Source organism: Cucurbita pepo, chromosome LG18 (genome assembly GCF_002806865.2).
Source record: "Cucurbita pepo subsp. pepo cultivar mu-cu-16 chromosome LG18, ASM280686v2, whole genome shotgun sequence".
In the NCBI taxonomy this organism is placed as follows: Eukaryota; Viridiplantae; Streptophyta; class Magnoliopsida; order Cucurbitales; family Cucurbitaceae; genus Cucurbita; species Cucurbita pepo.
Window position 1 is genome coordinate 938335 of NC_036655.1, and position 70806 is coordinate 1009140.

At 38.6% G+C, this 70806-nt stretch overlaps 7 protein-coding genes and 2 non-coding genes across 10 annotated transcripts; 6 read left to right on the plus strand and 3 right to left on the minus strand.

Annotated features, from left to right (window-relative positions):
- Positions 1-1490: 1490 nt before the first annotated feature.
- Positions 1491-9969, plus strand: LOC111779962 (bidirectional sugar transporter SWEET16-like). Its single transcript, XM_023660184.1, has 6 exons — positions 1491-1665; positions 1754-1790; positions 4967-5180; positions 8789-8950; positions 9037-9156; positions 9439-9969. The coding sequence occupies exons 1-6, from the start codon at positions 1629-1631 to the stop codon at positions 9757-9759; spliced, it is 891 nt and encodes a 296-aa protein (XP_023515952.1). The 5' UTR covers positions 1491-1628; the 3' UTR covers positions 9760-9969.
- A 1096-nt stretch (positions 9970-11065) lies between these two features.
- On the minus strand, positions 11066-12026 carry LOC111779965 (pectinesterase inhibitor-like). Its single transcript, XM_023660188.1, has one exon. The coding sequence runs from the start codon at positions 11831-11833 to the stop codon at positions 11240-11242; it is 594 nt and encodes a 197-aa protein (XP_023515956.1). The 5' UTR covers positions 11834-12026; the 3' UTR covers positions 11066-11239.
- Positions 12027-22330: 10304 nt separating this feature from the next.
- On the plus strand, positions 22331-26734 carry LOC111779960 (epoxide hydrolase A-like). Its single transcript, XM_023660183.1, has 3 exons — positions 22331-22910; positions 24723-24973; positions 26386-26734. Exons 1-3 carry the CDS (start codon positions 22446-22448, stop codon positions 26630-26632), a joined length of 963 nt encoding a protein of 320 aa, XP_023515951.1. The 5' UTR covers positions 22331-22445; the 3' UTR covers positions 26633-26734.
- Positions 26735-32940: 6206 nt separating this feature from the next.
- Positions 32941-39133, minus strand: LOC111779956 (E3 ubiquitin-protein ligase RFI2-like). The gene is made up of 6 exons (XM_023660178.1): positions 38715-39133; positions 38326-38495; positions 37052-37110; positions 34651-34676; positions 34174-34555; positions 32941-33888 (listed from the first exon to the last, which is right to left on the minus strand). The coding sequence occupies exons 1-6, from the start codon at positions 38893-38895 to the stop codon at positions 33414-33416; spliced, it is 1293 nt and encodes a 430-aa protein (XP_023515946.1). The 5' UTR covers positions 38896-39133; the 3' UTR covers positions 32941-33413.
- Positions 39134-42663: 3530 nt separating this feature from the next.
- On the minus strand, positions 42664-49547 carry LOC111779954 (phosphoacetylglucosamine mutase). Its single transcript, XM_023660174.1, has 9 exons — positions 49393-49547; positions 49020-49282; positions 48717-48836; positions 48458-48600; positions 48132-48380; positions 46374-46789; positions 45901-46076; positions 45030-45126; positions 42664-43152 (listed from the first exon to the last, which is right to left on the minus strand). Exons 1-9 carry the CDS (start codon positions 49451-49453, stop codon positions 42995-42997), a joined length of 1683 nt encoding a protein of 560 aa, XP_023515942.1. The 5' UTR covers positions 49454-49547; the 3' UTR covers positions 42664-42994.
- Positions 49548-52069: 2522 nt separating this feature from the next.
- TRNAQ-UUG lies at positions 52070-52141 on the plus strand. The gene has a single exon. It is a non-coding gene; the product is annotated as a tRNA-Gln (tRNA).
- Positions 52142-57631: 5490 nt separating this feature from the next.
- On the plus strand, positions 57632-57703 carry TRNAQ-UUG. The gene has a single exon. It is a non-coding gene; the product is annotated as a tRNA-Gln (tRNA).
- A 3340-nt stretch (positions 57704-61043) lies between these two features.
- LOC111779972 lies at positions 61044-63080 on the plus strand. The gene is made up of 3 exons (XM_023660196.1): positions 61044-61223; positions 61362-61452; positions 62743-63080. Exons 1-3 carry the CDS (start codon positions 61154-61156, stop codon positions 62876-62878), a joined length of 297 nt encoding a protein of 98 aa, XP_023515964.1. The 5' UTR covers positions 61044-61153; the 3' UTR covers positions 62879-63080.
- Positions 63081-64377: 1297 nt separating this feature from the next.
- Positions 64378-68209, plus strand: LOC111779968 (SOSS complex subunit B homolog). 2 transcript variants are annotated; one of them, XM_023660191.1, is made up of 2 exons: positions 64378-64682; positions 67540-68209. In XM_023660191.1, the coding sequence occupies exon 2, from the start codon at positions 67544-67546 to the stop codon at positions 67961-67963; it is 420 nt and encodes a 139-aa protein (XP_023515959.1). In that variant the 5' UTR covers positions 64378-64682; positions 67540-67543; the 3' UTR covers positions 67964-68209. The 2 variants fall into 2 exon arrangements, 1 of the variants encoding a protein (XP_023515959.1); XR_002812770.1 differs by lacking the exon at positions 64378-64682 and adding an exon at positions 66761-67150 and having other exon boundaries at positions 67540-67983.
- Positions 68210-70806: the final 2597 nt, after the last annotated feature.

A 70806-nucleotide genomic window follows, 5' to 3' on the forward strand; every position in this document is an offset into this window, starting at 1 on the left:
TCCATAGTAGACGTGTTTTAAAACCGTGAGGCTGACGACGATAAGTAATGGGCCAAAGTAGACAATATCGGCTAGCGGTGGGCTTGGAGTTTTACAAATGGTATTAGAACCAGACATTGGGCAGTGTGCCAGCGAGGACGCTGAGCCTCCAAGTGGGTGGATTGTGAGATCCCACATCGGTTGGAGAGGGGAATGAAACATTCTTTATAAGTGTGTGAAAATCTCTCCCTAATAGACGCGTTTTAAAACCGTGAGCCTGACGACGATACGTAACGGACCAAAACGGACAATATCTGCTAGCGGTGGGCTTGAACTTTTACAAATGGTATCAGAGCCAAACACTAAGTGATGTGTCAGCGAAGACGCTGGGTCTCCAAGGGGGTGAATTGTGAGATCCCACATCGGTTTGAGAGTGGAACGAAGCATTCTTTATAAGTACGTGGAAACCTCTCCCTAATAGATGCGTTTTAAAACCGTGAGGCTAACGCTGATACATAACAGGCCAAAATGGACAATATCTACTAGCGACGAGCTTGGGCTTCTACAAATGATATCAGAGCCAGACACTGGGTGATGTGTCAACGAGGACGCTAAGCCCCCAAGGGGGTGGATTATGAGATCCCACATCAGTTGGAGAGAGAACGAAACATTGTTTATAAGGGTGTGAAAACCTCTCCCTAATAGACGCATTTTAAAACCATGAGACTGAAAGCAATACGTAAAGGGCCAAGCCAAATCGGACAATATCTATTAGCGGTGGGTTTGAACTTTTACACAATGTTAACTTATAGAGTTTAAATACACGTACATATTATCATGTTAGAGCATATACTTTAAGGTACGGTTGGAAGTTCATAAACCCAAATGAGATTTAAGCCCAAATTAAGTGACGGTTATATCCAGACTATTTAATACGCACACTGTCCAGTCCGAATCTTGATTATGAGTCGATAACGTTCTCATATATACACTGATATTACACAAATTCTCCCTACCCAAAAAGTTATATACTGTTTAAGCCGTGGTTGTTGCCTTCTTGCTTGCATTCTTGCTTTCAAAACTCTTTTTCCTAAACCTCTCTCCCCCGTCTTTTAAAATCTTCTCTTCGGGACCCGAGGTTTGAACGCACGTTACCCGATTGTAGGCAATGTGGTCCGAAGTTGGCTTGACTCACTCAGTGTTTCGGGTGAGTACTACACAATTGCCAAATCAACTGCCATCTCTTGATCTTAATATCCATCAACATCGATAACGAGACAAATCATTAACGAGAAGGTGGAGTTTTTAGATCGAATCGATTACAAACCCAACTCGAGAATAGAGCGTTTTTGCACGTCTCGTTTCAAACACAAGCATTTGTTTGGGTTAGTAATGGTAAGACTTCATTATCACAAATGGAGGGTCCACTTGAAAACCACAAAAAGCTCATTAAAACGTGTCTCCATTGTAGTGGAAAGAAAGGCTTCACTTTGGAGAATCTATAACCCAAAATTCAATTTCCTTTTCCTTTTCGTACCATTTCAGCACTCTCTCTCTCTCTCTCTCTCTCTCTTCTTCAATAATTTAATTCCTCCGCCGCCGTCGCCGCCGTCACCACTGCCACCGCCGTCTTCTTCTCCGGCAAAGCCATGGCTACTGATCTGAGCACCGTTTTGGGTATCATTGGTCAGTTCTTTTTTTCTTTTTCTTTATTAATTTTTTTTTTAATTCTTTGTGGGATTTTGATGGGTTTGTGGGGGGTGTTTGGATGCAGGGAATGTGATTTCTATACTCGTTTTTGCATCTCCCATGTGAGTATCTATGTTTTAATTCAACTTGAGCATAGTTTAATTGGAGTATGACCTAATAATTAGACTAATCCACACTGCTAACTCAAACTATAAATATTGGGTTAGGGTTATTTTTGTCTTTTCGAATTTGGGTCGGGTTGAATTTTTCAAAAATCTAAAATTTGGTTTAGTTTGCAAGCTTATATGACCCGACCACCCCGAAAATAGGGTTATATACGACTCCCATGTGAGTATCTATGTTTTAATTCAACTTGAAAATAGTTTAATTCGACTGTGATCCAATAATTAGACTAATTTAGACTAACTCAAACTATAAATATTGGGTTAGGGTTATTTTTGTCTTTTCGAATTTGGGTCGAGTTGAATTCTTGAAAAATCTAAAATTTTGTTTAGTTTGCAAGCTTATATGACCCGACCACCCCAAAAATAGGGTTATACACGACTTCCATGTGAGTATCTATGTTTTAATTCAACTTGAGTATAGTTTAATTGGACTATGACTCAATAATTAGACTCAAACTATAAATATTGGGTTAGGGTTATTTTTGTCTTTTCGAATTTGGGTCGGGTTGAATTTTAGAAAAATCTAAAATTCAGTTTAGTTTGCAAGCTTATATGACCCGACCGCCCTGAAAATAGGGTTATACACGACTCCCATGTGAGTATTTATATTTTAATTCAACTTTGAGCATAGTTTAATTGGAGTGTGACCCAATAATTAGACTAATTTAGAATAACTCAAACTATAAATATTGGGTTAGGGTTATTTTTGTCTTCTCGAATTTGGGTCGGGTTGAATTTTAGAAAAATCTAAAATTCTGTTTAGTTTGCAAGCTGATATGACCCGACCACCTCGAAAATAGGGTTTTAACCCTACCTAACTTTTTAAAAAATAAAAAATATTTAAGATTTGTAACGGAATGACATTTTTAATAATTTAAAAAAAGAACAACCCAACAACCCGACCTAACTCAACTGGAAAAATAGAGAGTTGAATTAGTTATAAACTCTTTTCGAGTTGCCGGGTGACAGGTGTACCTTCTATTTGGGACGATTTAGGGACAAAATTCCAAAGTTTGTTAGGAAAATTACGTTAAAGTACAGAGAATTGAGGGTGGTCATAAATAGGGTTTAATTACTATTATTTAGTTTTTATTTTTATTTATTTATTTATTTTGAAGGGCATATTTGTAATTTGGGTTTGCACCCACTTTCCCACTTTCAAAGTTTGGGTGAAAAGATAAAACTCTTTAGAATATTTCTTTTTACCGTCGTGGACTGTTTGGTAGAACTCGATCAACCCAACCTAACTTTAATTTGAGTCGGGTGCAAATAAATAATAATTTTATGAATGGAGTTGGGTCATAAAGAAATTGATATTTGATCCATCTAAATTTATTTTTAATTTTAAAATACACCATTAATATTTTCTTTTTATTAAAAATAAAAATTTAAATAAATAATAGGAATGACTTGAACCAACGGGAGATTCAAGAAGTATTAGTTGATTATTTAAGAACGCGTTTGTGATACCCCACATTAGTTAGGGGAGGAAAATAAAACACTATAAGGATGTGTAAACCTTTCCCTAGACCTGTTTTAAAGTTTTGAGGGGAAGCTCGAGAGAGAAAGTCCATAGAGGACAATATGTGTTAGTGGTGGGTCTGGACTATTGCAAATGGTATTGAGCCCGACACTAGACGATGTGTCAGCCTTCTCGTTGTTCCTCGAAGGGGTAGAAGAGAAAACCTCTTTTAAAGAGGATAATATCTGCTAGCAGTGGATTTGGGATGTTACAAATGGTATTAAAGCCAGACACCGGACGATATGTCAGCCTTCTCATTGTTCCCCGAAGGGGTAGAAGAGAAAACTTCTTTTAAAGAGGACAATATCTGTTAGTAATGAGTCTGGGCTGTTACAAATGGTATCAAAGCCAGACACCGGACGATGTGTCAGCCTTCTCGTTGTTCTCCAAATGGGGTAGAAGAGAAAACCTCTTTTAAAGAGAACAATATTTGCTAGCAAGGGGTCTGGGCTGTTACAAATGGTATCAAAGCCAGACACCTGATGTGTCAGCCTTCTCGTTGTTCTCCGAAGGGGTTAGACACGCAGGAGGTGAATTTGGTAGGGGTCCCACATCGACTGGAGAAAGGAACGAGTGCCAGCGAGAATGCTGGGCCATGAAGAGGGTGGTGGATTATGATATCCCATATTGGTTGGGGAGGAAAACGAAACATCCTTGATAAGGGTGTGGAAACCTTTCCTAGAAGACCCATTTTAAAGAAGACAATATCTGCTCGTAGTGGGTCTGGGTTGTTACAAATGGTATCCGAGCTAGACACTGGACGATGTATCAGCCTTCTCGTTGTTCCCCGAAGGGGGTAGAAGAGAAAACCTCTTTTAAAGAGTACAATATCTGCTGGCGGTGGGTCTAGGCTGTTACAAATGGTATAAGAGTCAGACACCGGACGATGTGTCAGCCTTCTCGTTGTTCCCCAAAGGGGGTAGACACGTAGGAGGTGGATTTGGTAGGGGTCCCACATCGATTGGAGAAAGGAATGAGTGTGTGATGTCCTATATTGGTTGGGGAGGAGAACAAAACACCATTGGTAAGGGTGTGGAAACCTTCCCCTAGCAGGCGTGTTTTAAAGCCTTGAGGGGAAGCCCAAAGAGAACAATATTTGCTGGCGGTGGATCTGGGTCGTTACTAATGGTATCAGAGCCAGACACCGGACGATGTGCCAGTAAGAACGCTGGGACCCAAAGGGGTTGGATTTGGGGCGGTCCCACATCGATTGGAGGAAGGAAAGAGTGTCAGCGAGGACGCTGGCCCCGAAGGGGGTGGATTGTGATGTCTCACATTGGTTGGGGAGGAGAACGAAACACCATTTATAAAGGTGTGGAAACCTTCCCCTAACGGACACGTTTTAAAGCCTTGAGGGGAAGCTCGAAAGGGAAAGCCTAAAGAGGACAATATCGGCTAGCGGTGGATCTGGGTTGTTACAGAGTGTCAGCGAGGACGCTGAGCCATGAAAGGGAACGAAACATTCCTTATAAGGGTGTGGAAACCTTTCCTACCGACAATATCTACTAGCAGTAGGTCTAGACCCTTATAGCTTTTTTCGAGAAGGAACTAAACCGAGATTTTTTTTTTTTTTTTTTGTGGGGAATGAAAGAAAAACATTTATAGGAATAGTGAAGAAGAAATCAACAGAGAATTACAAAGCGATACCGTACGTGACGACGCTATTGAGCACAAGCTTGTGGACATTTTATGGGGCTTTGAAGGGTGCTGATGGGTTGCTTGTTACCACCGTCAATGCTGCTGGCGTTGCCTTTCAGCTCACTTATGTCACTCTCTTCATCATCTTTGCTCCCAAACGAAAGAAGGTCATTCTCTTTCTCTCTAAGCTATCCTTAATCTTTTTTTTAAGAATTTCACCTAAATATTGTCCTTAAATGGAATTTTTTTTTTTGCAATTTAGTCCCTGACGTGTGACGTTTTATTTGTTTGAGTCTTTTCGTGTCGATGAATCGTATACTTGGGTGATGCGGTAGACTTACGTGACATAATACGTGCGGAATTGATAGATATTTATAAATGTAGCCCTTAAATGTTTTTTTTTTCAATTTAGTCCTTGGAGTATTGATGTTTTTCGAGGTTGAGTCTTTCACTGTTGGTGAATTATAAAATTGAGTGTGTAATGGACTTACATGACATAGAACATGTTGTGAGATCCCACATTGGTTGGAGAGGAGAACGAAACATTATTTATAAGGGTGTGGAAACTTTTCCGTAGAAGACACGTTTTGAAAACCTTGAGGGAAATCACGAGCAGATACATTTTGAAAACCTTGAGAGGAATCCCGAAAGGGAAAGCCCAAAGAGTAAAACCTTGAGGAGAAGCCCAAATAGGACAATATTTGCTAGCAGTGGACTTGTGCTGCAGACACATTTTAAAAACCTTGAATAGAAGCCTATAAGGAAAAACCCTGAAACGAAAAATCCAAATAGGACAATATCTGCTAGCCGTGGGCTTGAGCTACAAACACATTTTAAAAACCTTAAAGAGAAGCCCAGAAGGGAAAACCCCGAAAGAAAAAACCCAAATAGGACAATATAAAGCCTCGAAAGAAAAAACCCAAATAGGACAATATCTAGCGGTGGACTTAAGGTGCAGACACATTTTAAAACCTTGAAGAGAAGCCCGAAAAGCCTCGAAAGAAAAATCCAAATAGGACAATATCGGCTAGCGATGGACTTGAGCTGCAGACACATTTTAAAAACCTTGAGGAGAAGCCCAGAAGGGAAAGCCTCGAAAAGAAAAGCCTAAATAAGACAATATCTACTAGCGGTGGACTTGAGCTGCAAACACATTTTAAAAACCTTGACGGGAAGCCCAGAAGAGAAAACCTCGAAAGGAAAAGCCTAAATAGGACAATATCTACTAGCCGTGGACTTGAGCTGCAAAAACATTTTAAAAATCTTGAGAGGAAGTCCAGAAGGAAAAGCCCGGAAAGAAAAAGCTCAAATAGGTCAATATTTGCTAGCTGTGGGCTTGAGATGCAGACACATTTTAAAAACCTTGAGTGAAAGCCTCCAAAGAAAAAGCTCAAATAGGACAATATTTGGTAGCAGTGAGTTTGTGTGCGTACATTTTAAAAACTTTGAGGGGAAGCCAAAATAGAACAACATCTGTTAGCTGTGGGCTTAGACTGCAGACACGTTTTAAAAACCTTGAGCGGAAGTCTGAAAGAGAAACCTCAAAGAAGAAAAGCCTAAATAGAACAATATCTGTTAGCTGTGGGCTCGAACTGTAAACACGTTTTAAAAACCTTGAGCGAAAACTCAAAAGAGAAAGCTCAAATAAGACAATCAATATCTACTATGAGCTCGAGAAATATAGTCCGAGTGTTTCAATTTTTTTTAATTCCAATTTAGCCCCTAATATTTTTTTAGTTTGACATACTATATAGTTTTTTTTTTTTATAAAATAAAAAATATTTAATTTAAAAATATGATAGTTTTGTATTTTATTTATTATTATAAATAAAAATTTGGAAGTCCATTAATTACCAAACACTCCTATTTATTGTCGTATTAAATAATAATAAATGCGAATTAGCTAACGTGTGACACTATCGCTGTTCATTAACATGCAAATTTGGTTTGAAATTCAATGCTTATTTTATTACATCCTAATCTTTATGAGTTTTGACCAAATTTTAAAAAATATTTGAATGAACCGAGACCATATTCGAATGAGAATGGTGTTGACGATAGGATGACTAAGAAAGACTTAGAAATGAAAGTTATTACCTATATCAACAAGGTGCACCTTTCTTTTCGATAGCTTAATCATAAGAACTTTTTAGTTAAGCGTGTTTTGTTTATAGAGTAATTCTACGTTGGGTTATCTCTTGAGAATTTTCCTAAGATGCATGTAAGTGACGACAAAACATGTTGGAAGCACTCGTGTTGGTTTGTGGGGATAATGGGCGAGGAGGAACACTCGTAACCATGTTGTAGGGTTATCAGGTGTCGAATTCAAATTCTGAATCTTGATCCGAATCCTTATGAGAGATAGTGAGCTAGAATGACTCGTGTTGGTTTGTGGGGATAGTGGGCAAGGAGGAACATTCGTGATCCGAATCCTTGTGGGGATAGAGAGCTGGAATGGCTCGTGTTGGTTTGTGAGGACAGTGGACAAGGAGGAACATTCGTAACCATGTAGTAGGGTTATCAGGCATCAAATTCAAATTTTGAATCCTTATTCGAATCCTTGTGGGCATAGTGAACTGGAATGACTCATGTTGGTTCTTAGTTAATAGTGGGCAAGGAGGAACATTCATAACCATGTCGTAGGGTTATCAGGTGCCGAATTCAAATTCTGAATCCTGATCTGAATCCTTATGGGATAGTGAGTTGGAATGACTCGTGTTGGTTTGTGGGTATAGTGGACAAGGAGGAACATTCGTAACCATGTTGTAGGGTTATCAGGTGCCAAATTCAAATTCTGAATCCTGATCTGAATCCTTGTGGGTATAGTGAGCTGGAATGACTCATATTGGCTTGTGGGGATAGTGGACAAGGAGGAACATTCGTGATCATGTCGTAGGGTTATCAGGTGCCGAATTCAAATTCTGAATCCTGATCTGAATCCTTATGGGGATAATGAGCTGGAATGAATCACGTTGGTTTGTGGGTATAGTGGACGACGAGAAACATTTGTAACCATGTCGTAGGGTTATCATGTGTCGAATTCAAATTTTGAACCTTGATCAAATTCTTGTGGGTATAGTGAGCTGGAATGACTCGTGTTTGTTTGTGGGGATAGTGGGCAAGGAGGAACATTCGTGATCATGTCGTAGGGTTATCAGGTGCTGAATTCAAATTCTGAATCTTGATCCGAATCCTTGTAGAAATAGTGAGTTGAAATGACTCGTGTTAGTTTGTAGGGATAGTGGACAAGGAAGAACATCTGTAACCATGTCATAGGGTTATCATGTGCCGAATTCAAATTCTAAATCATGATTCTAATCCTTTTCGGAATAGTGAGCTGGAATGACTCGTGTTAGTTTGTGGGGATAGTGGGCGAGGAGGAACATTCATAACCATGTCGTACGGTTATCAGGTACCAAATTCAAATTCTAAATCCTGATTCTAATCTTTTTCGGAATAGTAAGCTGGAATGACTCGTGTTGGTTTGTGGGGATAGTGGGCAAGGAGGAACATTCGTAACCATGTCGTAGGGTTATCAGGTGCCGAATTCAAATTCTGAATCCTGATCTAAATCCTATGCAACATAGACAGTAAATCACAGTAAGCCTGACTTCAAATACGTGCATTATTGTGTTGTTATGATCGACATACATTAAAGCTATAATATTTTCCGAGGCCGAACATATATTTCAAAATTTAGAGACTAAAATAAACGTTTTAAAAGTTCGAAACGGATTAGAATTGAACTGATTACCATGTTTGGGAATAATTTCAGGTGACAACAATGAAGCTGGTTGGTCTGTTCAATGTTGTGTTCTATGGAAGTGTAATTGGTGCAACCCTTTTAGCCATGCATGGAAGCTTGAGGCTCACCTTTGTTGGCATTCTTTGTGTTGCTTTAACCATTGCCATGTATGCTTCCCCTCTAGCTGCCATGGTAACCATCCTCAACCCTAGCTTGCCCCGATTACGTTTCGATATCAGTCGAATTCTCGAGGTTGAAAATACGTGTTTGATTAACAGAGAAACGTGATAAAGACGAAGAGTGTTGAGTATATGCCGTTTCTTCTCTCGTTCTTCCTCTTCCTAAATGCTGGTGTCTGGTCAGCTTATGCTATTCTCGTCAAGGACATCTACATACTGGTAAAGTTATACCTACTCTCGGTTATTTTTTAATTAAAAGCATGACTTTTCCGTGTTTGAAAATTTAAAATTTTACTATTTCGGTAAGATCTCACGTCAGTTGGGGAGGAGAACGAAACATTCTTTATAAGGGTCTCGAAACCTCTCCCTAACAGATTCGCTTTAACCCTAACAAACACGTTTTAAAAGCTTTGAGAGAAACCCTGAAAGGACACCACTGTTAGTGGTGGACTTGGTACGTTACAATTTCGAAAGTAAATGAAAATTTTCGGTTTTGCTTAGGTGCCGAATGGAATAGGGTTTGCATTGGGGACGGTGCAGCTGATTCTGTATGGAATGTACAAGGACAAGTCAAAGTCAACAAAATCAACGGAGATGATGGAGGAAGAGGGATCAGCACATCTGGTAGAGATGAGAATGAACGGTGACGATGAACATCCAAAGAACAGAGGCATAATCAAAGGGCTGAGCCTTCCAAAGCCAAGCTTAGATAGGCAATATAGTGTCCAAAATATTTTAAGGTCACTTTCTTATGGTCCATATGACTTCTACCCTCCGGGAGCCCTAGATGAGGACGATGAGGTCGAAAATGGGAAAATGTGACCACTTTTTACCCTCGATATGACTTTTACGTACTTGTATTAAGAGTTTGTTTGGTAATCATCTCGTTTTCAAAATTGTACGAACTTGACACGTACTCTTTCGACCCTTTATAAGTAAGGTGTTTACTGTTCGATCTGATATGATTTTCACTGTAACTAAAAAATTGATCTGGTCTGAGTTTCAATTTGAACCGAGCCATATTGATTTTGATTTGATTTGGTTCTGTTTGATTAATTTAGGCTAAGACCCATGTTCACGTGATTTGTTTTGATCTGGTACGGTGAACCCTAATGAAGTAAATTGACCTAGTAAATTTTTGATTTGATCGAGTTCTTCATTAGGGTTCTCAAATATGCCTTGCGAAAGCTGTAAAACTGAATAATGTGCTAAACCGAAGCTTAGCCATCATGATACTAGGTCAATTAGGCTCCTGAGCATGATTTCTAATCATTTTCCCATGGTCCTAATCGACCCTTTGAAACTTGCTTCATATGCTACTTACTTGTTGGATTGTGTTCGGGATCACTATTCATGACCTTATCAAGGTTGGAATTCCTTCAAACTTCTTGGGTAGATGGAAAACTGTGTCTAGTTTTTGGAACAACAAACGTTTTTGTGAGAACCAGCCTAAAAATTGGTGAATCGATCCAATGAGTGGGTGAAGGTTGTTCTATATAGTTGTTTACCAATTCCGTCGTGTTCGGAATCATTTTTCATGACCTTCTCTCGCTCATACAACAAAGTACATAAAAGATCCGACCTCTTACTTTCAAAGAAGATCTTGTTTATAGAAACGGGTATTGTACGAAACTTTAAAATGAATTCGATCAGTTCTCTTACCTTCAAAGAAGATCTTGTTTACAGAAACAGGTATTGTACGAAACTTTAAAATGAATTCGATCCGACCTCTTATTTTCAAAGAAGATCTTGTTTACAGAAACGGGTATTGTATTAAACTTTAAAGTGAATTCAATTCGATCTCTTACTTTTAAAGAAGATCTTGTTTACAATGAAACAGGTATGGCACGAACAAAGAAGATCTTGTTGACAGAAGAAACAGGTATTGTACGAAACTTTAAAATGAATTCGATCTGATCTCTTACTTTCAAAGATCTAGTTTACAGAAATTGGGTATTGTACGAAACTTCAAAATGAATTCGATCGGGTATTGTACGAAACGTTCAAATGAATTTGATCCGATCTCTTACTTTCAAGGAAGATCTTGTTTAGAGAAACGGGTATTGTACAAAACTTTAAATTGAATCCGATTCGATCTCTTACCTTAAAAAAAAAAAAAAGGATCTTGTTTACATAAACACTCCATACGATCTCTTACTTTCAAAGAAGAATCTTGCTTACATAAACACGTATGGTATACAAAACTTTAAACCGAATGGATTCAATCGATCTCTTACATTCAAAAAACGATCTTGTTCATACGAAACTTCAAAACGAATCGAACTAGAGCTTAGAATTCCCTTTAGAAATTAAATATATCCTCAGAGTTCATGTTCCTATTTCCCTGAGACAAGATATTTGCCATAGCCAGAATAATGCTGCAGATCTGATCAAAAACTTTAGACATCTCCACAATTGGTGACTTATGGTCTGGTTTCTCTTTGAACCCATTTTCACACACAGCTCCATCATTCATGGCTGCTGCTACCCATGTCTTGATATCATGATACGCTTTGAACTCGAGCGCCGTGATCGAGTCCTCGATTTGGTCGGTCGCGTCCTGATAGCTCTCCAAGCAATCCGTCAAACACTCATCCATGAAGGTATCCATTTCTGTCTTGTTTTGTAATTCCATTAGGTGTTCATGTATGAGGCTCACATTCTCAGCTGCAATATACAACATGATCTCTGTTAGCCCATACAGATCTGTGCCATTGCTGTTGGGTGATGACTCTAAGATTGATAGGCATAGGTCGTTGTAAGGGGTGCTGCTGCAGGTTTTGGTGATGAGATCGGCGTTGGTAAGGAAGGGCTTTTGGGGGTCGTCGGCGAGTATCTGAAAGTGGGTGATTGATAGAATTGTGATAGCCATGGCAGCAATTGATATGAGCTTCATGTTCTTGAGGTGTTGATGATGATAGAACTATGTGTTGTTGTTGTTTGAAGATGAGGTGATAAAGTTGAGATGGACATGTTTTTTGGCTTGTTTCTTGGTTGGGATTAGCTTTCTATTTTAAGGGATTGTTGAATTTTTCAATCAAATTGGTTTGTTTGTTCTTGTTGGGGATTTGTTCTAGGGATAATAGTGATTAATGTAACTTAAATGACTAGTAAATGAACTAAATTAGAGGGCGGCCCGGCCCAGATCCATGTGATGTCCCGGGCCCCAAATCTATGTGATGTCTCACATTGGTTCGGGAGGAGAACAAAACACTGGGTGTGGAAACCTTGCCCTAGCGGATGGGTTTTAAAGCCTTGAACGGAAAGCCCAAAGAGGACAATATCTGTTACAGGTGGATTTGGGTTGTCTCAAATGGTATTAGAGCCAGATACTGGACGATGTGCTAGCTTTCTCGCTGTTCCCCGAAAGGGGTAGACATGAGGTGGTGTGTCAGTAAGGACGTTGGGCTCTGAAGGGGGTGGATTGTGATGTCCCACATTGGTTGAGGAGGAGAACAAAACACCATTTAGAAGGGTGTGGAAACTTTGCCCTAGCGGACGGGTTTTAAAGCCTGGGCATTCGCCAGACAATATCTGCTAGAGGTGGATTTGGGTTGTCTCAAATGGTATTAGAGCCAGATACTGGACGATGTGCTAGCCTTCTCGCTGTTCCCCGAAAGGGGTAGACATGAGGTGGTGTGTCAGTAAGGACGTTGGGCTCTGAAGGGGGTGGATTGTGATGTCCCACATTGGTTGAGGAGGAGAACAAAACACCATTTAGAAGGGTGTGGAAACTTTGCCCTAGCGGACGGGTTTTAAAGCCTGGGCATTCGCCAGACAATATCTGCTAGAGGTGGATTTGGGTTGTCTCAAATGGTATTAGAGCCAGATACTGGACGATGTGCTAGCCTTCTCGCTGTTCCCCGAAAGGGGTAGACATGAGGTGGTGTGTCAGTAAGGACGTTGGGCTCTGAAGGGGGGTGGATTGTGATGTCCCACATTGGTTGAGGAGGAGAACAAAACACCATTTAGAAGGGTTTGGAAACCTTCCAGCCTTCTCGCTCTTCCTCGAAGGGGAGTAGACATGAGGCGGTGTGCCAGTAAAGACGTTGGGTTCTGAAGGGGGTGGATTTGGTGGCGGTCCCACATTGATTGGGGAAAGGAACAAGTGTCAGCGAGGATGCTGGACAAGGGGGTGGAGTTGGTGGCGGTCCCACATCGATTGGAGAAAGAAACAAGTGTCAGTAAGGATGCTGGGCCCCGAAGGGGGTGGATTGTGATGTCCCACGTTGGTTGAGGAGGAGAACAAAACACTATTTATAAGGGTGTGAAAACCTTCCACTAGCAGAAGACGTGTTTTAAAGCCTTGAGGGAAAGCCCAAAGAAGATAATATCTGTTAGCGGTGGATCTAGGAGAGGAAGCCCGAAAGGGAAAGCCCAAATATGACAATATCTGCTAGCGGTGGATCTGCACCGTTACAATCGTCATCCGTGTAGGGGCGCTTTACCTTTACCTGAAATATAAGAATAGCACATGGCTTAGGTACTATAAGAAATACACGTAAGTAAACCCATTGTTGGAGTTGGGTAGTGCAAATACACACATACATGATGAGACCTATCTTTTAAAATCATAGCTTGACCTTGAGCTCTTTCTAGTTTCGGGCAGGTTGGATGTGTGGTACTTTTCCACATACGGCCCAGCATGAGCACATGGACCCACGAGATGGGCCTGTATAAGTACCCTTGGGCTTGGTTTGTTCGGGCACAATGCACTAACGTGTCGCCGGATGCCACATATGCACATGACATACATAGTTTTTCATTTTGTTTATATGAAGACATATTAGGACATCACATACATACATAACATGACATCATACATCATTACATAATATATATAAACAAAACATAGCATTATGCTGCATGCATGAGTCACAGAGCATGCGTCATCATACATCATACAATTCTTCAAACTCGAACGATAAGCTCACTTGGTTGGTCTTGCCCGAAGTCCCTAACTATTTTGTGGCTGCTCTGAGACTATACTTCAACGTTTAACTTCATCGGTAGTGATGGTGTTAATATAACACATGCGGAAGCAATTTGGATCTTAGGCACTTTTAGAACATCAATTATTGTAAATGACTAGCATGTTCATAAGTATTAAAACTTAATGAGTTTAAATACTAACCTTTTGTAGTTCAAACTCCTTTTGCCTCACGAACCGATTTCGAACCACCACTAGTGTCTTCTCCACTATTCTCCGGCCTTAGAACGGGATTGTGGAATCCGGTGAGTGACTAAACTTGGGAGGGATTTTGTATACGTGAAAGAGAGTGCTTGTGAGAGGTTTTTCATCAAGATGAAGAATCCCTTCCAAGTATCATGATCACTCTATTTAAAGAGTCAAGTTTGCATGTTCATGCAAACTTGAGATCACCAAATCTTGACACTTAAAATTCCACTCAAATGTTTGGGATTATGTGGCAAGCATGCATGTTTGAGTTAACCAAATTTTGACACTCAAAATTCCACTCAAACTTGTGGGGTTTATTTGGCAAACATGCAAGTTTGGTTAAACCAAATTTTGACACCTCAAAATTCCACTAACATGATTTTTCCATTAGATGAAAGTCAACATTTTGACTTTCTTCATTTTAATTAGATGAAAGTCAACATTTTGACTTTCTTCATTTTAATTCAACAATTAATTTGAATAATGAATTTCAAATTAAAGTAACATTAAATAATTAATTAAACTATTTAATTAATATTTAATATTAATTCAAATGCCAATCCCAGTCAATTCCGACACATAATTGATTAAGATATTTAAATCTTATTTAAATATCTCAGATTCTCTCTTTTCGTTTATTTCGTAAATAAAATAAAATTGCGGTTAAATATATCGTATATATGTAACGCATATTCCCTAATTTGAATTCGAACACTTCGAACTCACTCGTCACACTGTTCTATGGTTTAGTCCGATATGAGCTAGCAGAGGGACCTAATGGACCTATAGATCATGGGCTCCAACGATTCAAGATTAACCGATTAAACTCATTAACCTGGTTAACCAACATTCGTTAACTACTAGGACACTCCACTATAGCCTAGTAGTTGCACTCCCCTCACTATAGATATATTTCTGTCCATCTGATATAACCATGATTAGTAAGTCGATCCTTCACAGGTTGTTCGTAACTAGAGCTGGGTCAATTTACCGTTTTACCCCTGAAGTTACTTCTTGTTCCTTATGTCTCACTGATCCTCTAATAAACAATTGGTTTGTGGTCCAACCAGTAAACCGAATCCCTCTCAGGCCAATGAGAGGGTGGGGCCCCTTGTTCAAGACCTGGAGTCAGTGCTTAAGGGAACTACCTTTCTTCTATCCCTAAAAGTGGGTAGGAGTGAATTCCGTCTTGCACCCCACGTCCCCAGCCATTCACCCAGTCTTACCCCTGAAATGGGAGGCCTGTTGAGTCGGCGAACTAGAGCCACTCTCACCCATGCAAATCTAAGGATAATTCCGAATAAACAGGAGTTCATGGTTAGCTCAGGATTAAAACCGAGTTACCTAGGTTATCGAATGAAAAGAAAATCAGTCTCAACAGTAAACGACTTTATAAAGTGAGAGTGGTTTTCTTCATGGTCCGATCTTATGCAATACTCATTGCATAGGACGCCCCCACTCACATGTCTCCACATGCACAATTTAGTGATCGCATTGTTTATATCATATACAAAAGTGGGCCGCATCCATAGTGTCCCCAGAATAAGGTACTCAGCCTTATCCTTATACTATAGATCATTTTGACTATATACTTGAACTTGATCCACTCTTATGTCTCTACATATAATTCAAGTAGTCATACTATAGCCAGAGTGTTCTTAGTTTATTGGATTTAGATTAATGATCGTAAAGTTCACTTTATTCAATAACAATTTTTACTGAATAAACAACAATAATAACTTTATTGAAAATAGAATATATCTTTGTTTACAAACTATGAGTTTTAGGACATAAAACCCAACAGGTAGAAACTCATTTCACGTTTTTTAGGATATATTATTACACTTAGTCTAGCCAAACACATTGATTACTCTCAATAATTGTCCTAATACTATATATAATTGAGTAACTAGAGTCTTACTGTCCTCGAGTACCCTGTGTAAGGTCAAAACCTAGAAAATGGTATAAAAATTGTATACAAAGTCAAATACATCGTTTTCAAGCCGTTGAGTTGCGTCAGAGCCAAGCAGAGAGCACACAGACAAACAAGGCGAGCTGAGTCGCGACTGGGATGGAGCACGCATATAGCACATGGGGGGGCTATGGAGCATGGATGGTCACTTGGGTTGAGACGAGAACTTCAAGTCGGTTTATGTCTGTTGCGGGTTGCTTTTGTCAGTTTTCCCTCTCTTGGGTCGAATACGTTAGTGGGTCGACTTGGTTTGATGCACACTATTCTTTCTAACATCTTGCTTCTAAAACTTTGGAAGGCTCTTTCTAAAACTCTCCGAGTCCTTTTGGGAGGCTTCCACAAGTCTGGAAGAAGACTTTGTGGAGGCTCTACAAGCCTTGATCTTGTGTTTGAGGTCCCACAAGTATCTGTCTTGTGAGTCAGGTACTTGAGCTGCATCTGATGTGGTTGCAAATTCCAAACCTGGCTAGGTTCGGAACCAACCCTGTGGCTTGGGTGGTGTGGCTTGGGTGGTCTACTTGCCGAACCTCACCTTAAAACAATATTCATTAAGGCCAAAAATTATGGAAAGCAAGAAAATATAAATTAAAAAAAAAAAATTGACAATTAATACTCGATCGACAATTTATATCAGTTGAACTATGTAGATCATGTTTATATAAGTATTTTTTTTAGAATATTAAAAAAATATTTATTACGTAAATAAAAATAAAAAATAAAATTTTTATTTTTATTTTTTTTAAACTTATTTTTCAAAACGCGACACATTTTAAAATATCACGTTTAATTAAAAACGAAAATAAAATACTTTTTAAATCTCAGGGACCAAATGGCAATATAATATAAATTTAGGGAAATTTTCTTTTATAAACTAAACTATAGGGGTGTACATGGTCCCGAGTTGGGTTGGGTTAGGTTAGGTTGAGGGATTTTTTTGACTCAACTCTCGGGTGGGTTGGATTGGTAACCCAACCCAACTCTTTATCTTCGGGTTGGGTTGTCGAGTTGTCAAGTTTATTTTAAAGTTTTATTTATCCACAATTTATAATTATTCCGATACAATCTTAGATAAAATATATTAAAAGCTCACAAACTGATCACATAAAAAAATCAATAAAAAATAACAAGTGAAAATGATAACATATTAACCTAGTTCAACATNATCTGCACCGTTACAATCGTCATCCGTGTAGGGGCGCTTTACCTTTACCTGAAATATAAGAATAGCACATGGCTTAGGTACTATAAGAAATACACGTAAGTAAACCCATTGTTGGAGTTGGGTAGTGCAAATACACACATACATGATGAGACCTATCTTTTAAAATCATAGCTTGACCTTGAGCTCTTTCTAGTTTCGGGCAGGTTGGATGTGTGGTACTTTTCCACATACGGCCCAGCATGAGCACATGGACCCACGAGATGGGCCTGTATAAGTACCCTTGGGCTTGGTTTGTTCGGGCACAATGCACTAACGTGTCGCCGGATGCCACATATGCACATGACATACATAGTTTTTCATTTTGTTTATATGAAGACATATTAGGACATCACATACATACATAACATGACATCATACATCATTACATAATATATATAAACAAAACATAGCATTATGCTGCATGCATGAGTCACAGAGCATGCGTCATCATACATCATACAATTCTTCAAACTCGAACGATAAGCTCACTTGGTTGGTCTTGCCCGAAGTCCCTAACTATTTTGTGGCTGCTCTGAGACTATACTTCAACGTTTAACTTCATCGGTAGTGATGGTGTTAATATAACACATGCGGAAGCAATTTGGATCTTAGGCACTTTTAGAACATCAATTATTGTAAATGACTAGCATGTTCATAAGTATTAAAACTTAATGAGTTTAAATACTAACCTTTTGTAGTTCAAACTCCTTTTGCCTCACGAACCGATTTCGAACCACCACTAGTGTCTTCTCCACTATTCTCCGGCCTTAGAACGGGATTGTGGAATCCGGTGAGTGACTAAACTTGGGAGGGATTTTGTATACGTGAAAGAGAGTGCTTGTGAGAGGTTTTTCATCAAGATGAAGAATCCCTTCCAAGTATCATGATCACTCTATTTAAAGAGTCAAGTTTGCATGTTCATGCAAACTTGAGATCACCAAATCTTGACACTTAAAATTCCACTCAAATGTTTGGGATTATGTGGCAAGCATGCATGTTTGAGTTAACCAAATTTTGACACTCAAAATTCCACTCAAACTTGTGGGGTTTATTTGGCAAACATGCAAGTTTGGTTAAACCAAATTTTGACACCTCAAAATTCCACTAACATGATTTTTCCATTAGATGAAAGTCAACATTTTGACTTTCTTCATTTTAATTAGATGAAAGTCAACATTTTGACTTTCTTCATTTTAATTCAACAATTAATTTGAATAATGAATTTCAAATTAAAGTAACATTAAATAATTAATTAAACTATTTAATTAATATTTAATATTAATTCAAATGCCAATCCCAGTCAATTCCGACACATAATTGATTAAGATATTTAAATCTTATTTAAATATCTCAGATTCTCTCTTTTCGTTTATTTCGTAAATAAAATAAAATTGCGGTTAAATATATCGTATATATGTAACGCATATTCCCTAATTTGAATTCGAACACTTCGAACTCACTCGTCACACTGTTCTATGGTTTAGTCCGATATGAGCTAGCAGAGGGACCTAATGGACCTATAGATCATGGGCTCCAACGATTCAAGATTAACCGATTAAACTCATTAACCTGGTTAACCAACATTCGTTAACTACTAGGACACTCCACTATAGCCTAGTAGTTGCACTCCCCTCACTATAGATATATTTCTGTCCATCTGATATAACCATGATTAGTAAGTCGATCCTTCACAGGTTGTTCGTAACTAGAGCTGGGTCAATTTACCGTTTTACCCCTGAAGTTACTTCTTGTTCCTTATGTCTCACTGATCCTCTAATAAACAATTGGTTTGTGGTCCAACCAGTAAACCGAATCCCTCTCAGGCCAATGAGAGGGTGGGGCCCCTTGTTCAAGACCTGGAGTCAGTGCTTAAGGGAACTACCTTTCTTCTATCCCTAAAAGTGGGTAGGAGTGAATTCCGTCTTGCACCCCACGTCCCCAGCCATTCACCCAGTCTTACCCCTGAAATGGGAGGCCTGTTGAGTCGGCGAACTAGAGCCACTCTCACCCATGCAAATCTAAGGATAATTCCGAATAAACAGGAGTTCATGGTTAGCTCAGGATTAAAACCGAGTTACCTAGGTTATCGAATGAAAAGAAAATCAGTCTCAACAGTAAACGACTTTATAAAGTGAGAGTGGTTTTCTTCATGGTCCGATCTTATGCAATACTCATTGCATAGGACGCCCCCACTCACATGTCTCCACATGCACAATTTAGTGATCGCATTGTTTATATCATATACAAAAGTGGGCCGCATCCATAGTGTCCCCAGAATAAGGTACTCAGCCTTATCCTTATACTATAGATCATTTTGACTATATACTTGAACTTGATCCACTCTTATGTCTCTACATATAATTCAAGTAGTCATACTATAGCCAGAGTGTTCTTAGTTTATTGGATTTAGATTAATGATCGTAAAGTTCACTTTATTCAATAACAATTTTTACTGAATAAACAACAATAATAACTTTATTGAAAATAGAATATATCTTTGTTTACAAACTATGAGTTTTAGGACATAAAACCCAACAGGTAGAAACTCATTTCACGTTTTTTAGGATATATTATTACACTTAGTCTAGCCAAACACATTGATTACTCTCAATAATTGTCCTAATACTATATATAATTGAGTAACTAGAGTCTTACTGTCCTCGAGTACCCTGTGTAAGGTCAAAACCTAGAAAATGGTATAAAAATTGTATACAAAGTCAAATACATCGTTTTCAAGCCGTTGAGTTGCGTCAGAGCCAAGCAGAGAGCACACAGACAAACAAGGCGAGCTGAGTCGCGACTGGGATGGAGCACGCATATAGCACATGGGGGGGCTATGGAGCATGGATGGTCACTTGGGTTGAGACGAGAACTTCAAGTCGGTTTATGTCTGTTGCGGGTTGCTTTTGTCAGTTTTCCCTCTCTTGGGTCGAATACGTTAGTGGGTCGACTTGGTTTGATGCACACTATTCTTTCTAACATCTTGCTTCTAAAACTTTGGAAGGCTCTTTCTAAAACTCTCCGAGTCCTTTTGGGAGGCTTCCACAAGTCTGGAAGAAGACTTTGTGGAGGCTCTACAAGCCTTGATCTTGTGTTTGAGGTCCCACAAGTATCTGTCTTGTGAGTCAGGTACTTGAGCTGCATCTGATGTGGTTGCAAATTCCAAACCTGGCTAGGTTCGGAACCAACCCTGTGGCTTGGGTGGTGTGGCTTGGGTGGTCTACTTGCCGAACCTCACCTTAAAACAATATTCATTAAGGCCAAAAATTATGGAAAGCAAGAAAATATAAATTAAAAAAAAAAAATTGACAATTAATACTCGATCGACAATTTATATCAGTTGAACTATGTAGATCATGTTTATATAAGTATTTTTTTTAGAATATTAAAAAAATATTTATTACGTAAATAAAAATAAAAAATAAAATTTTTATTTTTATTTTTTTTAAACTTATTTTTCAAAACGCGACACATTTTAAAATATCACGTTTAATTAAAAACGAAAATAAAATACTTTTTAAATCTCAGGGACCAAATGGCAATATAATATAAATTTAGGGAAATTTTCTTTTATAAACTAAACTATAGGGGTGTACATGGTCCCGAGTTGGGTTGGGTTAGGTTAGGTTGAGGGATTTTTTTGACTCAACTCTCGGGTGGGTTGGATTGGTAACCCAACCCAACTCTTTATCTTCGGGTTGGGTTGTCGAGTTGTCAAGTTTATTTTAAAGTTTTATTTATCCACAATTTATAATTATTCCGATACAATCTTAGATAAAATATATTAAAAGCTCACAAACTGATCACATAAAAAAATCAATAAAAAATAACAAGTGAAAATGATAACATATTAACCTAGTTCAACATTGTCATATAAAATGAAAGACAGTTAAGTACGACATTTCTTGGGAATTAGTTAAAATAAATCATAAATTCAACACAAATGATTAATTTAAAAATGTGGTATATAATAAAAATATAAATATTAATAATATAAAAAAAATTAATAATGTATATAAAAAAAAATACTAATAATATAAAAATAAAACAAAATTAAACAAAATAATAATAATAAAAAAAATAAAATAAATCATTAAATTCAATAAACATATTAATAATTAAATAAAAAAATTAAATTGTTGTATATACGAGGGGAGATATTACTGTCGACTCTATTAATAATAAATTTTTTTAATATAATTTATATATTTTTATTTGGCTCAGGTCAATCCGAAAGTTTTATCTATGAACTCAAAATTGAATGGACACCGTTTAAATTCAATCTTACCAAAAATACCAACCCAATCCAACCCAACCTAACAAAGTTTTATCTAAGAACTCGAAATCGAACCGACACAGTTCGGGTTCAGATAAATGAACCCAATCTTACTCAGAATGCCAACCCAATCCAACCCAACCTAACCTTTTCGGGTTGGGTTGGTCCATGTTGTCGGATTGAATGAACCCAATCTTACCCAAAATGCCAACCCAATCCAACTTAACCTAACCTTTTGGGTTGAAAAGTTTTATCTATGAAGTCGAAATCGAACCGACACAGTTCGAGTTCAGATAAATGAACCCAATCTTACCCAGAATGCCAACCCAATCCTACCCAGAATGCCAACCCAATCCAACCCAACCTAACCCTTTCGGGTTGGGTTGGACACCTAACCCTTTCGGGTTGGGTTGGTCCATATTGTCGGATTGAATGAACCCAATCTTACCCAAAATGTCAACCCAATCCAACTTAACCTAATCCTTTCGGGTTGAAAAGTTTTATCTATGAACTCGAAATCAAACTGATACCGTTCGGGTTCAGATAATGAACCCAATCTTACCCAAAATGTCAATCCAATCCAACTCAACCTAACCCTTTCGGGTTGGATTGGTCCATGTTGTCCGATTGAATGAACCCAATTTTACCCAAAATGCCAACTCAATCCAACCCAACCAGTACTAAAGTACGAGCAATTTACTCGGTATAAATTAAATATTATAACAACCTTCTATATTTTGTTTTTATTGTTCCAGAATTTATTATTCTTCCTTAAAACGAAACGAAGAACAGGTTGAGACGCTACAAGTCCCGATGATTTCCGACGCCATAAGAGATGAATTCAACATAATCGAAAAGGAACCAAAATCAAGGCATAGCCATGGACACAATCCAGCACAGAACCGTGAGCGTCAATGGCATAAACATGCACGTAGCCGAGAAGGGTGAAGGTCCCATTGTGCTGTTCATCCATGGCTTCCCAGAGCTTTGGTACACATGGCGCCATCAGATTTTGGCCTTGAGTTCACTCGGTTATCGCGCTGTGGCGCCGGATCTTCGCGGTTATGGCGATTCTGATTCCCCTGATTCGATTTCTAGCTACTCCATTATGCATATTATTGGGGATCTTGTTGCTCTTGTTGAGAGTCTTGGAGTTAAGCAGGTTTTTGTTGTGGCGCATGATTGGGGCGCGATTATCGCTTGGTCTTTGTGTTCGTTCCGCGCTGATATTGTGAAGGCTTTTGTGTGTCTGAGTGTGCCGTTTAGACCTAGGAATCCGATGATGAAGCCTGTTGAGACATTTAGGAAGGTTTTTGGCGATGATTACTATATCTGCAGATTCCAGGTTAGGTTCTTTGATTTCTTTTGGAAATTTTCATAATACTTAGGGTTTTGAGAGTGCTTTTTCTGTGGTAATTATTCACTTTTGTGTTCATGAACGCCATCGTTTGAGCTTTTGCTGGTTTTGTTCATGTTGTGGAAGAGTTGAACTATGGTTTTTACCTGTTGCAAATAGTTAAACAGTTGCCTAATAGAATTGATCATGGATGAGTGTTACAAGATCTCATACTCTGAAATCCATATCTGAAATTCATGCTTATATTGATCTGTGTGCAACATTTTTTGTTCATCTTAATCTGTGTCTGAGTGGTTTTAGCATGAGTTTTCGAATAAGATAGGAATTGTTTTTGGAACCTTTTGTAGTGTTTGGTTGAATAATGGAAAGAGATTTTGAAATTTGCAAGAACACCTAGAACAGCTGAAGAATTTAACTACTACTTTCAAAATTTCTGGTTCAAAATGCTACTTGGAAGAGTCGAGAATTGTAACGGCCCGGCCCAAGTCCACTGCTACTAGATATTGTCTTCTCTGAGCTTTTTCTTTTGGTTTTTAAAACGTGTTTGTCAGGGAGAGTTTCCACACCCTTATAAAGAATACTTCATTCTCCTCCCCAACCATTGTGGGATCTCACAATCCACCCTCGTGCAGTGTCCTCATTGGCACTCGTTCCTTTCTCCCATCGATGTGGGACCCTCCAATCCACCCACTTCGGGACTCAGCGTCCTTGCTAGCACACCGTCTCGTGTCCACCCCTCTTTGGGGCTTAGCCTCCTTGTTGGCACATCGCCCGGTGTCTGGCTCTGATACCATTTGTAATAACTCAAGTCCACTGCTAGTAGATATTGTTCTCTTTGGGTTTTTCCTTTCAGTTTTTAAAACGTGTTTGATAGGGAGTGGCTTTCACACCCTTATAAAGAATGTTTAGTTGCTGGCACACCGTCTCGTGTCCACCCCGCTTTGGGGCTCAGCCTCCTTGTTGGCACATCGCCCAGTGTCTGGCTCTGATACCATTAGTCCACCGCTAGCAAATATTGTCCTCTTTGGGTTTTTCCTTTCGGTTTTTAAAACGCGTCTGCTAGGGAGTGGTTTCCACACCCTTATAAAGAATGCTTCGTTCTCATCTCCAACTGATGTGATATCTCACAAGAATGCACCGAAGTGCTTTGTGAGAAATCTCTTAGCTCAAGAACTTGACTAAAAGCACTTTGTGAAAGACTCTTGTGGTGGTTTCGCCATAGTGGGCCTGTGATGTCCCACATTGGTTGGGGAGGAGAACAAATCACCCTTTATAAGGGTGTGGAAACCTTCCCCTAGCATACGCGTTTTAAAGCCTTGAGGGGAAGCCCGAGAGGAAAGCCCAAAGAGAACAATATCTGCTAGCGGTGGATCTGGGTCGTTACAAATGGCATCAGAGCCAGTCACCGGACGATGTGCCGGCCTTCTCGCTGTTCCCCGAAGGGGGGTAGACACGAGGCGGTGTGCCAATAAGGACGCTGGGTCCCAAAGGGGGGTGGATTGTGATGTCCCACATTGGTTGGGGAGGAGAACAAATCACCCTTTTATAAGGGTGTGGAAACCTTCCCCTAGCAGACGCGTTTTAAAGCCTTGAGGGGAAGCCCGAGAGGGAAAGCCCAAAGAAGACAATATCTACTAGCGGTGGATCTGGGTCGTTACAGGGCCAATTCATATTGGTGTGTTTTTTGCTTTGGAATAGAACTATGAAACAACTATACTTGAACAGGATCTGTGTGTTTGAGTTCTAAATAGAGCAATCAAACTTAAGATGTTTGTTCTTTTTTGTTCTTTTGGCTTATAGAATCCGGGAGGGATTGAAGAAGAGATGGCCGAGGTGGGTGCGAAAGCGAAAGCAGTGTTACAAAGCATATTGACAACAAGAAGCCCAGGTCCTCTCATTTTGCCCCCCAAAGGAGAAGCCTTCAAACCCAGGCCTGGATCCCCTCCTCCCTTGCCGTCTTGGCTCTCAGAACAAGATCTTTCTTACGTTGCCTCCAAATATGAGCAGAAGGGCTTCACTGGACCACTGAACTATTACAGATCAATGGACTTGTAAGTCACCAACTACAAAACTCTTGATTTAACATTCATTATTGTCTTTTTATCTTTCACTCTGGTCTCACTCTGGCTTCACTGGACGAAGCCCGCTGCTAGTAGATATTGTTCTCTTTGGGTTTTTCTTTTGGGCTTTCCTTTGAGGTTTTTAAAATGTATCTACTAGGGAGAGGTTTACACACCCTTATAAGGAATGCTTCGTTCTCCTCCCCAATCGAGGTAAGATCTCACAATTTACCCCCTTTGGGGGCTTAGTGTCCTCGTTGGCACTTGTTCCATTCTCCAATTGATGTGGGACCCTCCAATCTACCTCCCTTTGGAGCCCAGTGTCCTTACAGGCACACTGCCTTGTGTCCACCTCCTTTAGAGCTTAGTCTCCTGGCTGACACATCGCTCCGTGTCTGGCTTTGTTACCATTTGTAACCGCTGTAACCGCCCAAGCCCACTGCTAACAAATATTGTCTGCTTTCTCTTTCTGGCTTCCCCTCAAGATTTTTAAAACACGTCTACTAGACAGAGGTTTCCACACTCTTATAAAGAATGCTTCGCTCTCCTCAATCGAGGTAGGATCTCACAATCTACTTCCCTTGGGAGCCCAGCGTCCTCGCTGGCACTTGTTCTATTCTCCAATTGATGTGAGACCCCCCAATCTACCTCCCTTCGGAGCCCAGTGTCCTTACAGGCACACTGCCTCGTATCCACCCCCCTTCAGGGCTTAGCCTCCTCGCTGACACATTGCTCAGTGTCTGGCTCTATTACCATTTGTAACAGCCAAAGCCCACTGCTAGCAGATATTGTCCACTTTCTCTTTCTGGCTTCGCTCAAGATTTTTAAAACACGTCTACTAGGGAGAGGTTTCCACACCCTTATAAAGAATGCTTCGTTCTCCTCCCCAATCAAGGTAGGATCTCACAATCCACCTCCCTTAGGGACCTAACATCCTCGCTGGCACTTGTTCTATTCTCCAATTGATGTGGGACCCCCAATCTACCTCTCTTCGGAGCCCAGTGTCCTTACAGGCACACTGCCTCGTGTCCACCCCTTTCAGGGCTTAGCCTCCTCGCTGACACATTGCTCAGTGTCTTGTTCTGTTACCATTTGTAATAGCTGTAACAGCCCAAGCCCACTACTAGCAGATATTGTCTGCTTTCTCTTTCTGGCTTCCCCTCAAGATTTTTAAAACACGTCTACTAGGGAGAGGTTTCCACACTCTTATAAAGAATGTTTTGATCTCCTCTCCAACCGATGTAGGATCTCACAAAATCTAACCAAAAGTCATGCGCGTTCTTGCCTTCAATCTTTCTACCGTTCATCTAACACCCCATTGGCAAGACAGCTCTAACATCTCATACATTGTACTAACGAAACCGTACTCGTGTCGTAAGTAACAGACTGATTTTTATTTGTAGAAACTGGGAGCTAACAGCCCCATGGACAGGGATGGAAGTGAAAGTGCCAGTGAAATACATAGTTGGAGATGCTGACATTGTGTATACAACACCGGGAGTTAAGGAGTATGTCAATGGCGGAGGCTTCAAGAAGAATGTGCCATTTCTACAAGAAGTTGTGATAATGGAGGGAGTTGCGCATTTTCTCAACCAGGAGAAGCCTGAAGAGATAAACACTCACATCCTTAACTTCATCAAAAAATTCTAGTTTCATTCAACAAAACACAGTGCTTGTTTCTTTGTATGTTTGAGAATCACATATTTCGTTTGCGGTACGAAAGTCGAATGAAAAGTATCATTTTTTCGTGAACTTTAGGTATTAAGGAAATTTCTTTTCGATTAAGGGTATTTTTGGAATATTATCATAAGTTCAAAAGTATTTTTTAAATAAATTACTCAGTTTCTCTTCAAAACTAATGATAAGGGTATTTTTTGTGAGATCTAATATCGATTGGGGAAGAGAACGAGGATGTTGGACCCAGAGTGGATTGTGAGATTAGTCGGTTGGGGAGGAGAGAGTCGGTAGGGGAGGAGAACGAAACCTTCCTTATAAGGGTGTGGAAACCTTCCTCTTTTAAAATCTTGAATGAAATTTCGAAAGTGAAAGCTGAATTGGATGTTGGCTCCTTCCTTCCTTTTGCTCAAAGGGTTGGAGGGAGATAGTGCATCAAGTTGTTCGGAAGGGCCAACTTGATCCTCTTCTCCAGGGATCCCAGATGAGGAAACCCTAAGAGAGCTGCCGACTCCAACTACCGTCCATGTACGATCCATACTAGATCTGACCAACTGCCCATCCTATCTCCTCTGTACTGCCCATCCTATCTCCTCTGTGTTATCCTTCCTTTTGCCGAATGTTGGCTCCTTCCTTCCTTTTGCTCAAAGGGTTGGAGGGAGATAGTGCATCAAGTTGTTCGGAAGGGCCAACTTGATCCTCTTCTCCAGGGATCCCAGATGAGGAAACCCTAAGAGAGCCGCCGACTCCAACTACCGTCCATGTACGATCCATACTAGATCTGACCAACTGCCCATCCTATCTCCTCTGTGTTATCCTTCCTTTTGCCGAATGTTGGCTCCTTCCTTCCTTTTGCTCAAAGGGTTGGAGGGAGATAGTGCATCAAGTTGTTCGGAAGGGCCAACTTGATCCTCTTCTCCAGGGATCCCAGATGAGGAAACCCTAAGAGAGCCGCCGACTCCAACTACCGTCCATGTACGATCCATACTAGATCTGACCAACTGCCCATCCTATCTCCTCTGTGTTATCCTTCCTTTTGCCGAATTTCGCTCAAAGGGTTGAAGGGAGATAGTGCATCAAGTTGTTCGGAAGGGCCAACTTGATCCTCTTCTCCAGGGATCCCAGATGAGGAAACCCTAAGAGAGCCGCCGACTCCAACTACCGTCCATGTACGATCCATACTAGATCTGACCAACTGCCCATCCTATCTCCTCTGTGTTATCCTTCCTTTTGCCGAATTTCGCTCAAAGGGTTGAAGGGAGATAATGCATCAAGTCGTTCGCAAGGGCCAACTTGATCCTTTTCTTCAGGGATCCCAGATGAGGGAATCCTACGAGAGCCTCCGACTCTAACTACCGTCCATGTACGATCCATACTAGATCTGACTAACTGCCCATCCTACCTCCTCTATGTTCTTGACAGCCCATCTCTACCGTCCATGTTAGATCCATACTATATCTGACCAACTGCCCAAGGCCAACTTGATCCTCTTCTCCAGGGATCCCAGATGAGGGAATCCTACGAGAGCCTCCGACTCCAACTACCGTCCATGTACGATCCATACTAGATCTGACTAACTGCCCATCCTACCTCCTCTGTGTTATCCTTCCTTTTGCCGAATTTCGCTCAAAGGGTTGAAGGGAGATAATGCATCAAGTCGTTCGCAAGGGCCAACTTGATCCTTTTCTTCAGGGATCCCAGATGAGGGAATCCTACGAGAGCCTCCGACTCTAACTACCGTCCATGTACGATCCATACTAGATCTGACTAACTGCCCATCCTACCTCCTCTATGTTCTTGACAGCCCATCTCTACCGTCCATGTTAGATCCATACTAGATCTAACCAACTGTCCATCCTACCTCCTCTACGTTTTTGACAGCCCATCTTTGTCTTAGTAGAGTCTTTCATTTAAAACGTTTAGGTTGAGATAAAATTATATTTTTATTAATTTAGTTTTATTTGTATATATATATATATATATATAATAAAAAAAACAATATTTTTTGTTTTAATTATTATTAAAAGTGCTATAAAAGTTTATTTATTTACCTAATAGAAATTAAAAATAAAATAAGAAAATATGATCCTTATATCAAATTTAAATATCATTTTTTAATTAGAAAATAAGAGATTATATCTTTGAAAATACGATAATATGATAAAATTAAAATATTAAATATTTAAAAAAAATAAGAAAATGATTTGTAATTACAAAAAAATCAATAAAATTTTGAAATCACACAAAACAATTTTTTTTTATAAGAGTTTTAAAGTGAAATTAAATCAAAATTATAATTTTTTTAAAAAAATTTAAAATAGATTTTAGTTTATTTAATAAACTTGTAAAAAAAAAAAAATTAATATCAAACGAAAAAAATGGTAGTTTATGTGAAGTTAATAAAGAGAATTAATTTTAAAATTTTGGATTTTTTTTTTCCTTTTTATAAATTTCCTTTCTTGTCGGCCAATCAAATCCTTTTATTTAATTAGTTAAAAAAAATTGATTTTAGGAAAATATATTTTCAGCTTCAATTATTTTTGGAAACTTTTTTTTAAGCCCATTTACCTCTCTATATAAGAGGAGAAGTCATACAAGTCCAAACACATATAACACATCCTCGGTTTATTATCAAGAAAACGTATCTTCAAATATTCGTTCCCCGACGTCACTCTGATCAAACCTTGTAACGCCCATCTCGACAATAGCAAAGAGATCGACGACAGACAAATCTTCGTTTCCAAACAAATGTCTCTCGATCAAACCTTGTAACGTCCATCTCGACGATAGCAAAGAGATCGACGACAGACAAATCTTCGTTTCCAAACAAATGTCTCTCGATCAAACATTGTAACGCCCATCTCGACGATAGCAAAGAGACCAACAACAAGACAAATCGTAAGAATATTGTTCTTGTTTTTTTTTTTTTNTTTTTTGTCTTTCATTCTTTAAACCTTTGACCTAAATTTTGTTTTTTATTCTGTCATGTTTTTATGTTTTTTAATTTCAAAATAATAATTAGAACCATTAAAAAAATAACAGTTTAAAAACTAAATATTTAAAATAAATAAATAACTATATTTAAAATACAAATATTTTTTATTAATTATTTTATATTAAAATGTTTTTTTTTTCTAATTTTTTTATCTGTCTTTTCTTTAACAGATTTTTTAAAATATATTGATTTTTTTTTTTTTTTTAATTTTAAAAATTTTGATATTTGAAGTTAATTTTTGGCTTTCAAACTTTTATCCAAATATTCAAATTAATATTTAATATGATAATGTATATTAAATATAAAAAAGAATATATTGATTGTATTTCATAAATTAAATGTTAAAATAAATAAAATATAGAATATTTTAAATTAGGATAAAATAATAAAATATATATTTTTTCTAAATATAGTACATCTCTCTATTTTTTAAAAAATTTAAATTCTTTATTTATTTGTTATATTGTATTGATTTTAATTATTTTTTAAGATAATAAAATTAAATATAAAATTTTCATAATTAAATATTAAATATAACTTTTATAAATATAATTATTGTTTTTATTTATTTTTTATTTGCTATATTTGATTTTTTTTATTTCGATTTATATTATATTTTTTTACAGGGGAAAAATAATAAAAAAATGAATACAGAGCTACCAGAGAGTATTATTGAAATTATAATCTCCAAAGTTACGAATGTCAATTGTTCGGTGTTAAGGCTGGTTTGTAAAGAATGGAACGACATAGTTATTTCAAAATTCTTTCCAAACACTTTTTTGGTTTGTACTCGACAGCTTAGAGTCCCTCGACCTTTAGGTGCACGAATGGAGTACGATTTTAGTATGCGTTGCATAGAGTTCGATCAGAAGTATCGTCAAGGTATGAAAACTGTTGCTTCGTTTCGATTTGGTTCTTCTGATTGTCCCGTTGCCGTAATTGCAAATTCATGCCAAGGGTTATTATGTATGGTCAATGGAAGCAGATGTTTTAATACTTATATTAGCATTCTAAATCCCATGACGAGTGAGTGCATGAATCTTCCCGGATATGAACAAGAATGTTATTGGTATGGATTTGGGTTCAGCCCGAACCTCAAACAGTATAAAGTAGCGAGAATTTCTGAGAGCAATGTTGAGATTTTTATTTTGGGAAAAAGTAGCGAATGGAGACAGGTTGACTATCTGCCTTTTCATGTTGAAAAAGATGGGGTTTACTTCGACGGAGGACTTTATTGGATTGGCACGAGTGGAAAGAAAAAAAGGTTATGTCGTTTGGACATTGAACATGAAAAATTTGACATAATTGATGTTCCAAAATTAGTTGACTCTGTCACGATTGGCGTTTTTAACGGCAGTCTCTACGCCAGTATTATGGAGATAGAACAACCTTTTAAGATTGAGGTGTGGATGATGCAAAGCTATGGAGAAGAGAATAGCGGATGGACGTTAGGATTTGTGATTGATCGATCAAAGACATTTGAAAATTCGATGACTTTCGAGATTCCGTGGAAAGACGTGGTTCAGCTTATTAAAAGCTATGATAATGAAGAGATTTTGTGTCTGTTTGATCAAACATATTTGTTCTCGTATAATATAAGGACAGGGAGAACAAAATCATGGTTCGAACATACAGGTGAATGTTTTTGGGTTTATCCTATTGAATCCGTAAATTTTGATCGTTTTAATAATATTTTTGTAAATTGTTCTTAATCTTGAATGTAAGGTTAATTATGTTTTCGGTTGTTATTAGAGATTGTATTAACTATTAGTTTGAATTTTAAATTTTATTTTGTGATTTTTTTTTTATTATTCTAATTCTTTAAAAATTCAATATTTATTTATAAATTAAATAATTATTATTTTAATAAAAAAAAAAACCCTAATAAAACCTATTTAAAATCATAATTAATATATGTTTGGTTCAAAAGAATAAGTCCATGACTCAATATGTGTCTATTCCGGTCGGGTCCTCCAAAATATGCGTCCATTTGGGCCGGGTCTTGCAAAAAATCTCTGTTTCGTAGTGTTATCATAGACAATGGAGTTTCCTAGTACGAGCTTCTTGCTAGCTCAAAGTTTTTGCTATATGTCTATTTGATCAAACATATTTATTATCGTATAATATAAAGTTTTTTGGTTTATTCTCGAAGTCGTAAATTTGATCAAACATATATATCGCTTCTTAGATAAGTGTAACGACCCAAATCCACCGCTAGTGGATAAACATATATATCGCTTCTTAGAAGAGTGTAACGACCCAAATCCACCGCTAGTGGATAAACATATATATCGCTTCTTAGAAGAGTGTAACGACCCAAATCCACCGCTAGTGGATAAACATATATATCGCTTCTTAGAAGAGTGTAACGACCCAAATCCACCGCTAGTGGATAAACATATATATCGCTTCTTAGAAGAGTGTAACGACCCAAATCCACCGCTAGTGGATAAACATATATATCGCTTCTTAGAAGAGTGTAACGACCCAAATCCACCGCTAGTGGATATTGTCCTCTTTAGGCTTTTCCTTTCGGACTTCCCCTCAAGGCTTTAAAACGCGTCTGCTAGAGGAAGGTTTCCACACCCTTATAAAGTGTGGTTTGTTCTCCTCCCCAACCAATGTGGGACATCACAATCCACCCCCCTTCGGAGCCCAGCGTTCTCGTTGGCACTTGTTTCTTTCTCCAATCTGCCACCCCCCCCGCTCCCCCCCCGCCGCCCCCCTTTGGGGCCAGCGTCCTTACTGGCACACCGCCTCGTGTCTACCCCCCTTCAGGGAACAGCGAGAAGGCTGACACATCGTCCGGTGTCTGGCTCTAATACCATTTTTGTAACGGCTCAGACCCACCACTAGCAGACATTGTCCTTTATGGCTTTCCCTTTCGAGCTTCCCCTCAAGGCTTTAAAACACGTCTACTAGGGGAAGGTTTCCACATCCTTATAAATGGTGGTTTGTTCTCCTCTCCAACCAATGTAGGATATCACAATCCACCCCCATTCGCAGCCTAGCATCCTCGCTGACACTCTTTCTTTACACCAATCGATGTGGAACCGCCCCCAAATCCACCCCCCTTTGGGGCCCAGAATCCTTGCTAGCACGCCTCCTCATGTCTACCCGTTTCAGGGAACAGCGAGAAGGCTGACACATCGTCCATTGTCTGACTTCGATACCCTTTGTAACGACCCAGATCCACCGCTAGCAAACATCACAATAAGAATTTCACTATTCTTTCACGTGTTAAATTCCGTACACAGTTCAATAGCTTATACTATGAATAGACACGAAATTGATAAAACATAATCACATTTGAGTATGCTCATGAAACCACCACATTTGATTGTTTACAAATAAACACTGAATATTTTCAACTATCACTGCAAGAACACATTTACCAAATTTAATAATCTCACCCTCTGGAGGCACCTAAATCAGCCCAACATCTTATGAACTGGATGGAACAGGAAGCATTTGGACCTACAAATCTCAGCTTTCCCATCCAATTCATACTGTTATTCTATACTCTCCAGGGCAGATAAACTCAAGAAACTCCATCACACTAACCGTATCGGCAGCCCGAAACAAGCGTTTTTCTTTTTTATCGGCTGCTCTTACAGCATCTAGAGTCTATCGACACGTCAAAGACTCAGGCAGCCATTACATATCATCATCTCAATCATTACATAAATTTTTCAGTTTCGAGTCATCATAGTGATAGTTTTTCTTCACCGGAAAACGATAAGTAAATGATGGTTGGTCGGTCTATGACCAGTTTTGTGACGATGTTCTCTCCGAACCATGTCTTTGTCGAAAGTTGCTGGACCTGATGCTGGGATCAGAAACACTGGCGGCACCCTGATGGATTTCTCCCCAGCCTGATGGATCTCTCTCCATCTGGCTCAACCCAAAAGACGGTAAGTGATCTCTTTCCCAAGCGTGAAAACGATTCGGTATGGCGTTTTCTGGTTGGAAATTACGACCCCCCGATGCTGATGAGTAGAAGTAAAACCCATTGGGTTGCTCAGATGAAGAAGCCATGGGTGCTTGTGACGGCCCTCTGTGACTACTCGATCTTCTGGCACCAGAAATTGCAGGTGTGCGAATGGTTCCAGTAGTGCTAGGTTGTTGTTGATAATATGCTTGAAGAGCTTGAACTCGGTCACGAGCACGTGCATTGCTGCCAGGATAGGGAGGAATCATCGACGAAGCGACTGAGCTCCCAACCCTTGCACCAGAACTGCACGAATCAAAACAAGATCGTGTTTCACAAGCCACCATTATTATTCAGTTTCAGAGAAGAGCAACAAGACCAAGAATAAGTCCTACTCGTACGACACGCAAACAGTATAGTATGCACAGCTATGAACACGGGTGTTCGGTTCGAATCCCTCCTTGCCTACAACCCACAAAAAAGGAAAGAACCTTTTCTACTGAAGGTTGGGAAAGTGATTCCACAACAAGGCAGGCAATAATGTTAAGAAGACTTTCAACTGGTTACATACAAAATTATGTTTAGACATACCTATGACCAACGAGGAAGGGATGAATTACACTCCCGGATCTCGGTAGTTCGGAACCGACTCTAGTAGCAGATCTTTGGGCAATGGACGCAACCGATGGCTGATCAGCACCAACACGATTGTTCATCGTGGAAAAGGGCGGAGAATGATGCTCCCAATTTTGGTAATGAAGATCCACAGCAGGAAATGCATATGAAGATGGCATTTCACTGGGAACTGATGGACCATTCCAATGACTGCTGAAACTAGAAGCTTCAGAAGCGCTTGAACTTGACGATGAGGGATGAATAGGACCGAAATAAGCGATATACGGGCAAGGATGAGCGGCAGACGATACTGCCGTATGCTCCGCAAAAATAGCATGTTGTCCCAAAAGGTCATGATCTGCATCACAACATAATCAACCCAGTCAAATTCGGTTCCTTCCCAAACCGAAGCTAAGAAAAGGATCGACGGTGGTCGGGGAAAGGAAGTCTTACAAGCAGTCGAGGAAAAGTCGCCATCCCTGGAAAAGTAAAAAAGGAAAAAGATTCAAGACATCGAGTAGGAAGATTCTGTACTTCACAACAGTAAAAAACGGCAAGAGACTTTCATTATTTAATAGGTTAAATCAAGAAAGTAACTTAAGGCCAAGAAGATTCAACAAGCGTTCATTCTTTATCTACAAAATTGGATAGACTCAGTTCAATCGTGTTATTTCATGTGTTACAAGCTGATTCGATTGAGGAAGGACTGTTTGGAGCTTCGAAAGTGAATATTTGCACGGTTGAAGTAGTGGATGAGGTTGCTATAACTAGCACTTAACGGATAATTTGTTAGAAAACTTATGTTATTATTTTAATTCCATAATTTCTTCTTGCAGTGGAAAAAGGTGGGAATTTACTTGTCAAGTGGTCATAACATCTATTTTTGTGGAGATTAGTGAGAGTAATTCACCCATCATGGCCACTAACTTCCTTAGTGGGCATTTGAAGAGTAGGATATTTCTTTTGTGGATAGACTATAAATACCCGCAAAATACCATGTAATGAAATTTAGTTCTCAAATTGAGACTTTCGCCCTTAGAAATTTGAGCATCATTTTTTGTCATTTATAAGTTTCATGCAATTCTTGTGGTAGATTGCATCTGAGTCATTCAATCAAGACTTGATCAAGTTCGATTATGGAGTCACTCAATTTAGAACAAGGCTCCAAATTTTGCTTCTATATCTTTGATCTTAAGAGATAATCTAATTCTAGCCTTATCTCTTTGTTGATCTTAATTTTGTAGGAGGAGGTGTTAATTTCTTTGATTCAAGGGTTCTTGCTCCAACAAAAGCTTAGATCATTGGGCTGAGGATTAGGGTTGCCTTATCACTATCTTAGGTGGTTGTCGTCCTCGTTCACAAGGACGAAACAACCAGAGAAAGGGAAATAACTCAAACAAAGACCATTTGAAGCGTTATACAGGTGCAGACCAATGCCGAGCTACTAAAGGAGTAGACCTGACAAGTGATTTCCTCACCACCTCGCATCAAACGTTTAAGTTTAGTCATTCCCTAGGTTGAGAAACCACTTAATCTACAACAATCCAAGCTGCAGCTTCGATTTCTTAGCCATTCAATCTCCCTTCTTAGTTAGTATTAGCAAGGGCCTTCTTCTCTTCACCTAGATATACAAATAGCTGAAGATAACCAGAAGCTCCCGAATACCCCGGATGAGTATCGCCCCCTAGCCTCTTGAATTCTTGGATACAGCTAAAATTTGGATCGACATGAGTAAAAGAGGCTAGTATTACATGGATATGGATCCTTAACGTCACTCACGAGAAATGTGTGGGGTTCGTCCACGAGTGAAGTCCCTAATGATTAAACCATAGAAATCCACCATACATTGTGCAACTATTGTTGTTCTTGCATAGCCTACCCAAAGGTTCATACTATACTGTTCTTGCATAGTCTACCCGAACGAGGACCTATTCTCAGTCCAGTCGATATCTTATATCCGCCATACGTATCCACCATCATGACTATCACACTCTCAGATGTTCTTCCAAATCATTATACTTCTTAGAGGTGGCGGTTTTGACACTAACGCTAAAGTCCTAAATGTCCAAATTGTGCCCTCCGACTAAACCGGTGCATACTCAGTAATAATTTGTAAGAACGGGGATCGTCGTTTTTAAAGCTCCCCTTGCTCTCTCCATGTTTAGTGGAAACTTCTTCGAAGCTTCAACATGAACATATCACTCCCCAACTCATTGCAAACACATTTCTTGGAATGAGCAGAATAAAACTTTCCAAGAGATTTTGAGATTTGAAGGAAATATGGGATGGTATTGTTCGGGGCGCTTCCTCGTGAAGCCTTCCGTCCAGAGAACTTAATAACATTTCTTCCAATTGGCCTTTTCTGTAACTCCTGGGTAGTAACTATTCACATCAACGAAAGTATAATTTTCGTACTCGAGGAAAAAGGAGAAAAGAAAAAAACGAGCAGCAGAACGACAGAACGTGAACTGTAATGCAGATATGGCAGTTATGAACAGAATTTACCAGGGAGCTACAAAAGACGACGTCACCCACATAAAAAAACACCCATTTGGTCACCACGCACACACGTGCATTTAATTCTATTTACTAAAATCATGTAACTATTCAAGCACTTATATTTCTCGATCAGATCAGTTTCTTTCCTTGCATCTCTTATCGGAAAGCATGTTCATACGTTTTCAAAACTCAAACGGGTGTCTCAGCATTTAGAAGGAAACGACTTATTTTCTCTCCCTATATAGATAAAAATCAAAACCAATTCATAGAACATGAACAGAACCAAGAAAGAAGACATCAACTTAAGAACTGGAGCATCAATTATCTTTGATCGTACGAGTAAATCAAAACTTACTCAAACGAAGAAGGGAGTCGAGTTAAGCTGCCAAAAGGACACCATTGAACTCCGAAGGCCTGCAGCGAACCAAATTGCAATAAAAAATTGGTGTAAAAAACTTAAATACTATGAGTATTGACCCATTTAGAATATGAACTCCTGCAAGATAAATATACAAACAATTTATTACAAACCCACGTGTTTAAACGGAAATTAATAGCACATGGAAGTTTATGAACATCAGCCTCGAACACATTTCAAATCAATAAAGGAAATAATTTACTCTCACTCGATAGACTCCATTTTAATAACACTTGCTTTCATAATGACATACGAAACTACCTAAGAAGGCCACAAAGACCGGTCGAGTGCTCCACAGACTATATAGAAAAGATCTTCCTGCATGAACCATCAAAACAAGGATGTAGGAGAATTTCCTTGATCACCGTCGATGCCCAAGAGAGTTCTTTTTTTGTAACAGCCCAAGCCCACCGCTAGCAGATATTGTCCTCTTTGGATTTTCCCTCTCGCCTCAAGGTTTTTAAAACGCGCCTACTAGGGAGAGGTTTCCACACCCTTATAAGAATGCTTTGTTTCCCCCTCCAATCTGGGGGTGAGAGCTTTGAACCTATAACCTCTCGATAAAGAGTATATGCCTTATGCATGCTCAGGTTGGGGTGAGTCTCGAGTTAAAAGCCAAGGAAATCTCATAAGTCTAGTAGTATATGAGCACCACCGTAACAAATGTTGAACGTTTTTTTTTTTTTTTCCCCAAAAAATTTTAAAACAAAAAACAAAAAACATCATTAAGGACCAAATACGACAGCTAAAGACCTTCGAACGAAATCAGAAGAATTAATCCTCCCAAGGGGAATAAGTAAAGAACCTTTCCTTCTCCACGATTAACACTCCCAAATTTGGTTTAATTCCGAACTTTCTTGACAAAGTTAAAAAGTTTTCGAGTAGGTGAACCTAGGCAATGTTTGGATATATGTGCCATACCAAAGAGATGAAGAAGTCATCTTGTTTACCCAACTGGAATGTCGACGAACGCAAGAACATATCCATTTATTGAAAAAAAATCTCCTGGAGTTTTAAGTCATCAAATGTTTTATCTATTAAGGGGAAGTTGAAGAACACGTTTCAAAGCGAAACGAAGCATTTTCATCACAGATATCGCTTCCTGGTTCATTTAACTTCGTCTTCTTCTTTACTTGATACCCTAGTGATCGAGAATTACGATCGACACACATAACGATACACATACCAATCGATGAAAGATAATCGCTTACCATTTCCGAATAGCTTAGATCATAAAGATCTTCTTCGTGCGTCCAATCATCCATACTAAAATCTGGAAACGACCTACAGCCATTAGCATAAAGCCATTGACCTTTTTCAATCTTCCGGCAATTGGGGCATTGCATTGCTCCCTTAATGTTGAACGCTGAACCAATGCAATCTAAACCAAAATAAAAGAAACACAATCAAGAACGAACCATGAAATATTTTGTATCTAAACCATCTCGTTTTCGCACCAACTTCGAAATTATGAACAGATCTAAAATCACAAGAACACAAAATCTAGCATTAAATCCCAACAAAATTGAAGAACACCAAACACGAATCTAATCGGAGAAAAACTTAAAGAATCAGAGGGGATTAGAAGATGGAAACTAACCAAGATGAAATTGATGGCCACATTGAAGCTTAGCCCAAGATCTATCGCCAGAATCGGCAACGACATCGAGACAGATCGAGCAGGCGACCGAACCAAAAGACTTTCCACCACCGGCACCACATCCTCCATCGCCATAATCGCCATCTTCAGCCACCGCATCGTCGTCGTTACCCAATCCCATGCGAAGAAAATCACAAATCTAAAAACCCTAATCAGCCAATCGAAGAACAAAACAAAAAAGAAAAACAAACAATCGTTCCCAAAATCACAAATCAAGTTCCAGCCAGGGAAAAATTGCTCCAAAAATCGAAGCAGATGAGGGTTAAAAAAAGTTTTCCTTCAACCAAAAGCAAGAAAGAAGAACAAACAGAGAGAATTTCTGAAGAACAAAGATGTAAGAGAGAGAGGAAGATGGTTTCTTTCCTCCTCAGACAAAGATACATAAAAAGAGGAAAAAGGATCTGGGGATTAAAAAAAAAAAAAAAAAAAAAAAAAAAAAAAAAAAAAAAAAAAAAAAAAAAAAANCGCTCCCTAAATTTTGATGGACTGCAGTAATTTATTTTTTATTTTTTATTTTTTTTTGTTAAATTTAATTAATTTATTTATTAATGGTAATTATGTGGGATAAAAAAATTAGGTTGTATTTATTTATTTTATTATAGTTTATTAATATATATATTTGGTTTATTTATTTTATTTATTTATAAGTATATACTAAATAAATTCTTTTTTATTTTATTAAGAATTAAAATAAAATAATAAATATGCGACCAATAAATCATTCCAACAATATAGGAAACATATGAGTTCTCTATATTCAACCAAAGATTGAACACAGAATTTTAAGAAAATTCTCCTTAAAATCTGACATTTTGTCTCCAGACAACGTAATATTTATACTAAATCAATAGACATTAATCATACAATATATTTCAACTAATATGTGAAAAAAAATGCGGTTAAAATTATCACAAGATATTTCAATTCATGCCACATTAAATAAAGTTTTATTGTTATAAATTTGGAGTGGATTATAAGTTAGAATTATTGTATTTAGGTTTGACTGGTACTTTGTCCTAACCTAAACTATTTACTACGCTTATCAAATATATTATTTTTAGCCTTTTAGATAAAAATTAAAATATTTATATAATATTTTTATTTTATATATATATATATATATTGAATTAATCATTTTTATTATTTTTTTAATTTTATGATCTATTATTATCATTTTTATATTCGAGTTATTTTTAGTTTTATAACGAGGTTGAACTATGTTATATAATATTCGCATCTGGTTCTTAATTGAAATTGTTTTTTTTTTTTTGAATAATTATAAATTGATTTGTGAACTTTAAATTATTTTTTATCTAAGATTGTATCCGAATAATTATAAATTGTCGATAAATAAAACTTTTTTAAAAAAGAATTTTTTTTTTTTAATAATCCGACGACCCAACCCGAACTGAACTAGAGGGTTGGGTTAGATAAGTTATATTATTGATATAATCATTACAAATAAGTCAACTATTCACCTGTTGTTTATAATTACAATCGATCAAAAAGCCGTTTTATTTATGTAAGTACCACAAATTCTTAAACAATTTATTTATGATCTAATCACAAACCAAGTCTTCTGATCAAATGAGAGGGTGCTGACGTTCAAGTCCTGAAATAAGCACTTAATTAAATATTTCTTGGTCTAATCTTATACAATCTATTGTATAAAATACTCACACCTCCACATCAACAATTTGTAATAGATCATTAAAAATTACCAATTTGTATCATATCATTAAAAATTACAGAGTGGGTTGTATAGTGTTAGTGGAGACACCCAACATTGTATAGTGTTACTGGAGACACCCAACATTATCCATATATTGGACACCCAACCTTATCTATATATTGTAGATCATTTAGCATATTATCTCATCATTCTCCGTCAGTTTTTAAAATTATTAAATTGTAAATAAAAAAATAAAAATAATAATTAAATAATTAAATAATTAATTATAAGACTTAACCCATAAATCCCGACATCAGGTTCATTATTTGATAAATTTGAGAAAAACTTCAAATTCTTCGTCCACCATTTTTTAAATTCAATTTAAAGAATATCGTCAGCTTAGTGGCAATTAGAAGGAGATTTTTGATGAAGAGATAGAGAGCTAAAAACCTCTATATCGAGTTGTCCAATAAACTCCACAATTGGGTGAAAAAATAGGAATGAAACTACGTATCCACACAAACTCGTCCTTCGAAAAGTATTTCTTTAGTTCAAGGAGAAGACGATGAAGAGATCTCACGAAGGAATTGAGGCTAGAAAGTATCTAGAATGTCTCAAACAATTAGAAAAAAAAATTAATGTCTCAACCAATTAGAAAAATGATGAGTTTTTCTCTAAAATTAAGGATAAGTTAAGACTCAAACCTCAACTCTCTCTCAAATTAAGTAATGTTAAAATAACTCACTTAATGAACTCCGTTGCTAATGAAATTTCAATTCTCAGTATAATATGATATGTTAAATATATATATATATATATATATATATAATTTGATTGTCATCGGACGAGGTTAAGTAACTAAACCAAATAATAGCATAAAATGACCATAATTTTTCGATAGTAATGTAAAGTCGGTTAACGACCTAGATGGCCTCTAAATGACATGATATTTAAAAAAAAAGGCCTAAGGTAATATATTAAGGCTATGTATGAAGTTTAGTAGTAATTAGAGTTCGTTGAGGGGTTGAACCAAAGATAAATACAAAATGACCAAAATGCCCCTACATGCCTAAACATTGGTTTACAAATCAAATGAATTGAAAATGACCTAAGATTTTATGTACAGTCTCTTTTCATTAGACCACATTTAGGGGTTGAATCTAGGATTTTAGGTAAAATAACCAAAATGTCCCGAGGATAACTGTAAGCCATTTCCAAGGTCCAAACGACCTTGAAATGACCTAACGTTTTAAGTAAGGTCTATATATAATGACATAAAGCTTTACCCGAGAGTTTAAGAAATTTGGAACATATTTAGAGTTTAAACCAAGAAACGAGGAGGTAAATGACTAAAATATCCCTACACAAAACTTAAAGATGTTTTCAAGGCCTTTAAGGAACTCCAAATTTTATGAACCCTTACAGAGATGAGATGAAGGAATGTGGGAAGAGGAGAGTTTCCTATGCTATGACTCTGGTTTGCACAGCATTGTCATGGCAGGTCTCCTCCATTTGTTAGTTGGGGTTGATTTTTGAAGTGTCATCGTGATTCGTGTTACGGTCATGTTTGTTCAGGAGTGTTGTCCGTACCCGCATGCGTATACCACACTGAACACTTTATTTAATTTCATGTTGTGTTACCTTATTATTGTATTTATTGTTTGTATGACTATTCAGCGAAATCATGTCTAGGTCTGCTAGATCTAATGTGTACGGTAAGAGGTGTGACTAGTCATCAACTCCTGAATCGCCTCAAAATATATTATACTGGGATGCGACTAGTTGTCAAATTCTCCATACCCAAAAAGTTAAATGTTACTTAAGCCATTACATTTTCGAAATCTCTCTACCCTGTTTCCTAAAACCTTCTCAAAACAGGAATGAGTATAGGTTACTCCGTAGACGACATGAATCTAAATTGGCTTACAGGAATGAGTATAGGGTACTCCGTAGACGACATGAATCTAAATTGGCTTAACTCACTTGTGTTGGGAGTGAGTGCCGCACAATTACAAAGTCCACGGCCAAAAAAAGCGCAGTTATGACAATTAACACATTGGTTGTGTCAATGGTTCTGATTAGCACACGGAGTAACGACAAGAAGTCGACGAGAATGAGTAAGACGATGTCAACAACAAACAAGACAGAATCTTTCGACATAGGTTGTTTATTATCTTTCATGTTACATTTAAAAATATGATTGCTCACATGTAGGCATTGAGGACAATATGTTTGAATGCTTATGTAATATGGCATCCAAAAGAAGAGCTTTATAAAGAAGAAAGGAGCTAATCCCAGTTCTGAAACATTAAAAAAAAAAAAAACAGACCAATGCTAGTAAAGGTCTGTTCCAACGTTCTCCTCTCGAGAATGCAAAACGGCGACCCTCTCGAGTGAATCACTCGAAGATGAAGCTTAAAGGATGAATTACTTCAGCAATCGTTACATTACAACATTATGTTAAAACTTAAGGTTCGTAAGCATAAACTAAAACATCTAAAAGCTGATGTCATTGACTCATGTGGATACTGGTCGTACCTTACCCTGCTTATTTTGAACTGCCATCCCCAAGGAATTGGTCTACTAGTTTCGCTACTGAGGTCGCTAGATCATCTGCTGCTTCCTGTGTCGATGCCTCTGCGTAGACACGAATGACATCTTCGGTTCCTGAGGGGCGTATGAAACAACGTCCTTGAGGATATTTCGCTGCAGAAAATGAAGCCAAATTGTGGACATCATTGTTGAGCTGATCATGGAGATATGTAATCCAATTCAAAGGAGAAAGGGCTATAATATCTGAAGGAAACCATCTTTCTTTCTTTCTTTCTTTCTTTTTTTTTTATAAGAAAAAGAAATTTCAGTTGGAAAGATGAAAGGATAACAAAAACAAGGCAACATAACTATAACGGCCTAGACCCATCGCTAGCAGATATTGTCCTCATTGGGCTTTCCCTTTCGGGTTTCCCCTCAAGGCTTTAAAACGCGTCTGCTAAGGGAAAGTTTCTACACCTTTATAAATAGTGTTTTGTTCTCCTCCCCAACCAATGTGGGACATCACAATCTACCCCCCTTCAGGACTCAGCGTCCTCGCTCACACTCGTTCCGTTTTCCAATCGATGTGGGACCGCCACCAAATCCACCCCCTTTGGAGGCAGCGGATACTGGCACACCGCCTTGTGTCTACCCCCCTTCGGGGAACAACGAGAAGGCTGGCACATCGTTCGGTGTCTGGCTCTGATACCATTTGTAACGGCTCAGACCCACTGCTAGCAGACATTGTCCTCTTTGGGCTTTCCCTTTCGGGCTTCCCCTCAAGGCTTTAAAACGCGTCTGCTAGGGGAAGGTTTCCACACCCTTATAAATGGTGTTTTGTTCTCCTCCCCAACCAATGTAGGACATCACAATAACAAAACAATCCTCGTGCCCAATTACAAAAAGGGGATCCAATCCAAAAAGAATCATACTATGCAGATAATTACATAATAGCGTATCAACGGATAACAGACGCCCACATGAATGATTTAAACTTAAATCACATCCCAAAGATCCTTCTCAGACCGCTCGACCCCACGAAAAATGCCAAATACTCCAAAACAAAGCGAAAAAAAAAAAAGAAAAAGAAAACAAGATTGCCAATTAACCCTTCCTTTGTCATGAAAATGAGGATTCAAGAACACTTCTTGACCAACAACCTCTATTACAGGCCATTGCAATCCCAAAGGTTCTAAGGAACCTGTTCCACGGGGAGGTGACAAACACGCAGTCTCGAAGTAACTGGTCCAGATAGTTTTCCTCTCTCCTACGAAAGACGAACCATGGCTCTTATAAAAACCCTTAAACCTATCACTTGAGACCCATTCAAAAGGGTGCGGTCCATACTCGCTTACAATAATTCATCTACCACAGAGAATCAGGCTCCAACTGAAACCGCCATAACTATTTCACAAAAGAGCCTCATTACATAATCTCACTTTCTCAAAGCTGCCATAACAATCTATCTAGTTAGCTGAAATGGAATATAAGAAACAGATCCTATTCAAAAGGGTGAAACATACAAGAACTCTCAAGGAAATGGCAAAATGAGTAGAGGGGGAATAATTACTTAGCTGTTTTAGAGTTTAACCTTCAGAGAGAATCAATGAGAAAACACAACAGAATCACAAATCTAACTACGATCTGTTCAAACATCTGAATAACATGGCTGTTCTTAAAAGTTAATTTCAGTACTTATTCACAAGATAAATGGAAAACTTAATATTGTACCAATTAAAAGACATGTTTCTTTTGTTTGGTTTTCGGCAGGGTGAAAATATTGGCAAGCAATTGAAGAGGCCACATATTACCCTACATCTTCCACTAGGATTGTGTGAATTATGAATGATCATTGTTCAATCGAGTTTTAGATGGCCTTTAAAAGTAGTATTTTTAAGTAAAGTGGTTTTGTATGATTACTTTGAGGTAAAAAAAAAAAAAAAAACCAGAAACGAGACTGTAAAAAGGAGGAGAAAGATAATTATGCAGTTTCATTTGAAACTTGCAACAAAATTAACCAAGCAAATAAAGATTTTTAGTATTGTCGTTACCTATTTCCAAATCGATTGCTTCTTGCAACCCAGGTGGCTTCACGACCTTAGTTTCTGCGTTGGAAGTCTCAACCGCTGTTCTATCAACGACTTTCACCTGCGAGTTAACGAAGAAAGAGTCAATACTCAAATCAAAGAACTGAGATGAATCTTCTTCAAGTAGTTAAAAAAGAAAGCAACAGACAAGCATGCTCCCATCTTATAATGTAACCTACTTAAATGGTTGAGTTAGAGCTGATTTGGAGTGACTTTTCAAGTACTTAATAACATTTTCTTGTACTTGAAAACACTTTTAAAAGCACTTACAAAATCATTCAAAGCAAACCACTATCAATGTTATTGCCACACACACACAGCAGAATGAAAAAGAAAGGATGGGAACAATTTCCCCTAATTAAAAATTTACATAAAGTTGTCCTTCCAATTCGTCCCTCTAAATTTTGATTTTAGAACTGCAAAATTTGGTTCTACCACAGTTGAAACAAGAGCACGTTGTCATATGGTGGTCACGCAAGGATCAGTTTCTAGTCATACGAAGAGATACAAATGCTCAGGTTGACCACCAGCAACAGTTTTTTGCACTTTCATTCCTGACTGGCAAAATTCACCTACTTCAGAGAGTATTATGAATTTGCATTTTAATTGTACTGTTCAGTAATCAATGAAAGGGTTATTTTAGAAAATAAAACATAGATACTCATAAGAAGATTTATGATGGACTCTAAAACAAAGAATATAACCAATTCCTTGTTAAAGCTCCTAAAGACAATCAAAAGAAAGCTCTAAATACAGAACACAATTTTTGCTTCTTTCCTCTAAAAAATGTAATAATAGTATAATAAACTTGTAGCAAGGAAACAGACGAGCAAACCTTGAGCTGCCTACTCGGTAGGTCCTGATAAAGCTCACTCCATTTATGTATCGACCAATTTTTGTGCCGTAGAATAGCCTCAACTAGAAGCAAGCCACTCAGAGCATCTCCCACAGCTTGATTGATCAATTTACTAATTGCCAGTAATCTCAAGGCTGCCTTGTGCGGTTCTGAACCTGAAACACATAATAAGTTAACTTTTACACTCAAAATATAGTTGTTAGGATCCTGATTATATGGTAATATAAAAAGAAAATTGTAATGATAATAGTTTTACGAGGGGGCTATCTCTTTACCACATAAAACTAATCCCAATATGTTCCTCCCCCAAACTTCCTAACTTCCTCTCCATTAATAACCATTCCACCCTAACAAACTCCTCAGGCAATGATTAGTATGCCAACCCGTGCTACTCATAATATAGCCTCCAACAGTGAATCAACCAGCATAATAACTACCATGTCAAATGTTACCTGCAAATACATTGGAAAGCTCCAAATAAATGGGCTGTAACAGGGAGATGCAGTAATCTGAGAACAAGACAGTCCCATGACCATTTGCTTCAAAATAGATCCCAATGTCATATTCAGCAGCTTTCTCATGTAAGTACTTTACTCCTGTTGGAGTGAGCACTACTTCTAGTCCCAAGTCTTTAAGATATTGAGTTGATGCTCCATTCGCATAAGCAGTTTGCACAACGCCAAGGCGGGGCTCAAAAGCAATTTTGGTGTCTTTGCTCCTTGCTGCCAAAATTGTTAATTGTTCCTTGATGAATATAGCAAATAAAGATAATATCTTGTCCCCATCAACAAGATTGATCTTATTGCTACTTCCTGATGGCACAGTAAAATATACGAGTCGATCGGCATCTCCATCAAAACTAACACACCTGAAAAGCTAGAAGCATCCAAGCATTCGATTAAGAATATTATCGTTCTCAACCATAAAAGATATATCAATGAAAATTTTTCCCTAATTTAATAGATTAAACTTACTGCGATTGAAAACTGATATCAATCCCAAAGGTTCATAATGATGATGAGAAAATAAAGGAGGCTATTATGTGTGAAACAATGTTAAATTGCAAGTGAAAAGTTGTCCTTTATCAACAACTATAACCAGCCTTACAGTTGTTGAATGATGAAAGTCCCACATCCGCTAATTTAGGGAATGATCATGGGTTTATAATCAAAGAATACTCTCTCCATTGGTATGAGGCCTTTTGGGGAAGCCCAAAGCAAAGCCATGAGAGCTTATGCTCAAAGTGGACAATATCATACCATTGTGGAGAGACGTGTTCGTCTAACATGGTATCAGAGTCATGCCCTAAACTTAGTCGTGCCAATAGATTGGTAAATCCTCAAATGTCGAACAAAGGACTCTAAAAGAAAAGGAGTCGAGCCTCCTCGAAGGCATAGTAAAAAATAACTAAGACTCCGAAAAGAAAAAAGGAGTCGAGCCTCGATTAAGGGGAGGCGTACTTTGTTCAAGGGGAGGTGTTGGATGATTAAAGTCCCACATCGGCTAATTTAAGGAATGATCATGGGTTTATAATCAAAGAATACTCTCTCCATTGGTATGAGGCCTTTTGGGGAAGCCCAAAGCAAAGCCATGAGAGCTTATGCTCAAAGTGGACAATATCATACCATTGTGGAGAGACGTGTTCGTCTAACATGGTATCAGAGTCATGCCCTAAACTTAGTCGTGCCAATAGATTGGTAAATCCTCAAATGTCGAACAAAGGACTCTAAAAGAAAAGGAGTCGAGCCTCCTCGAAGGCATAGTAAAAAATAACTAAGACTCCGAAAAGAAAAAAGGAGTCGAGCCTCGATTAAGGGGAGGCGTACTTTGTTCAAGGGGAGGTGTTGGATGATTAAAGTCCCACATCGGCTAATTTAAGGAATGATCATGGGTTTATAATCAAAGAATACTCTCTCCATTGGTATGAGGCCTTTTGGGGAAGCCCAAAGCAAAGCCATGAGAGCTTATACTCAAAGTGGACAATATCATACCATTGTGGAGAGTCGTGTTCATCTAACAACAGTCACCTCCCTATAACTTCAAAGGATGTCATATTGACCAAACCTTTGTTTACGAAATCAAAAATTATTTCTATGCAGATGAAGATCAAGATATTTCTTAAGTGATATGATGTGTAAGTGTACGCAAAATCATCGTAGAATTTGTCATAACAACAAGCTCCAATAATCAACAAAATAGCAATGACAAACCTGATCCCAACATCTTGTGAACCAAAGTTACATGGAACTATCTTCTCTTTCTGAACAAAATCAGCACCTACTCTTTCATTGAGTACACCTTCTCCTTTTCCAGAATTACGAATCTCAATAGCCAAACCATTCAATTTTTCCTTCAAAAGTTCTAACTTCTGTCCACCCACACCATTAGCCCCATCAACAACCAACCGGTTATCCCAATCATTCAGTTCACTATTATTTGGGTTTGAATCCAACAACCACCTATCAAACATAAAAGTCCTTTAAAAAAGTATTCCAAATAAGTCAATTTCTAAGATAAGTAAATAAAATAAAACAACTTGAACGAATTTGAGAGTCCATTGAAGTAATTAAGTTCGGATGATTCCAAGCCTTTATTCCGAGCATGAACCATCCAATGCAGCTGTGGGGTCGTCAAAATTCCCATATCTTGAGCAACAGCCCCAATGATCGAATCGATTCCCTTCATCGAGTCAAACAGTGAACAAAATAACAGTATTACAACCAAGAAGATAGGAACAAAGATTAAAAAAAAAAAAAAAACAAATTGAACTACTATTGCAAATAAAGGTCAAATACATTTTTAGCAGCATCAAGTAGCACTTCTCCACTTGGCCTCGTATCTCTTGCCACCAGAATTTGAGCTGATTTCGATCCATCTAGTAAGATATTTTCCTTCTCCGCAAATTCATTGATTAACTGCTTATCAATTTAATTGCATTGCACATCTTAGGATCCATGTCCAGCTATATTGAAATTTCAACAAACTCACCCTCTAATAGTAAAAAAGAAGGGGAAAAAAAGTCCAATTTCACCTTCATCAATCGTTAACCAAATAAGAAGAAACAAAGAAAACCAGAGCATTGTAATTGATAGCCATACTCGAACGAGATCTCGCGAGGAAGGCGCATTGGCAAGGGCATTGGCAAAGGGCTCCCACTCTTGGGTGAGCATTCCACCACTCGGATCAGCGATTTTTACTCCATTATCAGAAACTTTATTGTGAGAAGCTGTGATCATCAACCCGATCACTGCCTCGGTTTTCAATGCTCTCAAAGCTGCCAGGATTCCCACCCTATACATCGTCGACAGAAGCACCGACGCATCTTCCCTAAAACCCGCTGTTCCATAAGATAATCTCATTCCTAACAACACAAAATACACAATAACAGGAATCAGAAGCTATAAAACAGGAATCAGAAGCTATGAACAGTAGCAATTGTTGTAAAAGAAGATTGAAATGGGGAAAAGCAACCATGAGGAGGTGGGAACCGATCAGATTCTCTAAGAAGAAGATCAAGTTGCTCTTTGTTCATGATCTAGAATCTGTAATACTCTCTAAGCAAATTAGCTTCACTGCCTTCGTTGTTCTCACACTGAATTAGGCAAACATTACAATGAAACAAATTCAGCAATTCCAAGGCTAATGCCTATACTGCCCTATAAAATACGGGTCGGGTCGGGTCGGGTCGGGTCGGGTTTCTGAAAATTCGACCTGACCTGTATTTTATTAAAATAATTTTTATTTTTTTTTTGTATTTTATTAAAAAAAATATTTCTAATTTTATATTTTATCACAAAAATACATTTTAAAAGAAATCTTATTTTACTCTCAATAAGTCCATCAACCTTATGTAGAGATTACCTTTGGAATCTGTTGACCTTTTCGCCAACTAAGTCGCCACTGCCCTTCTCGCCAAAATTGGCTCCTTCACCCACCGTGGCGACTCTTCCGGCTTCAACATTGTCTTTGTCCCTTGCTCTAGGTTTCCCCTTCTACTTCTTGGGTTAGACATATTCTCACCGGAGCTAGGGCAGCATCGTTGCTGAGCGACGATCCCTCCTCATGGGTTAGACATATTCTCGCCGAAGCTAAGGCAGCATCGCGCTGAGCGACGATCCCTCTGCAATTTTCGATGGCCAAGAAAGTGTTTCTCTATGTCTCCTCCGAACCAGGTTGTTGACATCTTCACGAAAAGTGTTTCTTGACCTCTCTTTAAATTTTTCATATCCAAGCTTCACGTTTGTTCAAATCCAACGCTCAACTTGCAGGGGCGTGTTAAGGATATTTAGTACTAAATTATAATTTACCATATATATCATATTTGATATTTTATTATAGACAAATATCTAGATACTTGTCTTCTTATCATAGGTATCTTTTCATACATTGTTCTTTCCATTTATTACTGTTTCCATATTCTTGTAATTTATTTGATTATAAATAGAGAATTTCACAAACTTGTGGTGCTTTAACCAAACATTCTCATGGTATCACAGCCCCTTCGATTTAGCAACCCTGATCCTTCCTACTCATCTTCTTCTCTACTACCCCTATTGGCTTTGACACTGTAGGGGCAGTCTCCATGGCTGCCACATGCGGAGCCGATTGATTACTCTTCGGCTCCACCCTTTTGACCTCCAAATCACCATTCGTCATACTCTGTAGATACAACATCACCTTCTCCAACACAATCGGTTTTCCCTTAGCCAACATAGTCTCTCTCATTTTCTTTCCAATCAACCCTTCATCCTTCACAGAAACCCTAATCTTAGGATCATCATCAACGTTCTTTTCGAAAATATACGGAATCTCAATAAGCCCATCGACCTTCTGTAGAGATTACCTTTGGAATCTGGGCGCCGCATTGGCCTTTTCGCCAACTAAGTCGCCACTGCCCTTCTCGCCAAAATTGGCTCCTTCATCCATCGTGGCGACTCTTCCGACTTCAACATTGTCTTTGTCCCTTGCTCTAGGTTTCCCCTTCTACTTCTTGGGTTAGACATATTCTCACCAGAGCTAGGGCAGCATCGTCGCTGAGCGACGATCCCTCTTCATGGGTTAGACATATTCTCGTCGAAGCCAAGGCAGCATCGCGCTGAGCGACGATCCCTCTGCAGTTTTCGATGGCCAAGAAAGTGTTTCTCTACGCTTCCTCCGAACCAGGTTGTTGACATCTTCACGAAAAGTGTTTCTCGACCTCTCTTTGAATTTTTCATATTCAAGCTTCACGTTCGTTCAAATCCGACGCCCAACTTGCAGGGGCGTGTTAAGGATATTTAGTACTAAATTATAGTTTACCATATATATCATATTTGATATTTTATTATAGACAAATATCTAGATACTTGTCTTCTTATCATAGGTATCTTTTTATACACTGTACTTTCCATTTATTACTGTTTCCATATTCTTGTAATTTATTTGATTATAAATAGAGAATTTCACAAACTTGTGGTGGTTTAACCAAATAGAGAATTTCACAAACTTGTGATGGTTTAACCAAACATTCTCATAGTATCACAGCCCCTTCGGTTTAGCAACCCTGATCCTTCCTACTCATCTTCTTCTCTACCACCCCTACTGGCTTTGACACTGTAGGGGCAGTCTCCATGGCTGCCACATGCGGAGCCGATTGATTACTCTTCGGCTCCACCCTTTTGACCTCCAAATCACCCTTCGTCATACTCTGTACATACAACATCACCTTCTCCAACACAATCGGTTTTCCCTTAGCCAACATAGCGTCTCTCATTTTCTTTCCAATCAACCCTTCATCCTTCACATAACCCTAATCTTAGGATCCTCATCAGCGTTCTTTTCGAAAATATACAGAATCTCGATAAGCCCATCAATCTTCTGCAGAGATTATCTTTTTGAGCTCATTGGCATAAAACATGAATAACGTACAAAAATTCAAGTGAACAATTGGTTCTATGGTGTAGTAATTAGCACTTTACACTTTGAATCTAGTGACTTGGGTTTAACTCCCGGTACGACCTTCCTCTATGGTATAGTGGTTTGCACTCTGAGTACGTGCATTTGACTCTCGTACCTCTCTTATTATCTCATCCTTACTTCAACATTAATTATCGAACATGTCTCAATTGACATAAAATGTGTTACTAGACAAAAATTTTGATGAACAGTTGGTTCTATGGTGTAGTGGTTAGCACTCTGGACTTTGAATCCAGTGACCTGGGTTCAACTTCCAGTAGGACCTCTTTTCTTTTATTAAATTACAATTTTAGTCCGTTTAAGAAATTTGTATTGAGCGGTAGACTATGTCGGGATGGATTGAGGCAATGGCTGAGCTACCGTATAGGTTGGTATTTGGTAAAGTTTGCCACCTACTACTTGAACGGTTAGACATGGCTGAGCTACCGTATAGGTTGGTATTTGGTAAAGTTTGCCACCTACTACTTGAACGGTTAGACGTACTGGACTTTAAAGAAGTTAAATTTTTATTATGAAGTAGATGAACAATTAAGACTCTTACGACCGAATATGTTAAAGGAATTGAGACTTTTCTCTTATTGAAAAATCATTGTCTTCTTCAAGATTGATCTGAGATTTGGATATCACATTGAAAAGAAGAAATCCGTGTAACATTTATGAACTTGAAGAACATGGTGTTCAAAGATTTCCTTGACACGTTCTTAATAGTCTTCATCGACGATATACTGGTGTACTCTAGAACCAATGAAGAGCATGAATTACACTTGAGAAGAGTATTGTCGATGTTGAGAACGCATAAACTCTACGCAAAGTTCTCCGAGTGTGAATTTTGGTTAGAGAAAATGATCTTTTTGGTTCACGTCTGGCCTTGACCTACCTCAGCTACAAAAGTTAGAAGCTTTCTTGGACTAGTAGGATATTTTCGAAGATTCATTCAAGACTTCTCCAAGATCGTTGCAGCCCTCACTCGAGTACAAAAAGAAAAGGGGAAGCCCTTCACGTGGAACGAGGTCTAAGAGTAGAGAGTATTAGGGCAAATGGGTAACGACACTTATGCTCAATGTGCCGAATGGTTCAGGAAATGTTGTGGTCTATAATGACAGGCAAGGAGCTAAATTGTGTTCTAATGCAAAATGACAAAATGATAACTTATGCCTCGAGACAATCGAAGGAATTGAAGGAATATGAGTGTTGTTACCCCACTCATGACTTAAAATCCTGAAGTACATATTCATGCCAAAGGAACTTAATATGAGATAGAGATGATGAAACAAAAGTTGGTCTAGATGATAAACGTGACAACGCAAAAGATTAGGCTAAGGACTCAGACTACATAAAACCGGCAAAAGATTGCATCCGAGATTGCATCTTGTGGTAGATTGCATCCGAGTCTTCAATCAAGTTTTGATCAAGTTCGATTGTGGAGTGACTCAATTTAGAACAAGGTTCAAAATCTTACTTCTGTATATTTGATGTTAAGAGGTAATCTAACTCTAGCCTTATCACTTAGTTGATCTGAATTTAGTAGAAGGAGGTGTTAATTTATTTGATTCAAAGGTTCTTGCTTCAACAAAAGCTTGGATGGTTGGCCTAAGGATTAAGATTGTCTTAGCTTGGTATCAGAGACAGTTTGCATGTGTGTGACCAAATTTAGAATTGATTTTATCTTTCATTTTTTTCTATTGTTTATCTTTTCTTTAAATCTGTCCATTTATTTTCTNTTTCTTCATAACTCAAATCTTCGTTGAGTTGGAGGGGTTCGTAGTCTATTACGTGGATAGGGTCCGTCATATATTTCCTCAGCATCGACACGTGAAATACATCGTGTACTCCTAAGAGAGAGGGAGGTAGGGCTAACTTTTATGCTATGGGACCAATTCGCTCGAGAATCTCAAAAGGTCCGATGAACCTGTGACTCAACTTGCCCTTACGTTCGAACCTCAAGACACCTTTCATACGTGCTACCTTTAGAAATACTAGGTCCCCTATCTCGAACACTAAGTTCTTATGCCTTACATCGGTGTAGCTTTTCTGTCTACTTTGAGTAATACGTATCCTCGCTCAAATTTTCTGGACAACCTCATTGGTGACTTGAACTAGCTCAGTTCCTACTAACTTTCTCTCACCTACCTCGTGCCAACATAGCGGGGACCTGCATAGTTTCCCATACAGGGCCTCAAATAGTGTCATCCCAATAGTGGCTTGGAAGCTATTATTATACAAGAATTCCATCAAGTGAAGCTTGGAATCTCAACTTCCCTTAAAGTCTAGTAGGCAAGCATGTAGCATATCCTCTAAAATTTGGTTTAGGCGCTCCGTTTGACCATCTGTTTCAAGGTGGAAAGTTGTACTAAAGTCGAGGTGAGTATGTAGTGCTTTTCGAAGTCCGTGCCAAACCACTGATGTAAAGCGTGGGTCTCGATCCAACACTATCGATACTGGGACTCCGTGTAGCCTTACTATTTCCTTAACATACATTTGAGCTCAGTTGTCAACTACATATGTTGCTTTTCCTGGTAGGAAGTGTGCCGGTTTGGTCAACCTGTTGACAATTACCCAGATCACTGTATACTCACCTCGACTCTGGTATACTTAGGGGTTGTAACATCCCCGCCATCTTTTGTTTGGGAGCTTTTATTTGTTAACACCCTAAGCACTTAGTACCTCCTGGATGCATGGAAAATGGCGAGTTGTGTGCCTCTGTTAATATCTCTTTCCTTAACTCCTTTATTATTAGGACACATTGACAACCTTGATACAATAATCCTTCATCTAAGAATTTCGAGAATTCGTCCACTGAACCCTCTGCAAGTTGGCTTAGGATTTTCTGTCGGTTAGGGTCCTCTTGTTGGGAGTCAATAATTCTCTGCCTAAGTGTAGGTTGTATTGTGAATCGGGCTAGCTATGCTATAACTCCCTCGGTCACTACAACTATGTTGGCTCGCTTGATATCTTTTTGTACCCTTACATCCCTCGTAACAAGGGCCGACGAGTGGACCGTCTTTCTACTTAGGGCATCAGCGACCATATTTGCTTTTCTAGGGTGGTATTGGATATCTACGTTGTAATCCTTCGCCAATTCTAATCACATTCTTTGCCTCATGCTTAACTCTTTTTGGGTGTAAAAATATTTTGAACTCTTGTGGTCGATGAAATTTGGGTTCTCTCCTTATAGGTAGTGTCGCCAAATTTTTAGTGCGAACACTACGGCAGCCGATTCTAGGTCGTAGGTAGGGTAGTTCTTTTCATATTCTTTTAGTCGACGTGACGTGTATACCTTGTCGTGTTGTATCAACACGCATCCAAGTTCTTTCTTAGACGCATCACTATAGATCACGTACCCTTTTGAACTCTCGAGTACCGTGAGTACTGGGCAGTTACCAATCTTTGTTTTAGGTCCTAGAAGCTTGCCTCACAAGCATCATTCCATGTAAATAGTACCCTTTTTCTCATTACTTGTGTTAAAGGCGAGACTATCCTAGCAAAGTTCTGCACGAATCTTCGATAGTATCTCGCCAATTCTAGGAAACTTCGTACTTTTGTTACTGTAGTTGGGTGTTCCCACTTTGTGACCACTTCGACCTTGGTGGGATTTATGGATATTCCGTCCTTTGACACCACGTGTTCTAAGAATGAGACTTGTCGTAACCAAAGTTCACACTTGGAGAACTTGGCGTACAACTTATTCTCTCTCAAAATGGCTAGGACTTTTCGGAGGTGTCCTTGGTGTTCTATGTCCGTCTTCGAGTACACTAGGATGTTGTCAATGAATACGATTACAAACGTATCTAGATAGTCCTTGAATACTCGGTTCATTTATTCTATAAACACATCTGGGGCATTGATGAGGCTAAACAACATCACTACAAACTCGTAGTGACCGTACCTTGTCCTAAATGCTGTCTTTGGTACGTTATTTTCTTGAATCTTGATTTGGTGGTAATCGGACTAAAGGTCTTTCTTAGAAAATATTGTTGCCTCTCTAAGTTGATCAAATAGGTCTGCTATTCTACGAAGAGGGTATTTGTTCTTTATGGTTCTCTTATTTAACTATCTCTAATTGATGCACAAACGCATCTATCTATCTTTCTTTTTTATAAACAACACTGGCGCACCCCAAGAAAAACCTTTGTCCGGTAGGTCTTGTAATTGCACCTTTAGTTCTTTTAACTCCGCTGGCGCCATACAGTAAGGTGCTTTGAAAATATGCCCAGTTCCCAGTTCGAGTTCAATAGCGAAGTCGACCCCTCAAGAAAGAGGTATTCTAGGTAGGTCTTCCGGAAATACGTCCGGAAACTCATTTACTACTAGTACGTTTTCTAGGGTCTTTTCCTTTCCTTTGACATCTACGAAAAATATTAATATAGCTCAACCGCCTTGTTGGACTAATCTCTTTGCTTTCATCATCGAGACTACTTTTGAATTAGTTCTCGTACTTGTACCTTTAAATTTAAAGCTAGGTCTCGCCGATAATGAGAATACTAATTATTAGTTGGTTAAAAAAACTAAAAAACTTAAATTTAATATTGTTTATAATATATTTATTAATGAACGAAAATTAAATTAAAATTTCACTATTATATCACTAATAAGTATATCTTATTAATATAATTTGATTTTAAGTTTACATAATTTTCTTGAAATAATTTATTTGAGTATAATTATTAAGTTTTATTACCAAATAAACTTAAAAACGTAAATATAAAATTATTTTTTTAATAATTGTTTTTTAAAAATTATTTTTTAATATATTTTTTAAAAATACGAGAGGTACATCTAGTGTAGTGGTATCAGAGTACTCTCCCACGATATTGACCGGGGGTTGATTCCTTGTATGTGCATTTTTTGGAATTTTTCTTTTTGTTAATTACTTTAAGGTTATTTTTTTAATATTTTTTTTTTTAAAATACAAGCGGTGCATCTAGTGTAGTGGTATTATAGTACCCTCCCACAGTATTGATCGGGGTTTGATTCCTCGGATGTGCATTTTTTGGATTTTTCTTTTGTTAATTACTTTAAAAGTTATTTTTTAATAATTGTTTCTTAAAAATTATTTTTTAATATATATATATATATATATATATATATATATTTTTTTTTTTTTTTTAAAATAAGAGGGGCACATCTAATGTAGTGATATTATAGTACCCTCCCACGGTACTGACCGTGGTTCGATGGGTCTGATACCCAATTGTTGTAGTAGAAGCGGAAGCAAGATTGATCGCACTCACGCATCCACAAACATAAATTAAACAAAGAGACACCAAAATTTACGTGATTCGGAGACAATCATTTATATAAGCAATAGAACCAAAATAAATGAGAATATGAACCATAAAAAATAACGATTAAGTGAGAAAGCCCACAAGGCCACAAGGGTCGGTTTCCTAAAACTTCGTTACATTGCTCTACCAATTGACATAAAACATGACTAACATACAAAAATTAGAATGAACAATCGGTTCTATGGTGTAGTGGTTAGCACTCTAGACTTTGAATCCAGTGACCTAAGTTCAACTCTTGGATGTTGGACCAATGGGTTTGACTAGTTTTAAAAGTTAGAGCATGACTCAACCGAGTGGTTCTTTGGCTCAGGCTCAGGTTTGTACTCTTGATTTTGAGTACATGCATTCGACTCGACTTACCTGTCTTATTGTCTTATCCTTACTTTAACCTTAAAAGTTAATATTAATTTGTCGAGCATGTCTCAAATGACATAAAACGTGTTACTAGACAAAAATTCAAAGCAACAATTGGTTCTATGGTGTAGTGGTTAGCACTCTGGACTTTGAATCCAGCGACCTGGGTTCGACTCCCGGTAGGACCTTTTCTCTTTTTTATTTAATCTCTTTTTTCTTTGAAATACTAAGTAAAACAAATAAAATATTAAAATCGAAAATACCCTATAGTAACTTGAAGTCCAAGAAATGAAATATCACTTATTTTAAGAAGTAATGTGACCTCACTAATTGGGTCAGAGAATGCAAACACATGCAAGAAATGATTAGAGACCTATCCTTAAAATCATTATAGGGGGTGGCCTCTTGTAACGGCCCAGATCCACCACAGCCTAGAAGAGACCTATCCTTAAAATCATTGTAGGGGTGGCCTCCTGTAACGGCCCAGAAGAGACCTATCCTTAAAATCATTGTAGGGGGTGGCCTCCTGTAACGGCCCAGATCCACCACAGCCGAGAAGAGACCTATCCTTAAAATCATTGTAGGGGTGGCCTCCTGTAACGACCCAGATCCACCACGGCCCAGAAGAGACATATCCTTAAAATCATTGTAGGGGTGGCCTCCTGTAACGGCCCAGATCCAACGCTAGCAGATATTGTCCTCTTTGAGCTTTCCCTTTCGGGCTTCCCCTCAAGACTTTAAAGCGCGTCTACTAGGGGAAGGTTTCCACACCCTTATAAATGGTGGATTGTTCTCCTCCCCAACCAATGTGGGACATCACAATCCACCCCCCTTCGGGGCCCAGCGTCCTCGTTGGCACTCTTTCCTTCCTCCAATCGATGTGGGACCACCCCCAAATCCACTCTCCTTTGGGGCCAACGTTTTTATTGGCACACCGCCTCTTGTCTACCCCCCTTCGGGGAACAGCGAGAAGGCTGGCACATCGTTCGATGTCTTGCTCTAATACCATTTGTAACGGCCCAAATCCACCGCTAGCAGATATTGTCCTCTTTGGGCTTTCCCTTTCGGGCTTCCCCTCAAGGCTTTAAAACGCGTCTCGTAGGGGAAGGTTTTCAGACCCTTATAAATGGTGGTTTGTTCTCCTCCCCAACCAATGTGGAACATCACGACACGAGGCGGTGTGCCAGTAAGGACGCTGGCCCCAAAGGGGGGTGGATTTGGGGGCAGTCCCACATCGATTGGAGGAAGGAAAGAGTGCCAGCGAGGACGCTGGGCCCCGAAGGGGGGTGGATTGTGATGTCCCACATTGGTTGGGGAGGAGAACAATCCACCATTTATAAGGGTGTGNAGTTTTAAAGTCTTGAGGGGAAGCTCGAAAGGGAAAAGCCCAAAGAGAATAATATCTGCTAGGGGTGGATCTGGGCCGTTACACCTCTAGTCCGGACAAAATTGGATATGTAGTACTTTCCTACACACGACCAACACATGCGAGCGTGGGTCCCCAGGCGGTTCGCACTCTCCCTAGACCCATCATAGTCGAGCTAGCTATCCGTAGCAATGTCCGGAGGTTAGCAGACCCCTGAGTGTCATGTGAAGCATGATCATCACCATCATAGCATAACGTTCGTACTCATCATCATAAATGGGGAAGTACTTGGTGTTTATGTACACACAAAATGCATGAAATTTCCATAGTTTTCATCTTTAACTCATCTTTATGACACAACCATATACACCACTCATACATTAACGGTTTTCATCTAAAGCTAAGTAAGGATATTCCATTCAAACTATTAATTTGTGGAGTCTGTCTCAATTGACATAAAATATGACTAACATACAAAAATTCAAACGAACAAATGGTTATATGGTACAGTGGTTAGCACTTTCGACTTTGAATTCAATGATCTGGGTCTGACTTTCGATAGGACCCTCTCTCTTTATTACATCCTTACATTGATCTATCAATTGACATAAACCGTGATGAAAATACAAATATTCAAATGAATGACTGGTTCTATGGTGTAGTGGTTAGCACTCTAGACTCTGAATCTAGTGACCTAGGGCCAAGCGTCCTCGCTAGCACTCTTTCTCTTCTCCAATCGATGTGGGACCCCTGCCAAATCCACCCCCCTTTGGGCCTAGTGTCGGTACTGGCACACCGTCTCGTGTCTACTCCCCTTCGGGGAACAACCTCCTCGCTGGCACAAATCCACCCCCCTTTGGGGCCCAACGTCCTTATTGGCACACCTTCTCGTGTCTACTCCCCTTCGCGGAACAACCTCCTCGCTGGCACAAATCCACCCCCCTTTGGGGCCCAACGTCCTTATTGGCACACCTTCTCGTGTCTACTCCCCTTCGCGGAACAACCTCCTCGCTGGCACAAATCCACCCCCCTTTGGGGCCCAACATCCTTATTGGCACACCTTCTCGTGTCTACTCCCCTTCGCGGAACAACCTCCTCGCTAGCACAAATCCACCCCCCTTTGGGGCCTAGCGTCCGTACTGGCACACCTTCTCGTGTCTACTCCCATTCGGGGAACAACCTCCTCGCTGGCACAAATCCACCCCCCTTTGGGGCCCAGCGTCCGTACTGGCACATAGTCCGATGTCTGGCTCTAATACCATTTGTAACGGCCCAAGTCCACTGCTAGCGGCTATTGTCCTCTTTGGGCTGTCCCTTTCGGCCTTCCTCTCAAGGCTTTAAAACGCCTGGGGGAAGGTTTCCACACCCTTATAAATAATGTTTTGTTTTCCTCCTCAACCAATGTGGGACATCACATAAAACGACATAAATCCAAAACATTAGATTTTAATCAATCACTCAAGAATTTGTAACCATACGACAATAAATGAAATTCCGTATAAATAAAGGTTGATTTTTTTTAATGAGGCATTAATAAACTTTACTTAAGATTAAATTTAAACACAAACTAACCATAGAGATTAATTTTAATATTTGAAGGTAAGGCATCTCAAAATCTAACCTAATTGCTCGGGTTGAAACATTTCTGTGAGATCCCACACTGATTGGAGAGGGGAACGAGTACCAGCGAGAACACTGGCCCCGAAGGGGTGGATTATGAGATCCCACATCAGTTGAAGAGGAGAACAAATCATTCTTTATAAGGGTGTGAAAATTTCTCCCTAGTAGACACGTTTTAAAGTCGTGAGGGCTGACGACTAGGTAACGAGCCAAAGCGAATATCTACTAGCGGTGAGCTTGAGCTGTTACAATTCCTTAATCCAACCCTTTTTAACCCAAATAACTCTACACATTTTTGGGTTCAGTTGGTTTCCAGTATTCAAATCATTTATTTAAATTTTTATTTTTAATAAAAGTAAAATGATTTATTTATTTTTAAATATTTAATTAAAAATTATTCAATGGGTTTATTATGCTGACTAGGATCAATTTTTTTTTTTTTTAAATTTAAAAATAAATAATTTAATTAGTTTAAAAAATTAAATAATTTCGTATCTTTATTCTTAGAGCCTACGTGGCTTTGCCCACCGATTTTCACGACTTTCCTTCCTTTCTCTTATAAACAATTAGCCATTCCCCCAATACCGAAACCTCCGTTCTTCATCTCTTCTCTTCCTTTTCCTTCGCCGATCGATCTCTGTTCCCGTTCCCCATGGCTGAATCCAAGGGCAAACTCGAATCTCTCAGGGAGTGGGTTTCCGAACACAAGCTTCGCACCGTCGGTAAGTTCAACTCATCAATCCTCTCCTCTATTTCATTTTCCTGATTTCCGATTGATTGATTATGTTTAATCTTCTCATTACTGGAAGTTTCGTTTTCGAGTTATAATTGATTTGTTGTTGTTGTTGTTTGGGGTGAAGGATCTCTGTGGCTTAGCGGGATCGCGGGTTCTATTGCGTATAATTGGTCTCAACCTAATATGAAGACTAGCGTGAAGATCATCCATGCTAGGTGAGTTTCTAATTTTTTTTTTATGTTTTTCGATTAATCCTGGATTTGGAGTTCTCCTAGTGCTGATTATTTATGGAGTTTTGATTCTGGAATGAATTAGTGAATGATCCTTTTTGGTTGAAAGTCTGTAAATATCATCCCTCTTTTGGGATCTTGACGAGTCATGAAATCTTGAGGATGTTCTGTAGCTATCCAGAGAAAGCAAAGATTGTTGTCTCCTTAATTTTGTTTGAAGTAGAACAATTTTGGTTTCTCTTTAACAAACAGCTGATTGATCGTGTTTGTTCTTAAATTTTTGTTCTAGAATTTTGAAAATTATAATTGGAAACAACATTCAGGAGGCACTCAATCCATTTTTCCCTCCTTATTCCTTGTCCTATGATTGTGTTCTTTGTTTTACTGATGAGCACCAAACACGCTTAGCTTCTGCCTTAGGTGCTTTTGTGGCCTTGTACTGTTCATGACCTCTAATTGGAGTTGTAACTACTCATACCATCAGCTTATATTAGAGGGCCTTTATGTAACCACTCAAGGATGCCTTGTCCCTTTGACCCTTGTGCTGTTCGGGCTCGTTCGGTGCCTTTTTGGATGAAAGCTGTGGCTTGGTTCTCATAAAAAGTTATTGAGAACACCTTGAACATTTCCATTAAACTTTATAAGGTCATGTCTAATGATTGAAAATGCGACACGATTTCAATGTAGCTCTTCTAGTTATTTCATATCGATGTCTATTACATCCATATTTCCTCCTTTATGATCAGGATTAAACATGGAATTTAGTGGAAGTTTGACAATTACCATTGAGATTTCGAACATAGACTCGACAAAATTGAAAGTCAATAAAAGTTCATGAAGGATCGAATATTAGGGATCAAAATTGAAAGCCAAATTCATTTAGGATCCTGCATATCCACTCGTTTTCCTATTGAAAGATCAGCCTTTTGTCTCTGTGTTTTCGCATCGAGAATTCTTTGTAGACGAAGAGATGTCAAAGGGGCTGCTTACTTCCCAAATAGATCCTCCTACATCTGTATATAAACGCTAGTTTATCAAGAATATGCAAGAAAAGCACTTCGGATTGTTGATTCATTCCGCAATATTTTTCATTCTATGTTTTTTCTCGGGTTCATTCGTAAAGTTGGTTAAATCGGATCTCTTTGTTTAGGGGCAGATGTATGGAAGTTTTTCTATAACAGAACATTTTAAATGGCTTACATTGGCTTTCTTTTCCATGTTTTTTCTGTATGAGTTTCAATTCTGATGTGTTAGGTTCTTCAAAATCACTCTCAGGTTACACGCACAGGCTTTGACCTTAGCTGCTCTTGCGGGCGCTGCGGTCGTCGAATATTATGAACACAAATCTGGAGCGAAGGCGGAGCGATATGCCAAGTTCCTTCCCGTTGATAACTACTCACACAAGGACTGAGTTTTTGTTGTTTTGCTCTTTCTATACTGGAGGGTAATAAAGTAGTTTCATTCTGAGGCTTAGAATTCTTACTTCTCCATTCTTTTTTAATATCATTATAGGGGGCGTTGTTCTGCCCAATTCATGTATAAGCAATTTGTTTGTAAACATGGAAGTGAATGTTTTTTGTATTATGAATGAAATATTGGTTGGTTCGTGAGGAGACCTGTTCCATTTTGTCTCGCTTGTGAGACCTCACATCGGTTGGAGAGGAGAACGAAACATATTTTATAAGAGTGTGGAAACCTCTCCCTATTAGACACGTTTTAAAAATTTTGAATTTTGAGGGAAAGCTGAAAAGGGAAAGTCCAAAGAGGACAATATCTGCTAGTGGTGAGATTGGACGGTTATAAATGGTATCAGAGCTAGACACTGGCGATGTGCTAGCAAGGAGGAAGAGTCTTGAAGGGGAGTGGACACGAGGTGGTATGCCAACAATGACGCTGGCCCCAAAAGGGGTGGATTGGGAGGTCCCACATCGATTGAAGAAGGAAACGAGCGTACACTGGGCCTCAAAGGGGGTAGATTGTGAAATCTCACATCGATTGGGGAGGAGAATGAAACATTCTTTTATGAGGGTGTGGAAACCTATCTCGAGCATACGCATTAAGGAAGCTCGAAAGGGAAACGAGGACACGAGAGCCCCAAAAGGGGTGGAGAGTCTTGAAGGGGGTGGACTCGAGGTGGTGTGCCAACAATGACGCTGGCACCAAAAGGGGTGGAAGGTTCCACATCGATTGGAGAAGGAAACGAGTGCCCAGCGAGAATATTGAGTCTCAAAGGGGGTGGATTGGGAGATCTCACATTGATTGGAGGGGAGAATGAAGCATTCTTGTATAAGGGTGTGGAAACCTATCTCTAGCATACGTGTTGAGGAAGCTCGAAAGGGAAACAAGGACACGAGAGCCCCAATGACGCTGGCCCCAAAAGGGGTGGAGAGTCTTGAAGGGGAGTGGACACGAGGTGGTGTGCCAACAATGATGTAGGACTCCAAAAAGGGTGGATTGGGAGGTCCCACATCGATTGAAGAAGGAAACGAGCACCAGTTGGACCCCATAGGGGGTGAATTGTAAGACCTCACATCGATTGGAGAGGAGAATGAAGCATTTTTTACAAGGGTGTAGAAACATCTCTCTAGCATACGCGTTTTAAAAAACTTTGAGGAATCTCAATAGGGAAACGCTAAATAAGACAATATCTGCTCGTGGTGGGGGCTTGAGCTGTTACATTGGTTCTTTCCTTTCACTCGAAGTTGAGTGAGGCATTGTCGTTCTTATTCCGTGGACCAAAATTGGGCAAAGGAAAATACATCGACTAGAACGGAATGAAATTCAAAATATAATAAATAAAATGACGTTTTTAACTTACAAGGTTTAAAAAAATGTATCCATAACACGAGGTCGTGTTTTAAAAAGTCAAACGACGATGTCCAATGTATTCGTGTGACAAGAATTAAAAAAAAAGTCAAATGGAAATAATGTTGGATAATATTGTTTTGGACTTGAAGAACACAATTCACTTTTGATAATTGGATTTCAAACGCGGCATCGGCGCCATCTCGTTTGTTAGCAGATTGACGATTTTGGCTGTGACCCACACTGAACTCGGATCAAACACAAAATTACAAGACCCCAGACCTTCTCCTCGCTTTAATCACGATTCCTTTTCGGCCCTAACCTCTGAATTTATTCTCACTCGTTTCAGATGGATCGAGAAAATTTAAGGACGATCCAAGAACTTCAACTTGATCAGGATTGTTCGTAAGGTAAGTGACTTGATTCTTTGAATTTCTTAATGGTACGTAGAAATTATAATGAAAAAATGAGTTCAGTTTGTTTGTAATGTTTTTATAGAGATTGCGCAAACCTTTCATGAAAAGTAGTGATTCGAAATGTTCAATTTCTCTGAGAACAGACTGAAATCTCCATTTAATCGAGAAGGATGTTGATATGGTTGAATATTTGGATTAAAATTGTANAGACGAAGAGATGTCAAAGGGGCTGCTTACTTCCCAAATAGATCCTCCTACATCTGTATATAAACGCTAGTTTATCAAGAATATGCAAGAAAAGCACTTCGGATTGTTGATTCATTCCGCAATATTTTTCATTCTATGTTTTTTCTCGGGTTCATTCGTAAAGTTGGTTAAATCGGATCTCTTTGTTTAGGGGCAGATGTATGGAAGTTTTTCTATAACAGAACATTTTAAATGGCTTACATTGGCTTTCTTTTCCATGTTTTTTCTGTATGAGTTTCAATTCTGATGTGTTAGGTTCTTCAAAATCACTCTCAGGTTACACGCACAGGCTTTGACCTTAGCTGCTCTTGCGGGCGCTGCGGTCGTCGAATATTATGAACACAAATCTGGAGCGAAGGCGGAGCGATATGCCAAGTTCCTTCCCGTTGATAACTACTCACACAAGGACTGAGTTTTTGTTGTTTTGCTCTTTCTATACTGGAGGGTAATAAAGTAGTTTCATTCTGAGGCTTAGAATTCTTACTTCTCCATTCTTTTTTAATATCATTATAGGGGGCGTTGTTCTGCCCAATTCATGTATAAGCAATTTGTTTGTAAACATGGAAGTGAATGTTTTTTGTATTATGAATGAAATATTGGTTGGTTCGTGAGGAGACCTGTTCCATTTTGTCTCGCTTGTGAGACCTCACATCGGTTGGAGAGGAGAACGAAACATATTTTATAAGAGTGTGGAAACCTCTCCCTATTAGACACGTTTTAAAAATTTTGAATTTTGAGGGAAAGCTGAAAAGGGAAAGTCCAAAGAGGACAATATCTGCTAGTGGTGAGATTGGACGGTTATAAATGGTATCAGAGCTAGACACTGGCGATGTGCTAGCAAGGAGGAAGAGTCTTGAAGGGGAGTGGACACGAGGTGGTATGCCAACAATGACGCTGGCCCCAAAAGGGGTGGATTGGGAGGTCCCACATCGATTGAAGAAGGAAACGAGCGTACACTGGGCCTCAAAGGGGGTAGATTGTGAAATCTCACATCGATTGGGGAGGAGAATGAAACATTCTTTTATGAGGGTGTGGAAACCTATCTCGAGCATACGCATTAAGGAAGCTCGAAAGGGAAACGAGGACACGAGAGCCCCAAAAGGGGTGGAGAGTCTTGAAGGGGGTGGACTCGAGGTGGTGTGCCAACAATGACGCTGGCACCAAAAGGGGTGGAAGGTTCCACATCGATTGGAGAAGGAAACGAGTGCCCAGCGAGAATATTGAGTCTCAAAGGGGGTGGATTGGGAGATCTCACATTGATTGGAGGGGAGAATGAAGCATTCTTGTATAAGGGTGTGGAAACCTATCTCTAGCATACGTGTTGAGGAAGCTCGAAAGGGAAACAAGGACACGAGAGCCCCAATGACGCTGGCCCCAAAAGGGGTGGAGAGTCTTGAAGGGGAGTGGACACGAGGTGGTGTGCCAACAATGATGTAGGACTCCAAAAAGGGTGGATTGGGAGGTCCCACATCGATTGAAGAAGGAAACGAGCACCAGTTGGACCCCATAGGGGGTGAATTGTAAGACCTCACATCGATTGGAGAGGAGAATGAAGCATTTTTTACAAGGGTGTAGAAACATCTCTCTAGCATACGCGTTTTAAAAAACTTTGAGGAATCTCAATAGGGAAACGCTAAATAAGACAATATCTGCTCGTGGTGGGGGCTTGAGCTGTTACATTGGTTCTTTCCTTTCACTCGAAGTTGAGTGAGGCATTGTCGTTCTTATTCCGTGGACCAAAATTGGGCAAAGGAAAATACATCGACTAGAACGGAATGAAATTCAAAATATAATAAATAAAATGACGTTTTTAACTTACAAGGTTTAAAAAAATGTATCCATAACACGAGGTCGTGTTTTAAAAAGTCAAACGACGATGTCCAATGTATTCGTGTGACAAGAATTAAAAAAAAAGTCAAATGGAAATAATGTTGGATAATATTGTTTTGGACTTGAAGAACACAATTCACTTTTGATAATTGGATTTCAAACGCGGCATCGGCGCCATCTCGTTTGTTAGCAGATTGACGATTTTGGCTGTGACCCACACTGAACTCGGATCAAACACAAAATTACAAGACCCCAGACCTTCTCCTCGCTTTAATCACGATTCCTTTTCGGCCCTAACCTCTGAATTTATTCTCACTCGTTTCAGATGGATCGAGAAAATTTAAGGACGATCCAAGAACTTCAACTTGATCAGGATTGTTCGTAAGGTAAGTGACTTGATTCTTTGAATTTCTTAATGGTACGTAGAAATTATAATGAAAAAATGAGTTCAGTTTGTTTGTAATGTTTTTATAGAGATTGCGCAAACCTTTCATGAAAAGTAGTGATTCGAAATGTTCAATTTCTCTGAGAACAGACTGAAATCTCCATTTAATCGAGAAGGATGTTGATATGGTTGAATATTTGGATTAAAATTGTAAGGATCTTGATTGTTGTTGTCCATTTTGTCTGGAAAAATGGCGCTGCGCCCGCTACCTGTTTGTGAAAATGCCTGAGTGAAGTTATGAACATTTGATGTATGTTTGCTTTAGTTTTAGACTGTATTTTACATAATCATTAACTTAATTGCATCACTAAGTTCAGTTTTAAAAAGCAGATAAATGATGATATCTCTCAAGGACTTGGTGCCAGCAGCCCAGAACAATGTAAACACACAATTCATAGTATTAGACAAGGGCATGACAACAATAGAAGGACAAAACAAGACATGCCAATCACTGGTGGCAGACGAAACAGCAGCGGTTCACTTCCAGCTATGGGGAGAAGAGTGTGACGTCGTCGAGCCAAGCGACATCCTACGCTTGACGAATGGGATATTTTCCTACAGCCGAAACAATAATCTGGTACTGAGGGCAGGGAAGAGAGGGAAGGTAGAGAAGGTGGGAGAGTTTAACATGGTGTTTGTAGAGACACCGAATATGAGCGAGATCCATTGGGTTCCCGACACGACTAACTCGAAAAAGTACGTGAAGGAATCTGTTCTATCACCATATTCTCGCATCTTTCCGCCAATCCGTTGATTTGAGTGAATGTGTTATTCAAGTAATGCAAGAAAAGGTCAAGAAAATAGTAGATTTTGAAGATGCAATGGACACTATGCTACACAAACATTATGGTCATTGTTGCATCTAACTTAGTTTTGCCTCTTTTACTTTTGCTTTGGAAAGCATTTGAGGAAGAGAACATATAGAACAACATGATCTAAGTAAGCTTTCATTGGTATGAAGTTGAATCTTGTACTCCATGGTCTTTGTAACGGCCCGAAACTACCGCTAGCAGATATTGTCCTCTTTGGGTTTTCCCTTTCAAGCTTTTCCTCAAAATTTTTAAAATGCATTTAGCAGGGAGAGGTTTCCACCCCTTATGAAGAATGTTTCGTTTCCTTTTCCAACCGATGTGAGTTTTTACAGTTTTGGTCATGTTTCTTAAAGGAAAGCACAAATGCACATACGTGACTTTATATAGCCAGCTATTTAAATAAGTCTTAAAGTACATAAAAGAAAAAATACCATAAAACATCAAAACTCTAAATTATGATTCGTACAAAATTTGTAACTAAAAATAAATGAAACTTCATTCTTCTTTAACGTGACATGAATTGCAACATTTTGTGATCATTTGAATAACATTTTTTTCATGTCTTTTTCAAAGTTTATATTGCATGATTGATGTCATGATTCATATCACCTTGGATTCGATCCTCTGAAAGTTGGTACTTCATTCATATCACCTTGGATTTAATCCTCTGAAGGTTGGTACTTTTCGAACCCTTTCCTAGGCTTTATAGAGTTGTTGCCTCCAAATTATGTTTAGTGAGATAATGATGAATACATGTTCTAAAGCTTACGTGTGTTGTAGCTCGAGTGCTCATGCTTGCACACCCACACGAGTGTCCTTATTNCGACGAACGAATGGATCGGATCGAATTGGAAAATGGAAAGATTTGTACAAGTTATACCTTTCGTCACCACTTTGTGGAAAATCGTTAGGTATGAATATGTTAGATACCTGTGACTCGATTGGTGAAATAGTATCTCTCTCCAAAAAAGCATGTTTTTTTTTACCGCCGCACAAAGAAAATATTTTGTTGCGAATGAACAAGATATTGAGGAATTGTCCATACGTAAAATCATAATTATTGATACGGGCCTTTTCCACATAATCCACATAAAAAGGGAATCTTTTGTTACAATAGAAGCAGAAGTGATGTGGATTATTCAAGAATCGAAGTCGAGTTGCTTTATAAAAAGAAGATATCAATGAACTTCTATGAAATGGTTTCACGGGATTTAGCCAATTGTCTTGATCGTGGGATATCATTGAGAAATAGGAATCCGTGTTATCAAAGGATTTCCTGCGATTATTTCTCGTATGGAATGAGTCAATCATCCACTTTGGTATCTTATTGAACAAAAATGGTGATATTGTTCCTCCATTGATCAAGAATTTCGATTTTTGGGAAGTATCATGATCATCCAATAAGAAGGGTTTCAATTTTTTCAAATGAACGATTTGAAGACCTATTGATTCTAACAACTGATTGCAGAGTTGATCATTCGGACCTTTCAATTCATAGATGTGGATCTCGGACCTATGAATGGGGATATTCCCGAAACTCACAAAGAAAAAAGGAAGTGAGTTAGACAAAAAGAGAAGAAACTTGGACAAAAAGAAACGAAGTGACTTAGACAAATCTTTTTTATCGATAACCTCAGACCAATCAATCGAATATTGATTAATACGTAATCGAGCGAACACTACTTGAAAATGAAAATGGCTCTTCTGCTCAGAAATGAAATGTTCCTGGAAATTCTTGCTCCCATTGGACCATTTGTATCTATATGCATTAGGATCCCGATTCATGGATCTCTCGGTTCGAGAAATCAAAATAAGAGGATCGAACCATTTCTTCTGACCCTTTTTCAAATTTGATAAATGTTGGTTGATCGTATATTTCATTATAGTTCTATGATTCAGAGTATCATTTCCTATTTGATCCCTTTGAATTCCATATTCGAAGTTGCGATCGGATCTATTCATTAAAAAGAATCGATTCAATACATTTCTTATGTACCCATAGGTGTTATATTGGATTTGAATCAGATTTCGGATCAATCTATATTGATTGACTGCCTCCATTATGTTGTTGCTAGCAAATACCACTATTTTTTGTTTTGGATCTTCCAAATCATTCCCGGGGGAGGTCCGGACCCATTTTTTTCTGATCCTTCGATAAAAAGATTCATTCTCTTCATAAAAAATAGGAGGTAGAACCAATAAATATTTCTTTTTCGATTCATCCCTGGAGTTGAATACCTCATTCAAGAATTGTTTTTGATCCAATCCGTAGGAATCAATAGAAAAGGCAAATCCCTTATGATACACCAGATCCGGCTCGGTTATTGATAGAGTGAATAGATCTGCCATTTCTTGAAATCTCTCTTCTGATTCAAAATCGTGGTGTAACGTGTATCCCCTCCTGTTCCGGTCATGGAATAGATGAAATAAATAAATAAATGGATTTTTGTTCAAGAATGAAATCTTATTGGAACTGTCCATATCCAGTTCATCCTTCGGAACCATATCACATCCCGGATCTGATGAAATAGGATGAATTGAGACGGTATTTTGTAAATACGTAATTATCTTGAATATATTAACTATTTCTTTATTTTCCGATCGCCTGGAAGGGACAAAAGAAACATCTTGTTCTTTCTTCAACAATTTCTGATCTCTAGTGAACCTCTCAATAGGATTCGAACCCATATGAAGTTCTGACCATCTGTCAGAGAAAAAAGAACGAATGGATCTTGTAGGATTCCCGAGAAATTCTTCGATTTCTTCCGGAAGCGGATGATTATTC

Coding starts and splice junctions, on each gene's coding strand:
- LOC111779962 (XM_023660184.1), top strand. CDS start 1,629: ATGGCTACTGATCTGAGCACCGTTTTGGGTATCATTG. Junction 1,791..4,966: donor CTCGTTTTTGCATCTCCCAT/GTGAGTATCTAT, acceptor GGGGAATGAAAG/AAAAACATTTATAGGAATAG. Junction 8,951..9,036: donor CTTCCCCTCTAGCTGCCATG/GTAACCATCCTC, acceptor TTTGATTAACAG/AGAAACGTGATAAAGACGAA.
- LOC111779965 (XM_023660188.1), bottom strand. CDS start 11,833: ATGAAGCTCATATCAATTGCTGCCATGGCTATCACAATTCTATCAATC.
- LOC111779960 (XM_023660183.1), top strand. CDS start 22,446: ATGGACACAATCCAGCACAGAACCGTGAGCGTCAATGGCATAAACATG. Junction 22,911..24,722: donor ACTATATCTGCAGATTCCAG/GTTAGGTTCTTT, acceptor TTTGGCTTATAG/AATCCGGGAGGGATTGAAGA. Junction 24,974..26,385: donor TATTACAGATCAATGGACTT/GTAAGTCACCAA, acceptor TTTTATTTGTAG/AAACTGGGAGCTAACAGCCC.
- LOC111779956 (XM_023660178.1), bottom strand. CDS start 38,895: ATGGGATTGGGTAACGACGACGATGCGGTGGCTGAAGATGGCGATTAT. Junction 37,111..38,325: donor ATCTAAGCTATTCGGAAATG/GTAAGCGATTAT, acceptor GGTTCGCTGCAG/GCCTTCGGAGTTCAATGGTG. Junction 34,556..34,650: donor CGACTTTTCCTCGACTGCTT/GTAAGACTTCCT, acceptor GTTGTGATGCAG/ATCATGACCTTTTGGGACAA.
- LOC111779954 (XM_023660174.1), bottom strand. CDS start 49,453: ATGAACAAAGAGCAACTTGATCTTCTTCTTAGAGAATCTGATCGGTTC. Junction 48,837..49,019: donor CCTCGCGAGATCTCGTTCGA/GTATGGCTATCA, acceptor ATTGATAAGCAG/TTAATCAATGAATTTGCGGA. Junction 48,601..48,716: donor TACTTGATGCTGCTAAAAAT/GTATTTGACCTT, acceptor GACTCGATGAAG/GGAATCGATTCGATCATTGG.
- LOC111779972 (XM_023660196.1), top strand. CDS start 61,154: ATGGCTGAATCCAAGGGCAAACTCGAATCTCTCAGGGAGTGGGTTTCC. Junction 61,224..61,361: donor ACACAAGCTTCGCACCGTCG/GTAAGTTCAACT, acceptor TTTGGGGTGAAG/GATCTCTGTGGCTTAGCGGG. Junction 61,453..62,742: donor GTGAAGATCATCCATGCTAG/GTGAGTTTCTAA, acceptor AATCACTCTCAG/GTTACACGCACAGGCTTTGA.
- LOC111779968 (XM_023660191.1), top strand. CDS start 67,544: ATGATGATATCTCTCAAGGACTTGGTGCCAGCAGCCCAGAACAATGTA.